Raw genomic sequence first — 68,002 nt, 5'->3', positions numbered from 1 at the left:
CCTAGTATCCTTATTGCAACTGCCAGAAACACGTCATAGATATACAATGGAGTTCCTTGTATTTATTTAATAATTTGGGATTCAAGCTTTTCCTTACCTTCGTTAAAATGTGTACCTATAGTCAATATCCTTTACTAACAGTAAATTATTTTTTTCTTTTACTATGATTATATCATTACGTTTTATTTATTTATGTATTATAGTTAGAGTTTATACAAAAACCGACTTTCAAAAAACCGATTTTCGAATTTTCACAAAAAAAAAATAGACAAAAAGGGTTCTTACAACTTATTTTTATTTATTTAACTTAATACAAAATTAAAAAACAATTTTTTTTTCTTTTATTATGATTATATAACAAAACTTCTATAAAAGTACATAAAACTATAACCAGAAATAAACAATACTCTCTCATTTGCTACGTATACACAAACGTCGAAGTTTTTTCGTTGTTGTTGTGAAGTTCTTAATTTAATTCCTTAATAAAGTGATGTTTTATATATTAAGTGATTTATATAATAAGTGATTTTTTATAAAGAGATATGTATGTTTGCATATTTGTATTCTACGACATATATTGTATTGGATTTTTTCTTCTCCATTATTTAAGTTCGAGCTCAAATTTTTGTCCCCAAAAAAGTTTACTCTGTTTCCAGTTTTATGCCAGAGACGATTATGTGTCGATCTTCTTGTTTTTAATTAAAATAATTTTTATATTTTAGGCTCAAAAAAGTTTTTTAAGCTGAAAAAAACCGGTTTTCGACTTATTAAAACTCGAGTTAAAAACCCTAATTATTATAGGCTTCAAATATATTATGTGAAGCAAGGTAAAAGGGATGATTTCGAATTCCAGACCCAATTAACAAAAATTAATATGCAACAAAAGAGTATGAGAAATTGGGTAGTAGATTTAAAAAAAAAGCCATGAGTCTTATGCTCATGTATTGTCACAATTATATAACTAAAAAAATTAAAATGTGTGAATTAAAAGAAGATATTATTACGGTCAATGCTCTTTCAAAGCTTGACTGAATATTATTAGATAATTTTTTTTAAATATTTGTTCTGAATATATTTATCTATTTATCATCACTAGCATAATAAGCAGATTAACATTTAAATTATTATATACAATTTTGTACTCTCCATGTATGTAAGTAATGAAAACATAGCTAAACAAAACAAATAAATTAATATCTCAATGTAAATACAACATTGTTAAATCGCGATCTACATTTGTTAAATGATAAATAAACATTTGTTGTTGCTCTTATGGTTCGAGAAAAAGCGCTCATATTAATGAAAGTCATTAAAAAAAACGCTAAGAAAATAAAATTCAGACTTGTTATTTATGCAGTGACCCAAATATGTCGGCCTCTTTAAAGAAATCACACTTTTCTTTTTCCTCTTATTTTTAATAACTAAGCATCACAGTTCATTGTCTGTTCTGTTCAACTAAATTGGAGTGCACAATAACAACTAAAAACAGACGAACTCATTTCGTATTTTCAGAAATATTCTAAAATTTATTTATTTATTATGCTTGATATACTTTATGAGTGTAACGTCATTTCAGTGCAAAAATGATACGGATGATACATATTGGAAGAAATATAGGTGTTTCCGCTTAATCGGGACACATTGGTTCTAAGATTCACAAAAATTACATAGGTGAAAAAAATTGTATACATAAATGATATAAATTCTGAAAAAATAAATACATGTAAATAATAAATTATAAAAGAAAAATTCTATTCTTCAAACTTATATTAAATTATATATTCTGGAAGAATTTCTACAAAGTGGTTTGTCTTCTATTTTTGCGAGATTGTAGTATGAATCCCCAGTGCCATGGGAATTTACACACGATTACTGTCCCGATGAAACCGAATATTGTTCCGAAAAAGCATAGTAATTTTTTGTTATTTCCTAGGGTTTGTTTTCGTTCTTTAGGATTTGTCCCTAATAAACGGCTGTCCCGATTAACCGGTGGCCCAATTAAGCATGTGTCGACTGTATAATAATACTGATATATTTAGAAATTTAAATAATATACAATAAACAAATTTTAAGACGAAAATAATGAAAAGGTTTCAGAGTTTATATAATTCATGCTTTAAAATGATTACGGTTGTAACATGCAATGATCAGGAGACAATTTATAAATTAAGATTATTGAAATTAAAATAGTTTTATTTTCATTTTGTGCTCTCATAGAACACGGTATTAATACAGACTATGAATACAGCATAGTACGGCTTTGATCAATCAGGATTCACTAGAATAAATTTTAATTAAATTATTAGAATTTTTGAGTTATTTTAAATATGTATCTGATGAATTCTCTTAAAGTAAATTATCAGGGATATCTGATATAAAAGTTGGTAGTTCTGTACATTTCATACTTAATTTCATAATATATTTCATACTTAATGACATAATGTATGTTGTTAGTCAACAAATAATAATATTTCAACATTGTCGAGATGCAAATTAATTAATTAGAAACCGCAATTCTCGGTATGAAAAAAATAACGTTTAAACGATCATCCGTTCGTAATTAGAAATAATTATTAATTATTTAATTATGTTGTTAGTTATAATTACAAAATTAACTTCTGCTTTAATAATATTGCTATTGCATATAAGTATCTCCACAGATTCATCACCATTCATGCAATACATAATTGCAATATATTTATGAATAACCATTTAAATTACATAATTATATATTTCCGTATGTTAATGTATTTTAAAATTTTTGTAAATTTCGTGATAATATTGGATTGTTCGGAAAGTAATTTCATTTTTACCACGTTACTGCTGACTATTTTACGATTTCAAACGATATTATCATTATACATTTTGACAGAATTACAAATTTAGATATTATAAATTTTAGGTATGTAAAACTCAATATTATATAAGGAACAAGTCCAAAACAATGAAACTATTTATTATAATATCCAAAATGCATATACAATTAAATCATATATAAATTGTCCAGTTTTTTCAAAATTTAACACTCTCAGGAAGTGGAGATTGCCTGTGCCGTATCTTACTTGATCTGATATTCTAATACCTCTCGTATTTTTTTGATAATACCTTTGATGTTCTAAGAGACACTTCGACATTCTATTCTCTCTAATGGCTGCTATTATTCTAAAACCCCTTTTGGTCAGAGTTTTCATCAGGTGTAGACTAGATGTTTTACTTTTATGGTTATGTAATATAATTCTACACAAACTGATAAGTTTTAACTAATTATAACAAGATTGCTGTAAATATTATTTTAAAAATCAAACTTAATTAATTTGTGATCTTCTTTCGACCATTGCTGTTCTTAATAAATCATATGTTTGTATTTTATAAATAAATAATTATAATTAATACACACGACATTCACTCTAGTGCCTTAGGTTACTAACAGATTGGTAGGGTTTGTATTTTAAATCAAATTCTCGTGCATGTAGTTTTGTTACTGCGATTTTATACTGCGCGCTTTTGTTACGGTGCCAAAATCAATACTTACTGTACATAAGCCAAAGTATTATTTAGTAGTACAGCAATAACTCTCATAGTGCGGCTTCGATCAATCCAGATTCAGTACAGTCCAGATTAAAAATTTCATCACAAAATAATTTATAATTAAATCTTAAAAATACTACACTTATTTTTTTTATAAATAAATGATAGTTTTTCTCTTTATACAGTCTAGTTTCTTCTAGTGCATTTTATGCGGTTTTAAAATCCTCGATTAGTTGATGAAGAGATTGTAAATAAAATTACACGACATAAAAAAATAATGAATCTATTATTTTAGTTACATTCCATAAGGGTTTCAAAATATAAAAAAAGGATTAAAACTTGAAATTTATGTGGAATGATAAAACTTTATAAAGAATTACACGATCGTAAGGAGATTGCTGCTTGGGTTTTGTTCAGTCTATTTTACATGAGGTGGTATGTTAGAATGTTTAGGTATGTTGTATTGATGTTGAATGTATTTAAAATACATTTAAAAATAAACTTTTTAAATTCCTGAGTTAATTTATTAACAATCTATTTCATAATTTGAAATTAGTCGGTACTTTATATTTATTTATTCATTCATAAATTTTGTATTTTTTTTCTTTAAATTTCAATTTTATTTCTACTTATATTTTATATATTACAGCTGTAGATTTAAAATATCTATGAAATAATAATAAAAGTACCCTACTTGATTGTTGTGTTTCTGAAAATTAATAGAACATCTCAATTTACTACACCATTAAATAGTTTACAAGCCGTAACAAATGTAACTATTTTATGGTGTTAGACGTGGAGATATTATCAACATATTACAAGATTCTTAGAAATAGTAATGACTATAGAGGTGAAAAAAAAAACAATAGTAAAATTCCAGAAAATGTATATAAAAAAATTATCATAAGTCCTGAAATAATTTGATTACAAAGTAGTTGATAACAAAAATTTGACCGTTAGTCATATATGAAATAATTCTATTATTTAATTTAATATTTTTATTTTTCTGAATTAAAATTTAGATTTTTTTTTCATTTTTTTATTATATTTTTTATTACATTATAAACAAATGTAGTGATAATAAATATTTTTAAATAATGTAATTAAAGATAATAATAAATCACTCTCAGTAATGTATAATTTTAAATAAATTTAATAATAGTTTTAGCAATATAATTTAATATAATTATGTAACAATCATTGTCAATACACTTATTAATGGTACCGACCAGACACTTCATGGAAAATTACATGATTTGGAAATAAATACTTATATAATTTTTATTATTTCTTTAATATTTTAAAGGTATTTTTCAATGATTTTAATTATTTAAATTAACTTCAATTAAATATTCCCTTATTTCTACGTTGTTCTATTAGCATCAAATAAAATTTTCAAAATATAATGATTATTTTTGTGCAGTCTTAAAGTCCTAGATTAGTCCGGTAACTAAAAAATTCGAGTAATTTTCAAGAAAAAATAATAAGGACAAATTATATTTTTATTACAGAAATACAACTTTGATCTATACGGATTTACTATATTCTGGTTTGAAAATTTCCAAACAAACTAAATTTTAATTAAATGCATATAAATTCTGAAAAAAAGTTTACATTATTTTTTTATACATAATTTTTCGCTTTATTTCGTCCATTTATTTTGTATGGATTTAGTTCTTCTATTAGTCCGGTTTCAAACAGTCCGGATTATTTCCGATTACAACTAATAAATTCGAGTAATTTTCAAGAAAAAGAACAAATTATCTTTTTATTTCCATAATACCACTTCGATCAATCCGGTTCATTTACTATATTCTGGTTTGAAAATTTCCAAACAATGCAAATAAATTCTGAAAAAAGTTCATATTATTTTTTTATACATAAGTTTTCGCTTTATTTCGTCTATTTACTTTGTATGTATTTAACGGTTTCAAACAGTCCGGATTATTTCCGATTACCACACTATGTGAGGTATTCCTGTAGTTCTTTTTGAATTCTAGCAATTAAAATAACTCAATAACTATAAATAAATAATTAAACGATATTTAATTTTTATGTAATAATTAACTAATAAATGAAGTCAAAAACAATTGATTTATTTATTTACTTTATTATATAATTACAATATTTAATGAAATAAAGAATTTTAAAATCAAAATAAAATTATTACTTTTTATTAGCAATATTTAATACTGATTAATTAATACATACATTCTTTACCTATTTATTCTAATATTTGAATATTTATATAATATAATTTTTTTTTACTTAATTTAAATCTAGATATAATAATAATCTATTTACATTTACTAAGAATACTCAAATATATTTGCTTACAAATTAGCATATTAAATATTATCACATCAAGTACTTAATTACAGTTTAAACAATACCCAACGATCGTTTTTTTAATTAAATAAATAATTTATAGTCATTGGATAATAAAGATACATATGTATTATTTTTAATTAACTAAATTTAATAAATTCAAAAATAATTTCAAACCGATCACAACTAATGCTAACACTAAAGTTGTACACATATAATGATTTTGTTTTCTACAAATACAACATCCGACCATTACAGTATTTCAATATAAAAAGTATCTTTTATATTATCTCAGTTTATATTTGTGCTTTCAAACTCCATTGTGGAATCATGCTAATAAATTGTTTAGAAAATGCAATTTAGTGGACATCTAACTATAAGAATATGAGAAAAATATGTTGAAAAAAATTTGAATTGTAACCCTATTTTTATAAACTTATTAAGGACAGAAAAATGTTGGGATTCTTCCTTCTATGAAAAATTAAATAATCAAAAAATGAGACCATCTCCAAGTAAGAAGAGAAGTAGTTGTGAATGTTGTTTTTTATGTTGTTGTATTTGATAAGGGTTGTACGTAATGAGCAGGTGTCGCCGACAATGGAGCAATTAACTCAATTTTTTTCTAATTTAATTAGCATAGCTTGTATTACATCAAATAAACGGTCAACAGTTGATATATTCCAGCGATATAGACTTTATCCACTTACCTCATAATTCCCAGATTAGGAACACTGTGAATGCGTATTATATCATATTTACCTGTTTTCTAATGCCCTGTGATATATGTCGTTTTGTGACAGACGCCGGTGCGAGATTTCCATGAAAATAGTATTACATTATTAACAGGGCAAATAGAAACGAGATGGAATCTGTTTCCTTTGATGAAGATTAAAGGAAAAAGAGAGAGAGAGAGAGAGTGCTCGATGTGGGAAATAAAGAGAAGAAAAAAGCACGTGGTCGAATCGGCGAGCCCCTGATGATAAAGAAGAGGGGTGCATCGTTGTTGTTGCGCAACTCGTCTTTTCGGGGGTGTTTGTAAATAATGTTCAAATAGTTTGCGCTTTATTTAATTATATTTTTATTTTGATAAATGAAGAGGCGGGAACTAAAATAAATGGAGGTATTTTAAGAAGCAACTGTATAAATAAACGATAGATCATTTGCCTTAAATTTAGACTTCGGCGGTCGTGCGGACGGTGGGAGGGTGCGGTTGGGTTTCATATTAACTCGACGACATGCTTTGGTGGTGGTGAGTTTTGTCAGTTTTATTTTCGTTTCACACTGGATCGTTTTTCGTTCTCGTTGTCATTATTACCATTTTTTTTTGTATTTTTTTAAATTTTATTTATTTATTTCTTTCTTTCTATATTTCGTAAGTCTTTCATTGAGCGTTGGGATTTCATTGCGTGGGACAACGTTGGATGGTTGATGAATCGTTCGTGGTATGTGCACATGAAGATGGAAGAGAGAGTATATGTGTGTATATAGGAGAGTATGTGTGTACGTGAGAGACAGAAGAGGAAGTTTCGATATCGAACAGGTTGTTGCTCCCCTTATTATTTAAAAAAAAACGCCGGGATGCTTCAATCACCTTGTCATTCTCATCATTATTACTTGTAGTTTTGTTCTCTGTTTTTTTTTTGTTATTATTATTAATACTATTATTCGCCCATTATTATTATTATTCTTTTTTTTTTAATTTTTGAGTTTAAATTTAAAATATGTATTATATATTGTTATTTTTGTTTACTGTTACTGTTACAAATGTAATAAATACAATTAGAATAAATAATGATGGTACGAGTCAGTCGGGGTGAGGAGTACCAGATTCCTCTGGCAGTGGTATAACAGTGGAATCTTCCCAATCCCATGAAGTGGTCGAGTCGATGATGTAGTCTTCGTCGGATGTGTTGTCTTCGGTGACGACGACCGGCGCCTCGGTGGTAGTCTTCAGCAGTCGATTCTTCCTGTTGTTTTTAATACCTTTGGGGTTCTTCTTCTTTTTTGCACCACCTAATTGTTTATCACTAAATTTAGTCTTTAGTTTCTTTTTAATAGTCACTTCTACTCTTTGGCACTCTACACTGTCATCAGATACACACTTCTTAACATTACTATTGCTACCGTTAATACTAATTAATTTATTCTGTTTTTTGTGGCACAGTTCGCTCTCGGGTTCGCCTTCGAGACATTTTCGCTTCTTCTTCTTCCGCTTCTTTCGTTTTCGACACTTCGACGGCGACTCGGAGTCGGCCACGGATGAGGACAGCCTTGAGGACGTCGACTCCGACGTGGAACATAGGTGACCGTGATGGCGGATTGGGTGAAGTTCCTCAACCCTTTCTGGTGCCACGTGGCGCGTCAGAACGCGGGTGAATGAGGAAAGCCTACCTAAGGGTTGGCGCGCCCGCAATAGCACTTTGCGAGGAAGACCCCTTTTGTTCAGTGCCAAATAAAAGGTTTTCCTCTCATTTGAGTATTTTGTTGATGAGTACGTGTTGTAATGGTGCTGCTCTATCATCTCATTGAATACGCATTCATCGCTAAACTCTCTCTGAAATCATAATACATAAAAATACATTAAATTACATAAGTAAAATTAATTAATTGATAATTCAAAATCTATTGTATAATTGTTTCAATAAATATTGTTATCATTAAAAAAAACAATTATATAATTAAAATTAATAAAAAAGTTATTAGATTGGAAGATATAAAAAAAGGAAAGTATTATTTGCGCACTTTTATTTAGATTCTAGATAATGACTTTTATAAGAATTTAAATGAGAGCCGTAAATCATCAAAAGTTGAAAATTATTGCAAAATTGAATCCTAATCCCATAGCATAATAATAATTAAATATAGACTATGCTTAATGTGGTTTATTTTAAAGTACTTTTGATTTTAAAAAATGATTGAATATTAATATTTCACACATATTTTATTTGTAATTAAACATACTATTGAATTCAATAAATGATAAAACTGTTATAAGAAAAAATATTATAAGAAACTAGTCATCATTAACTATGACAATATCTTGACTTCATCTATATCCACTATATGGTTTTTATATAATTTTACCCTGGTATTCTTTTTTTTATTTTGCTGACTGGTCGGGTTTTAATTGAAATATAAAAGCAATGGGATTTTAGTGCGTGGGACAGCGGTCAATATTTTGATGCATCGTTCGTGGTATGTAAATATGAAGATGAAGATAGACGAGAAGAGGAAGCTTTGATGGAACAGGTTGTTGCTCCCCTATTTGCTTTCAAGTTAGATCACCGAGTCATTCTGGCTTCCATTAATATTATTATTACGTAACGCATTCGTGAATTTTCATTGAAAATGTGTTACGAATTCAAATTCGTAAGACTTGATGTAACGGTAAAAATCGGTGAAGTGGTTGATCGGATAACATGTTCGTAATCGTATGCATTTTATTCAATACCCATCACCGGTGGTGGTCTTCACGAATCGATTTTTCTTGTTGTTGTTTTTATTGCTTTTCGGGTACAACACCTAATTGCCGGTTCGTCGGGAATTAAAAGTGCTGTTCCTTTCCGATGGAAACATCCACGCTCTCTCTCCCATGTTCTCCATTACTACTAGACTGGTAATGCTACAGCTAATACCGATTAATCCATTGTGGTGACATTCCAAGGATTCGTTCGGGCTTTCACTTTCATCTTTTACTTTCCTTATTTCTACAACTCATATGACAATTCATATTTAACAACTAAAATGAACAATTTCGATATCTACGAACATAGACAATTCAAAAGGGGATGAATATAAATAGACAGTTAGATTAGATTCAGGAACCTAATGGTGAGATAATTCCCAAATTCCCAAAGATTTCTTCGAAATAATTATTGACGGCATTAAGAGATAGCGGCCACGTTATGCCCTCTTTATGGCTTTCGATTTATCGCTTTATTATATAGCGCACACACCCACCCTTAATCTAGCTCCCCTATCTCATGGACCGCATCATAAAAAAAAAACGAGAACTTGTTCGAATGGATGTCGCCGCCCTCGCCTCCCCACGGCGACCGTTAAATAAACAATTTAATTAGTTAACTTCGTAACGGGCTTATGTAAATCGAAGAATGACTTCGTAATGAACGGACGTATTTATGTGTTTCGATACAGTTACACATAAAACTGTAGTAATTTGGAACAAAACTACAATTTCATTGTAATCGAAACCAACTTGAAATGTATCTGAATACACTTTTTTTCCGGCTAGATACATAATTCTGTTTACGTAACAAATCAGAGTTATAATTGGGTCTTGAATGAGTGCAGACTTATGCCGTAATCTAGTGTGCAATAAGCAATAAAAAAAGCTTGTGTCAATTAAAAATAGAATCCGTTATTTGTATTTTTTAAGCTGTGAAAACTCAACTTTTATTTACCATTTACTTTTAAACAATAATTGAAAGTTGATCGATAATTTCATTTACATGAAATATATTTAATAATTACACAATTTAGTAATAATAACAAGACCATTCGACAATAAGTTTAATATATTTTTTTTATTTATCTTAACTATTGCAATAAATATTAATAAGTAAGGGCAAATATGGGTCGTATTATATTCGAATATGATTATTTGTATAAGACTGTAAGATGATTCAACAAATGCATATAACTTCTACTATATAATTACTAATTATTGCGTATTTCCATATTAGTTAAATAAGTGATGTAAATTCTGTTTATTTGTAAACAAATGTTTTATAAAGAGAGACAAATATGGGTGCGTATTATATACGAATATGATTTTTGTTTTATAAGAGTTTACGATGATTCAGCAAATGCATATAATTTCTACTATATAATTACTAATTATTGCGTATTTCCATACTAGTTACAGAACGTAAATAAGTGATGTAAATCGAGCAGAAGAGTTGCGAAAGCGAGCAGAGAACAGAAGCAGGTGATTGACGGAGTGGAGATAAAAAGAATGATGATGTTTACACATGGAAGTGATTTTGTAGACGGAAGGAGTTTCTCAATAAAAATGAAGCCGTTGTGTATATGAAAGTTTCACCTCAAGTGTTTATTTGAGCGGATTATTTATAGGGAAAACGGGGCGATCCCGTCATATTTATTTACATCGTAAAATAGGCAGATTTACATGGATTTCGCATAATTCGGAGATGTCGAAACGCGGGTTGCGCCCTATCGCCTCGTCCTTGGCTCCGATTTGGGTGGAAAAAAGAGAGTAGACGAGCCGCGGGGAGAATCTATTTTCGTAAGTGTGTCGTGTCGTAGAAAGAACAAGAACGAAAAAATAAATAAATAGAAATATATAGATATATGTATATGTGTATATATTTAAGTATGGTGGAAGGCGAATTTTATCGAATAAATCAAAAATCTTGAAAACAACAATGGTTGTTTATAAATAAAACGGCAACACGTCCAACATTGTTGCGGAAATGTGTTCGATGTTTCAAAATTCGGCTATTAATAAGCATTTCGTTTGTTTGTTGTTGTTGTTGCTGCTTATTTTTTTGTTTCTTCTTCCTCTTTTTGTTCGTTTCTGTCAGGAATTCAGACGTTGAGGTTATTCCTGTAAAAGTTCTTGCTTTTGCGGTTGTTCTCCGTTTTGTTTTCGGTGTCCATCCTGGTCCTCCTTCAGGCACGTGCCACCGATGATATATTATTGGCCAAGTTCTGTAGCACTTGGAAACGATTCCGTCGGTTCAATCATTCATAGAGCATTGTATTCAAATGGGTATCGACTTCTTGGGGGAGAATGCCATCACCATCTACGGCCTCCATCCACGACGCGGACGAAAAAACTTGTTGCTGCGACATTCTTGACCGAAAACGGATTTTCGGATGGACCATCACGATGATGGTAGACGCCCGTATACCCTCGGACCAACTGTGACCCATTTCGTGACCCACTAAGTGGATGTACCACTCCAATCCGACTCATCGTCGCGCCGCTCTAATCCGCATATCAACAATGGCACGAATCACCGAGTCGCCCCATCATTTATACCGAGAGCACATCCATCTATCCATCCTCTTTTTTTTTTTCATTCGTGTCCTCGAAAAATTACAAACAGCGCAATTAGTTAAACCGTGTGCCCAGTGACATAAATCCGACGGCCGTAAGCCGCCGCAATTTATTGCAATGCTGCTAATGCTGATAAAAGAAGAAATAGTTGGTTGCTTGCTTCTGGCTCTCATTTCAAACACACTTCCATTGAAACGTTCTACGTCTTTAATACCTCAATGTAGCACATCAGACGTGTTTCATGTACTTTTATTTTCAAGCAAACTTGAACTGCATTTAAATTTTATTTCCACTTTAACCAACTGTTAATCATATTTTTACATATCATTCTTCTATATCATCACACTTATTTAATTGATTTATATACCGTTGCCTAGAAATTCATTTTATCCACAATTTAATTCCGTTTAGTTTTCTTTTTATTTATTTTTTTTATAAACCTAAAATTAAATTAAAAAATGAAGATTAACAATTTTATACTACAAATATTTGAAATACCAACGGAATGTATGTATGTTGATTTATACCTTTCATAGATTATATAAAACGACAAATTTAATGGCTTTTCAAGTAATGAAATCACAAATTCTAAATAAAAATACTTTCAATGGAATGAAGACATCGCTGAAATATATATTCCCATAAAACGTAATTAGTTCGAAATGAATTATGTAGATTTTATTCTGTTACAGCTATAAAATTGAGAAATATAACGTCCAAAAGACACGACATTTATTTATTTTTTCTCCTAGTGTAANNNNAGTCAATTGCAAATAATTGCACAGTTTGCATATTAAATCGATGTGACTCGAGTTAGTTGGGTTAATGGTTGCACTTGCAATAGTTCAATTAAAATTGTATATATATATTTTTTTTGGTTTGTGCAAATTGATCGAACGCCGTGCAGATTGAGTTTATTTGAAGAAGGCGAAGTTCATTCGAATCCAAATATAAATGTACGATGTGTAATATTTTAACTAAACGGTTGAAATATTTTGATTGTTTTACGCGATTCGAGTAAATATTGATTTTCCTGACGGAATACGGCTCGTAACTTTTGACGTGATTGTACGCGTTCTCCGCAAGCAAATAAACTTTTGTTGCTGATACAGAATTAGGTATTTGTGGCTGTTAAATTTACAGATTTCCATAACCTTATCTAATTGCATTCGACGTATTAATGGGTTGGGCATACTAAATTTTACTCAGTAATATTATCTAGTGGAAGGGACAGAAAAGGTTATATTAATTCGTCGATAGGCTAATCTGGAATTATGTGTCCTATACGTGACTTTAATAGGATACTTTCCTTTAAGACTCCATAAAAACTTGGTTCCCTGCGATACTATAATGCTTTTAATTGTTCCTTGCCTTTGATTGTATCACCTTTGAGTGGTTATTGAACAAGTTTAGAAAATCTTATTTCTTCATTAAATAATCTTCATTTAAGTAAAATTCCAAATTTAAGCCTTTTAATATTTGGAATATTGCTATAACTAATAATATAAAAAAATATAATTACATAATGTGTACTTTACAAGGATATAATGAGATAATTACTTTAGGAAGACAATGAATGCTTATTTACAGTTAATATTATTGTATAACATTTACGTTGTTGGTGTTAAAATTATTACAGTCGAACCTCGCTTAACGATAACCCCTTCCAAAATTTCCAGATTTTACTCGTATCGTGAAACAATTGTAGAAAATGATGTAACTGGCGCACAATCCGGGATTTCTCTTCTCGTCACTTGTCACTCGTTAAGCAAGACATTTTTCTTACAATTCATTTTGCTAGTTAATCGAAATGCTCGTTATGCAAGGTGCTCGTTCCACTGTATTATAGTGGTTCAATCTAGGCGGCTTCTTAATGTTTATTAATTTCGTAGATGCTATTGTATAAGTCAACTCTAAGTCGGTTTAATGTAGGTCATAAATATTAATATAATAGTGGTCCAACCTAGGAGCCTTCTTAATATTTATTATTTTCGTAAATACTATTTTAAAAGCCAACTATATATCTAGGAAAACTATGTTAGTGATAAATATTTTATGATAGTGGTCCATCCTAGGTGCCCAATTGCTGTATATTGTTTTAGTCGTTAAAAAAGGATGAGAAAAAGAATTGTTCGAAATGAGTGAGATCTGGTTACGTCCCTGATTTACAATCTTCTGCCGTTTTCGGGTTACGTGCTTGAGCGCTGGCCCGAAAATATATCTGTGGGTCATATAAGCAAGGTCGGGGTTTACGGGTCACCAGAATCAGGCGACATGCGGTTTTCGCGGATCATTGAGGCTTATTTCCAAACAACGGAACTAGTTAAAGTTGAAGAACCCCGAAAAAAGGAATGTAATACATTGAAAAATATAGTATACATTGAGTAAAGTAAAACAGTTGAACAAGAAATCTTTGTCCGTCACATCAGTGAGTTTTAGTTAGATGCGAGAGTACACTATTATTTGTAATGTGCGTGCTATGTTCGCTTAACACGTTTTTAATTGTGCGAAATCGCGTTTTAATAATGCGGCAAGACACAGGGAAGAAGTGCTCTTCCCCTTTTCTGCACGGCAATTAAAATGTTTTCCATTGCAATTTAGATTTGTTTCTTGGGCGAGATTGGAGTTTAATTGAAGCGATTGAATGGTCGCGGACGACGCCATTAAGGATAATAAACTGCGGCACGCACGGCTCTTCTTCGTCTTCATATGGGCATTCTCTTCGGTTTTTTGTACACATAAACAACAGCACTATTCTCCAGTATTTTCTCTCCTAATTGAGCGATAGTCCAATAAAATAACTTAAGTTACGAAAGTTGTCTACATAACAAATTTATTCCTAATTAAGTCAAATACAACGAGAGATTATTAATACAGAAAATCTTTCTAATATAATATTAATTAAGTTTACAAATATCATTATTTTACCATTATTATCTAACAACATTATACCTGATTAATATATCACTTAGTTGTGTAAGTTTGACAACTTTACTCTTAATTTAATCACAGATATATCCTAATTACGATTTATTTCTCAAATTAAATTGTATTATTAGATCCAATAATACAAAAATAAGGATATTTTAAAATATTTTTGATAAATTCAATTGGAATAATTTTCTATTCATAATGTTAGTGTGTTTTTATTCAATAGTAAAATTTACTAATTATTATAAAAAAAAATCTTGTTTCGAAATTTTAATCTAGCTATATTTTATTCGTCGCGTTCAATTAAAGGTTACGTAATACCTATTCTAGTAAAAACTTCTAGTATATTCAGTTTTACATTAATAAACTTTATGGTTTTGTTTATATTTAGAGCTTTTTCTTGTTTATAAATTAATATTATTTTAAGGGTCCCATCAAACGTCTAAATTAGCTTCAGGCTATTAGAAAAGTGTAGTTGGTATTTTTAAATTGGTATTTTAACAGTGGTAGATGTTAGTGATATGTTAAGACAAACTTTGTTAAGTATCTGTCGGTGGTGTGGTTTGACCGCTCGTTTGGCCGAAAGATGAAAGAGGTTTTTATTGACAGGTGAAGATTTTTGACATGTCAATTTACGAGGGCCGCGGATCGGTCAAACCAATTTCGGCGGGAAAAGCCATTAAAAAAATGGATGCCCTATGAATATGTAAAGGAGGGCTATAAACAAAAATCGGCCGCAAATTTATGACAATCAGACATATCTTAATTTATATGCAAACCGATCCCGCTTATTTCTACAAGCCTCATCTCAATCTATCTCTCTCTCTCTTGCACGTATTGAATTCTCCGGTTTTTTGGCGTTTCCCGAGGGAAAGTTAGAGCAGATAGATTTGTTACAGATTTCGGTCGAAATTAGCCGCTATTTATATTTAGGGTCCCTAGATGTAATCGGCAGGCCCCGAAAGTGAAGCGCGATAAACTAAAGAAGAGATAGAAGAAGAATATCTAAAAAAACATAGACAAGGAGGAAAGAAGAAAAAAAAATGGGCGCATTGTTCTATACTGCACCTTCGGGCAATCTACCATCCTAAATCAATCGATCGATTGAGATGTTATATTGCCGAGGCGTGACACTCCGCAGGTACAACCCCAAGAAAACACGAAGAAAAAATATATATATGTGGAAGAAATCCAAAGGGTTGGTAGCTGGTCTAGCAAATTAGGGCCTACCGGAACGCACCGTCCTAGCTAATTAATCACCCCCTTTTTTTTTCTACAGACCCTGATTGATTGTTTTATCTCCGAATGGGCGAACGTGATAATATTTTAATTTCCCTTATTCAACAAATCGTCGAAAGATTTCGTTGCGGGATGGGGTGAAAAAATTCTGTGTTTATGTATGTGCATATATGAATGACTCGGTCGTATAAAATATAATATATCACCCCATAAATTCGGTACCCTCCGGACGGATTTTTTGAAAATGCCCGACAGACGTCCGCACAGTTATATACATTTCACTTAATGTTCCGTAAAGTAATTGCCGGAATGCCTAATTGTCCGCAGGTAAAGGTAGTGGACAACCAACTTGACACGCATAGGCACACGTTTCCCATGGTAAAAGCATTTAAAAAAGAAATTGATTGGATGATCACACGGTCCACTTGATGTGCACTCCATTTGCATTGAAGCAATTGTCGTAAAACTGTTCTAAATATATAATTTACATTGTCCCTAATTTATTCAAATTTCTTAATTCAATTTATTACCATTTCGTTTGTCTAATAATGACTACAATATGGTTAAAATCTATGGTTATACCAAAAGGTTCTTTCTAATAATTTTCAAGATAAAAATGACATTTTATAAGTTACTAAGCTTAAAGAACTTTGAGTCAAGAAATATTATTATTAACATAAGAATACATAGCTTTTGTATAAAGATTTTTTTTGAAATCAATTGATATTTGATGAACTATTCATTTACATTTTATATCGTTGTATAATGCATTTTGATGTTTATGAAACACTACTATATACTTAGCTAAACATAACTTCATCGAAACTCGTTTTGGTTCTTTAATCAATAGGAATACATTACATTTCGTAATACCCGTATAAATGGAGTTTTCTAAATTGATTTCATTTAGGTTAAGCACACAAACATTTTATAGTTATTTATCAACAAAAAATGCTTATTTTATAATAATACATAACCATTTTTTTTAATCATGTAAACGAAATAATGCAATATTGGTAACTTGGGAATATCATATTATTTGTATTAAATTATTTTAACTTTTGTATTACTTGTTGGCAAAATGTTTAGATGTAAAATGTATACTTTTACCGTAACATATATATCATATAATTATAAAATATTATTTGTAATATAATTGATAATATTAAAGCTATTATTATATGTAGTGCACTTGTATTTGGTGATATTAAAAGGAAAATTCTAAAGCAAGACATTCTATTTGATTAGTGGTTAAGACAGCGTTCACAATTTATATGATAATGTTGCAGTTAATGTTCTTTTAGAAGGCAAGCTTTTAATGGAAGAATGTTGATAGCAGTCAGTGCTTTCAATTTTTCCTGTTTAATCCCCTATTTCGAAAAGCAATGATTGATGTGCTTTCTAAATCAAAATCAATAGAAAGTGAGTGAAGGAAGGAAGACTGAGAAAGAGAGAAGAAGAAGGTATAAACGAGTGAAAGAAGCAGAGACCGCTCGAGGAAAAGCGTAGTAAATTATGTGTAATGAATTGATAATGCGTGGGAGGTGACCGTAGTAAGAACAGTCAGTGCGATTGGCCTACTTCTGTGCTGAATGAAATGCGAGTGTTGTGATTTAATGGGCAAATAAAAATGCAAATAAAAGAGATACTCGACCGTTGCACTGGGAACTTTTAGTTACTTAGTAGTCGAAGCCTTATTTGCATACGTCGCGCAATAAATGAACGCTAATGGCGTCTCTATTACCACTCCAAACAGAATCGGCAGATTCTAATCTGACCTAAAAAATTTCGCTGTCCGCGCAGAAACTCCGTCAAGCGCATGCATGCAACGCAAGGTGAGTAAGTAGGTATGATCAGGTGGATGGATAGATTGATGGATGTAGGAACTTTGTACTCACCGATCCATACGGCAGTCCGCAGGCATCCATACATAAATATTGGCAGGTTCCGACTGCTTGTATCTTCAGTTGACCAACTCCCACTGTCGTCCTCTGGAGGATCGCTGAAACGAGAAAGAGAAGAGCATCGTAAATAGATCGTCGCAATCAAGCGCGTGGGCGTCCTTGCCATTCCGGAAGAGCGCAAATGACAAACGTCGGTGGGAAAAAACAAAACAAAACAAAACAAAAAACAAGAAATGGAAATAGGAGAAGGAATAAAATAGGAAGATGCCAAAGTCGCTGTGTACTGTGTATGTTCGAGTAAGCGTTTACAGCGGCTGTAAAAATGAGAAAAGGATATTTACGGTCGATCGGAGGTCGTAAATCGCGTCCTGTCACCCTTCGAGAACCAAGGGATACACACACAAAGCGGACGAAATAAGGATGTTTTTCAATTGCGTGACGCGGCGTCTCGGGATTTACAAAGCGCGATAAGATTGTGGGGGTAATAAGGAAGTGCCTTCTCAATCTTTAAATCTCCGCTGACACTAAGCTCCAATAAATATTTATGTTTATTTTGATGAATGACATTCAGTAACGGTTACAGGAAAAAAAGGGAAACGAACGAGGAGATGGGAACGAGATGAATTCTAATAAAAACAACAGGATAATGCTGTCTGCCGACGAGTGAAAAAAAAAATAAATAAAAAGAAAAGTTATTGATTTCCTGGAGGTTTCGAGGCGTAATCAATTAATTGCGAAACCTCTTTTATCGTGAGCTGATCGAGATTGGTGGTCGCGGCGGATCAAAATCAGGATCGATTTTCCGCCGAAGATGATGAAAGTGCGCGATGATTATGCAACGGATTTCACTAATCCTCGTGCATAGCACTAGAAAGCGCGATCAATTTGCGTCTCGTTCATCATCGTTGTGCAAACATCGGCGCTACTGGTCTTTTCAATTACTGGTTGATACGGGAATCCGTTTTTTTCAGTGCAACTGCTTTCGAGGATATTCAAATCAGCGCTGATAACGCGCAATTACTAAAGAATTAACTCATGCAATTAAATGTAATCATCAATCAAATGTCGATAAAATCCTTCCAACACAGTAACAACATTGTTTTTGTACTGAAATCAAAGAATTCTGAGGGATTACTCAAAGAATCGTTCTTGATTTAGCTATAAGTTTGCAATGATTTCAAAATATATTCGTTTCAGACAATTCGTTATTTCAAGAATTATTGTATAAAGATGTTAACAAAACTTGTAAAAATGTATGATAAATATAATAATATGTGCATCTTTTAAAATTGTATACATTTTTGTCTGTAGTTAAGTGTATTATGTTATAATTTTAGTATGCGAGTCGAAACAATTGTCGTATTATACACGGATTTTGTTAATACTGTTGGAATTGCGTTAAAAGACCTAATGTTTGCGATACGATTAGTCATCGTTTTGCAGGCAATACAAATCGTGACTTAGTGCTCCACCTTCAATTATCTCGTCCTTAAATCCTATTTGCTTTTCCAATTGGATAGATCGGAATCTACGTGTTTGGGGTTCCAGGAACGAGGGTGGCTCTAAAATGAAATATATTTGGACCGGCTCTTTAGGTCGTTGTTATATATATATATATGTTGTTGTTCCTCCTTCTGTTGTTGTTGTTTCTGCTCTTTCCCTCCCAACATGGAGAGTTATGTAGCTCCAGGGAGTGGTGATTCGGTATGGTAAAGTAATTACTTGTACATACATGTAAACCATTTGTCTGTCAGCGAGTCGGATTCGGGTCCTCCTGTTTCGGTTTTTTCTTCTTTTCACTTGTTCATCTTCTTTTCTCTTCTTCTTCTTCTGCTAGTCTTCGTAATCTGTCAGGGTGGCCCACCTACGATCGCTCTCATATAATAACGATTTCAAAGTAATTGGATTACTTTACCGACCTGTTGACGCGGTGCCCTTATATATATAGTTTTATTTTTTTACACGTCCGAGCCACCCCTTCGGGAGGGTTATTAATGGCCTCAATAAAAGCGACGCGGATTCCGATAATATTAATGCGGACGGCACCGAAACAAAATCAAGTGGGTTTTAATTGACGTTTTTATTAATTATATGACTTATCAAATACACCCGATAACGCATTAGAATGATCACTATTCGAAAAACTTAGGTAGCTCCGTGTAACTGACAAGTTACGTCGTCGACTAAAAAAAAAGACAACAAGAATATTTATATATATATATAAAAAAAAGGAACGAGAATGGATAGGAATCCTTAATGTATTTTGTGGAATTTACATGTATAGAAGATATATTGGGAAAAGCTCAGAATGTCGTTGGGCTTGGTTATTCTCGAGGAGTCCGGAAAGTTATTAGAAGTTTTACGCTTAATTAAACGGAATACATCCATTATGGGCTACCTGTTTTTGGGAGTTTGTTACCTAACCAAGCCAGGAAGTGCCTCCCGGAGAATAAGAAGAAAACGAAGATAAAAAAAAAAATGTATAGAAAACTATGTTCGTTTTAAGTTATATCCATTATTAACAATTTTTTATTCACATATCTGGAGGTGGGCGGATTTAGAAGAATTCCCGTTACGGCGGGGTTTAAGGTAAATTTGAAATTCAAATGGACTCGCGGAATAAACAATAAATAAGAGACGGTGGAAGAGTCCTTTGGACGCATTGTATAAATAGATAGGAATAGTAAGTATGCAGGACGGTAGTGTGTCAGTTCGATAGTGGAGTAGGTATCCAAAAAGAATATGAACGAGTTTGTATATAAATAGCGACAAGTAAATTTAGCGTCTTTAGTAGAGAGACGCGTTTTACTCTCATAACGGGCTTTGTCCCAAAGGAACAAGTGCAGTTTTATGCCTCCACTATTTCTATTTATTTTTAACGCGATATTTGCATTAGGCTCAACTCATAAATGCGTTTGCAACTATTTCGTTTGTATTTTTGGTAGAACAGTTAACGAGCATCGAGGAATGCAATTGGTTCAAGCTTAGATGTATTTCAATTATTTGTGCTACAAATTAACCTTTGAAGCAAAGCAAATTTCGTTTAGTCTGCGTATTCTTAACCATCCCATTCGACAATCTGTCTTTCATTTCTCTGATCACTTTTTTTCTTTTCTATACCGATTTTCTTTAGCTTTCAGGTTACAACTTTGAAAATACTAAATATTTGTATACACAGATCGTGTCCATAAATATGTTCTAATTATATTCAAATTAATACAGATATGAAAGAAATATACAATAGTAAATTATTAAATAATATTAAATTTACAAATTACACAATTTTATATTTATTAAAGGACAAATATTGTTTTCGATATATTATTGCTTACAAAGGACTTCCTTCCGCAGGAAATGGAAATAAAGTAACAATAACCAAATAAATTACTACAGCAGTAGCAGATTTTATCCTCGTTATAAATTTTACTAAACAATTTCAGAATATTTTGCGGGGTGATACTATAAAGGAATATCTTTAATAGAGCGACATTCTAGTCGAGAGGTGATACGTATACGTGTCCATAAACGGCGACGTGATGCGAAATAATGTATATGCCCAGTCTCGCCCATATTATGGCTACCACGCACTGATGATATCTGACAGACATTTTATTTTGTGTTTGTTTTTTTCGTCGTTTTTCTTTTGCTCCGCTTTCCTAGTATGTTAAATATAAATATCGGATATAGTGTCAGTGGCATGACTTCGAAGTATTAATTTCGCGGAGAGTCTAATACTCATTGCTCATGCCTTCTCTATCTTCTCCGTTTGACTCGTGGACAAAGACGCGGCCGTGCCTGACATCGAAACGCGATTACAATTACTTCCAATTAGTTTGTGTGCGTTAAAATGTTTGAGCAATTGTTTGCAGTTGGCATTAGGAAAACGTTAGCTTGACCAATTTCTCGACGGGGTTTCATCATCTCTACTCGCGGAAATCCTCGATTTTTTTTTTATTGATTGATCTTGTATCCTGTTGTTTTTTTTTGATTATGGATTTGTAATAATTAATCTATACATTTTGTTTAAAAATTATATAATTTATCTTCGATACCAAATTGTAATGTTTAGTTAATATGTGTGATGTCTTAATATTTGTTTTGATTGAATTCGAGTTCTTATTTTATATACAATAATTTTTCTTGAGGATTGCCCAAACCAGTTACAACTTAAGTGTATACAATCAAAAGGAAAGAACGAAACTAAATGTAAGGTCAAAGTACCTTAACCATTCCTTTGGGCAGTCGGAAACATCGCGGCGCAACTCCATTACCCATGTCAATACCGATACATAATTAAGTCGAAATTCCGTTTATTTGTCTATCTCCCGTGGATCACGTAATTGTGGACAGGGTGGTGGTAGTAAGGATGAGCATCCAGACCGAGTTTATGGCCGCAGTTAAGTAGTTTGGTGTCGAAAGCTATTATTGAAATTAATTTAGTTGTTACCGCAAATAGGATGCGTTCGTCGCGTTCCAAAAATAAAGAGCAGGCCGTCTTAACGCCCAGATTCAATCCCATGGTTGCGACCAGAATGCACCCGACTGCATCCAGCCGAACGCGGAAAGCGCGCGCCATCGATATTCCTCCAATTGCGTAACACGACCGCGAATTGGAGCCGGGCCAGAATCATCGCGAGTTCAGCTTTGTGCGAACCCTCAACGGATATACTCCAATGATCTAAGATAGGTGTACTTGTGAAGAATGATCCCATCGAAGGGATTCGCACAACAGATTAACTCGTAGCGTCGCGATTCTGTTTCTCGCACATTATCGTAGTGTGCATGGTGGTATATGGTCGTCCGTGTTAGATACAGCGAAATGACCGGAATGGCCTGACGCTAGCGGCTCGGAACATTTTTTGGCAATGGCAAGCGGCGCGTCGAATTTAACGGCGGAGCAAATGAACTTCTTGAGAATTGGGCCGGAAACAATGCCAAAAACTCGAGATGCGAAACTGCCTCCTCTACTTCGCGGTTTGTTTTCGCCGCCTGCAGAGGTAGGGGATGCGATGACAGCAAACAAATAACATCGGATGTCTAGAGAATCTGGAGAGGATTCCTTAATTGGTCGCAAAACCATAAATATATCCACATGGAATTCAGTAAATCCCAGATTTATTTCCACTTTTCAAACGCATTTTAAATACATAATATACTTTATGGCACGCCACTCGAGCGAAACAACTTTTGAAATACATAAATGTATATATAATGTAGGTATAATCCATAATGCTTTACGGATTTTTGACAATGACCCAGTGGACTAAATTAGATCCCCGACTAAATGTCTCTATTTATAAGTTGAACTGAAAATAAATCGGGTTGGAAATTCATTAGCACGTGCGGCGAGGAAACGATGAGGGAAGGAATAGACTTAATACGTATAATTCGAAAGAGGAAGCTTCTAATTCTTTAATTTAATTTTCCCTCATTCTTCTATTCTCTCCTCGTTCTACTTGTTTTTTTTTCTGTCTTCTTATTTTTATATTTTTATTTTCAACCAAAATAGCCAACGGTATTTTTAGATTCGGTGGTTATGGTAGATTGGACTTTTTCACGTTGGGGCAGGAAAGGAGCGTCGCGACGCAAACATGTAGATAAATCGAGGGAGCCGCCGGCGCAACGGTATTTTTATTGTTATTACCCAAAACAATACATTTGTAAGTCAAAACCGCGTGGGTCGTTCTTCCATTTAGCCGCAAAACTTGTTATACAACGCAGCTTAAAAGCCGCTGCTGCCGCCGCTTGTAGTCGGCTACCACCGGGATTTATTTATTCCGTCGTCCTCTCGCGTCCCAAATAATCCCACCTATCGATTTTCGTGTATGTGAGTAGTTCGCATGTTGTTTTTGGCTGGTCTGTAGGAAAGACCACGAAATCACCCAAAGAAACAAAAAATAGATGAAGATGTGAAGGTGGTAAAAACGAAACCGCAAGTGCGTTTCTTTTTTTTTTTTGATGGGCGCCAACTGCCAATTTGACTTTGATCCGGACATTTCTAGAGCGAAAGTCGAAATAAACTTGTTAGTAAAGGAAAAAATCGAGGATGGTTCAAAAATGAAACATAAGGCGTAGAGCAGACTTTGCGTGTTTTGAGGCTAAATTTTCAATCGATTTTGTTCGTCCTTTGGCAAAGACTTTGACTTCTTAAAATAGTTTAAGTTCAGACTTAACAAACAATCATTTTTTGTTGTTTCTGTAATTTAACGCCTAACATTGCCAATAAAATAACATTTTTCTCACGTATTATGAAAAAACAAACAAAAGTATTCAAGTATAAAATAGAAATTTCTCTAAATTAATTAATAATATCAAATGAATGTTGTCCACTTAAAATATCAATATCATTAATTAGTCTTTAAGTATTTATTAAAATATAAAAAAATACTATTAGGAAGTAAAAACAATATGAAAAATCCAACTACAGAAATATAAATAATTTGACAATAGCTCAAATTTCTTTTAACTGAAAATAACATTTTACCGTCACTGCAATGATATGAAATTAATTGAAATGAGATAAATTATCAATCAATTGTTAATAATGGTAAATCACGATGTCAGTATATATAAGGAGAGTGGTGATGCGCCAATCCATTTTGTCATAGATATGAATTGGGAATAATATTATAATTTGTATAGCAGGCAGATCTCGAGGGCGGATCGTATTTTCGGTACTAATCTATGTAATGGAACACTCAGTTGGAGGTGGAGTGTATAAACGGCCGAGAGACACAGGCACAGTTACAGATCTGTGTGAGAATTACGTAATTGACTTTCTCTGTAGGGAATTCTGACGGTTTCGTTTGTATGTGTTTGTATGTTTTTTTTTCTGTTCCTCTCTGTTCGTTTCATTACTGCTTTCCTTCACGGATTTCCAGTTTCGGGAGTCCAGTGGATTTATGAGGCCGTTCCGACGATTAGAAATCTATTACAGGGTCGTCATTATTGGAAACATATTCGATTTACGATCGAGGGTCCGTCCGTCCAGAGGTTTCATTTGAATTTACAAGCGGCACGGCCAATTAACGGAATCGACACTTCCTGCGGGAATTTTTATGGGAAGCGTTTTCGGTAATTAAAGACGCGACCGTCCAATAGGGTTGCTGTCGGGAATTGAGAGGGTTGTGTCGGCGCGCGACAGAGCAATCCTATAATGGTAATGAAGTACCAAATCTATTCTCTTCAACGGGATAAGAATAAGAATAGGAATGATGATAATAAGGATGAGGCGATGGTGACGAGGGAACAAGAAGAATGAAAGTCCTTCCTTGTTTACAAGCTTTAATTACGGACAGGGGGTTGGAGAATGAGATGAAATCCTCGACAGCTTTACCGACACGCACACATGCGACGCACAATAATAATCCCGTGACATGTTTATTAAATGATGTAACCGGGAATTTATGGACACACAAGGGACGTTACTGTCCCTTCCCGCTGTCGTCGCATCTGTGATATAAACAATTGTCTTTGCCTCACTTTATTATGTCATGTGCGTGTTTGTGTGAATAGCATTGACCTAAGACCCCTCTCACACGCTCACAGCCACTCACTCACAATTTCTCCTTTCTTCTTTCCTTCCATCCTTCTACTTTTCTTCTTCTTCAGTTTTTTTTTTCTTTCACTCTATTTAGGATACAAGGGTATACTGTTTTATCTTGCCTCATAAATAAGATGAAATGCGATCAGCGAAATCGGGCGGTTCGAAGTGTGATAAACTGGAGCAGGAAGTGTCGCAATCGGATCAAGGAATTTCTGGAGCAGACTTGGATAATTCGACTGACTATGGATGGTAGACGGAGCGACGGGCAGACTGCTGGCACAAAATATTGGCATTATTTTATTTTGGTGCGTGATATTATAACAGTGTGCCTGACGCAACGGAGCCGATGCTATTTTAAATACCAAATATTCACCCGCAAAATCGCGTTACGCAACGAACGCTCGAGCGACACGACCGGTGATTAATCCTAGAGGGATTTGTTATTCTCTTCTATTCCTTCTAATATTATTCCTTCCTACCGTCATGCAAATATGTCCTTAAGCAAATTTAGTATATTGATATTCTATAAACCTCAAAATGAACATTTGATATTGGGTTGTCTGTATGGATAGGTGGTTTTTAGTGTATAAACTTTCCCACCTTCTCAGTGCCCTCTGCTTATTTTCGTTGTTTCTTATCGGTGCTAAAGTGTGGTTTATTTATATATTCCGGTCCTTTGCCAAATCACTCACGAGCACATGAACATAAAATCGGTGCCAATTGAAAGCGAAACCGGAATTATCATTCGGATCACCTGACATCCCAATTCCATATTCCAAATCCGTCAGTACAACCATCAACAGCTATATCAATCAATTGTTAATTACAAAATATATGTTATATATCCTTAATTATCAACTTAAAACTTCTAATTATATTCTCTTAAATGTTAATTACACTAATTAATAAACCTAATGTCAATTAAAATAATAATATATTTTGCTATTAAACTCTAAATTTCATATAAGTTTTCAAAGTTTTTCTAATTCTTGAAAATGTATGTTTTTAAAAAAAAAATTGATATAAAATTTTTACAAGTTATAGCAAGCGTTGGAGTGTTATAAACGGATGAACTTAATCAGTCACTGTTATATATCAATTTCACGTAGATAGTCCTGAAACGGTGAACAGTGTCCACCTAATTGGTTACCTAAGAACCAGAAGAAAATACAGGAAGCGTTTCTAAAGGCAGAACAACGGAGCGATAAAGTGGGTAAATTAGATCCTTACATTGATAAACAATTACACAGTTTCCACAACAGTTTCATTTTACATGGTTTTGTTGATAGTAGCAAACATTGATAATTAATACAATTTAAATAGAATCCTGTATCTCTTAATATAGTCTTCATCAATCAGCACGAACATTGAGTTAAAATATGAAGCATTTTAAAGAATAGTAAACATTAATTAGGCACGTTCCTATAACATTTGACGAAATGGAAGGAACAACTTCAAACGAATTCTATTTCCAGAATATAAATATCCCCCGTTTCTAACTCTCGCCTTAGATTATAACGAAAACAAAGCGGAAGCACTTCTTCAGACTGCACATATATATATATATGTAGGGTGTCTTAATAACTTGGGGTATATGTCAACAATTACAATTACAAAACGGATGTCATCTTGAGGGCAGTCGGATGAAGCCGTAAATAAGTGAATGCGACTTCAAGGTCGGAAGCCAAGGTCAAGTCGTTAATTCTCTTCGGTTTTAAAATAGACTATTACGGCGATCTCCCTTGAAGTCTTAGTTTTTTTTTTTCTTCTTTTTTATATAAATTATTTTTCCCAAATAACAAATATTCTTTGAGATTTGTTTTCGACCGATTTCTTTCATTATTTTTGTATCAATTATTTGAGGTTGATGTCCTTGAAATAATTATTTTACACTATTGTTTGATGTAATCGTTTAAGTATATGGATGATTTGTAAACTTTTTTGTTAGATTTTTTTTCTTCGATTTTATTATATTCAAGTGAGTGTTGATGATGCTATGATACCTTCTGGAAAAGCAATGTGATTGGGTAAATAAGAGAAACAGTACTGCGGATGCGGAAACGTAGGATTCGGCAATTAGTTGAGTTCCTTTTTTTTGTCGTTCTTTTATTCTGTGTAATCGATTCCGGTTTTTGTGATCAATCACAGCCGTTCACGGTGCGCGAGTTCACGTTCGCCTTTTCCATGTTGTGGTGAATATGATTACTCGTCAAAATGTTGATTGCGTTTGACCCGAAAACGATGTTGGCGAGCGAAAGCAAAGCTACTTTATTGGCCCGACCGAGGCCAACCGAAACAGAAGGTTCTTGGATTTGAGCTGAGGAGTGAAGCAAGAAGAGGGACGAGATGGGTCAAAGATGGAGGATGAAGAGGAGGAGGCAAGACCAACCGTGCAGACGAAATAAAGTACCAAGAGCTTATTAATTGACGACGACCAGTTGCTACGCGACGGACAGTTATACTATTTTCAATTAAAAATCTGAACAACCCTCCCGAATTTCAACCTGGGCGGAAACGATGGTAATCGGTAGCCATTTGCATACTTGACGATGTGCGTGACTAAGTGACATTTCGTACTTGCGTTTCGCGTGTTGCTCATATCTTGGTATCATAAATCGGGAGGTATAGTATATAACAGCGATGAACCACAAAAAGAGTCACCAGTAACGTCACACTATACTTATGACGCGTCTGGTGCAACTCGACATCTTCAAAAACGCCACCTTATAAATTACGGTTTCCTTGACCTCACCGAAATTACTCAACGTGCAGTGATAGGGGCAAACGGCCCGAGGGTTTCGTAAAGCTCGGAATCAGAGCACGTTGGGGGTTTCTAGTTTTCTTATCGGCCGTGGAAATAAACAGCCCGGTGTTTAATTAATAGGACGTAATTTAATTGTCCACTTCTTTATCTAGGATAAGTTTCATATAATAATACTGGGACAAACGATGGGGGCCCGTTTCTCACTGATCCTCTTTTGCTCCGTGGGTGTTTGTGGACAAAACATGTACTTGTCCAAGATGCGGCGCCCTGATTACCGAATATTAAATTATTTTCGATTATTTAAATACTCGCCTTCTACTATCTCTCTTTCTGTCTCTTTCTTTCATCCTTTCCATGTATATCCTTCGATGGGTCACGTCCGTGGACCAAGGAATTCGTCGCTATGCTGCACACCATTATCTACCCGACTCTGTGAGCATTCCATGGATAGTAAGGTGGATTCTTACTATCTTAAACTGTTGTCGATATCAAAAACAAATTACTACATTACTTATGTAACCTTTATGAGTGTCATCGAAATTGCCACTTTATTTCCCACATTCGTTTTCAGAGCAACTTACGAAACTTATTAACTGTTACTATTGTAACTTCTTTTTGTATCTCAATTGAACTATATTTTTACTATTTCTGTCAATAAATATTTTTATTTAGAATCTATCACAACCCGGCAATAAGTAAAAACTTTTATCAAATTAACATTTCCCAAAAAAAAATTTCCTAATAATAATTGTGTATGTGTTTTGCTGGGAAGTCATAAGACCAGATTTAGTTAATATTTTAATCAATTTAATAAAATGGTCTTTAGCTAAAAATATGCTTATTTACAATTGAGTTATGTTTTGAGTTTTATATAGATTTGAGAAATGGTGACGAATGAATGCAAATGAAATCCGCTATTTCTATCTAAACAAGATTAGAACTTATCAAAGATACCCGAGTGGAATTGAATAACGGTAAATTGTTTAATGTCTTGAACAAGGCTAAACAATCGTTTAGATGCGCGTCGCTGACCAATTATGTATTTGCGCGTTGTCCTTTCTGACACTGGATGGTAGTAGTATCGGCAGGACCAATCGGGGCAACATAATTTCACGGTCATCGGTAAAATCCGAGCAGCACGATCCGATCCGGCATGTGCACTTGGAGAGAAAGGATTCCAACGAGGGTATTATAATAAATGGACAAAATCGGGACAAAAATAAAACTACAAATAAAAAGTGTAATTACTGTATAAACAAATATAGGGCAAATATTTGGTTAATAAGCGGCGTTCGGCTCGGAGCCACAAATATTTGAATAAAAGGTTGAATAACTGGTTGATGATTGTAATAGCTTCGGTCCCAGGGAGCCGCGATAAGAAACCGTCGGAGTCCAGTTTTTCGGGACGTGGACTTGGTAAGATTTCATTGATGGATAAGGAACCTCACCGATGCACTTGCTCTCTTCACCGACACTCGACAATCACCTCGGTGAAAGTTCTTCTCGTCGCCGTCTTCGTTTACGGGGAACGTAATTTGTGTTTATGGGCACCGTAAAGTCTCCCCAAGATATACCCACCAGGAACGACGGACAGACGGCTCTTGCATCATACCGAAAACTAGTTGAACCGAACCCATCCATAATACCTTCCACTACGTGTCCATACTTTATTTAACGCCGCTCCGCACTAAGCTCATGATGTATTCGGGCTAATCGACATTTTTCCGTAATTACTTCATCGTCGGCCAAGTTATTCGAAACACTTAAGTAGACCAAAAACGGACGTAACCTTCACAGAGCATTATATCACTAAGAAGATCCATCTCTTCATCTTCAGCGCTTCATTAACATAACCAACAAATTAAAGTAAAATGCGAAAACTTTTAATATCATAATCTTTCATCATTTTCCACTTTAAACTACATGCAACTCCTAAATACATTTTTTTTGTCCCAGAATTTTTTTAAATTTAATTATTTATTAAACATTCATACATATGTGAATTTATTATACTTTTTTTTTTTAATTTTGCATTTATATATCATGTCCATTTCCAAATTAAAAATACAAATATTTCACGGTTTTGACAATTACTGAAGCTTTAAAGTATTGAAGTTAATTGTATATTTTTTTTTGTGAAAATTGGAGTAAAACAATTTGAAGTGTAGTGAGGACGTAACTTTAGGAGTTACGAAAAAAATAATGGGTACTTGGCACCCCGTCGGGCAAAAGGCGGACCTGAAATTCAGTCATTATCCGAGCATCGAAACGTAACTTGAGTCAACTTTTGTAGGAAAAAGGTCCCACGCTCTCTCTCTATGTTTCAATTAAATGTGTGTCGCCTCAGATAAGCAATAAATATTGAAACACCCCGGCATAGGTGTTCCGGGCGTTCCCATTCCACGGTAAATTAGATGCGGACTAATGAAATGACCACTTAACGAGCGAAACGTTTACGTAATAATAATAACGAATTGAATTTCAGGTGCCGTAATTAATTTGTTTGCATTTAATAACGTACAATTTATAATTACATTATGCATACACATTAGTAAAACTCGTTGCTATTTGCTTTTTGGTGTTTTTTTTTTGTTCGTCGGTCGATTTATACTTGTAGAACACGATTCATAATTGCTCGACGCCTACATCTGAATATTTACGGCTCACAGTTTTCCTTCTCTCCATTCATAGTCCGAGTCCGTTTCGAATGATACGAGTTTGTTTTTGTTTTGTTTCGGAAGCGGTAATTATGTACTCGTGCCACTTTGGAAAAGTTTCTGTTTCGGAGGCAGATAAAGGAAAGATGCTGATAACTATGGACCATATTTATTCTGCTCGTTACGTTACGCAGCACTTACGATTATTGCGTAAAAATTACTTCATGCATACTTGTATTCAGCGAAATAACAAATAATAATTATATAAAATGTACATAAATCTTCGCTAAGATTCCGATAGACGCCGTTTCATTAGATTAGGAATTCGAAAACAGTCTGCTCATCATATGGATTACATCCGTTAAATTTAACCAACATTGGCACCAATTAATTACAGGAATACCTCGCATAGTGCGTTTTATCAACAACAACCCGCACTGTTTGAAACAGGATTAATCGAGGATACTGTCCATATTTTTTTTTAATTTTTTTATTTTGGTCAAATAAAATTTTCCGCACTGATCAAAGCCGCACTATGCAAGGTATTAATTTACACTGTTTGTATCTTACGTACTTTAAAATTAATTGAGATTAATTGTTATGACACTATTTTATATATAATTGACTTTAAGTAAACAATGAAAAAAAAAACTATACATAAATCTTCGCTTTTTCGTGAGATTAGAATGCATCATTAACTTGCAGGCGTAAAAAGTGTAATTGAAGTATTAAAACATTTTATTTGTTATATAACAAAAATTATAAATGTTTTTAAAAGCATTACAAAACAATAAATATTTTAAAGATTAGATTGTGAATGTTAAAAAGGTCATGATAATTATGGCATTTTCTGTAAAACATTGATGATTGATAAGCCAAGTTCCACTATAGCCCAAGTTATAGTTTTCGGTAAACTAAATACAAGTGTTTTAATCTAAGTGTTTAATATAAGTTGATGAAGAATTTAGTAGTGAAATTTCTCGCAAGGACAAACGCATAGTTTTACTTTCCGATCAATCAGTGTACAACATTCTCGGTAATGCTTTTCGTACTTTATGCGATCTTAACTCGACGATCGTAAAGAGCCAATTGACTCGAATGGTGGTAAATCAAGTCTGTGATTCCATTGCTTTTTGCTAACGGGCTGAATTATGAGCACGTTCCTTCGTTGATAACCAACGCAAACTTCCATTGCAGATGCAAAGTTACAACCTGACAACTCGCAAAGTGTAAATAATAATAATAATAATAAAAGATGAAAATAAATGAAGTTGAACTCGTGGCAAAAGTATGTGCGTTACTCATCGGGACATCAATGTTAAGGATTACGTTTAACCTTGAACCGTACCTTAATTCAGAGAGGCATTATTGGCGCTGCATTCAATAAAACATGTACAGAGCTTTGTGTTTCGTAAACATAATTTCAATCTTTCTAGAACGCTTTCAGGCTTGCACAATTGCTTTGCGTGTCATGGTTCTCCGCTATACACAGAAAACCATAGGAATGTATTCAGAGATTACTTTTTATTTGCGACGTGGCGTCTTGTATAGGTAGAAAGTTCAATGGTCATTATTACTAGCGGCGTAGCAATTTTTTTAAACATGGATGTTAAGTAAATTTCTAAATTTTTTTTTTCATATTGATTATATCTTGGAATCGATTTTAATTTAGAGATTATATCGTTTAATCGACTTTCAATTATAATTGCTGGGAAACACGACCACTTATATATTACATACAGACGTATGTAATTATTAGTGACTAATGAGTAAATTAATATTGCTGTTAATTACTCGAGATACTCGTCACTAGTATTGAATTTCAGTAAAACTAGAACGAAATCTATTGATACCAACAAGACGTGTACATTAAATTTACCGTAAAAACGCTTGAAAATATGACACACATCGGTATAAGTTTCGCATTACAGATACACGGTCACATAATAAATTACATTATTATATTGATTATTATTGTTTATTTTAGTTGTAAGAAACTTGAGTTGAATATCAATGATAATAATGTGAAAACGTTTCATTCTTACAATGAAAAAATTGTGAAAAACCATGAATAAAATACTGAAAAGCGCGGTTACTGCAATATTATAGTAAAATGATGTAGATTTGTCATATATGAAGCAACTTGAAATATTATAAATATATTTTGAAAACTGACCAACGATTCTTGTAAATGTATTAACTATTATGTAAATACGTGTATTATTTGCCCATGAGGGCCTAAGTTGTCCTATGCACTATTTAAGTAGATGACTTCGGGGGATGCATCTTAGCAATTTAACATTTCAATATATAATCTTGAAATCCTATTCAATTTTGTGGGCTCTAGACCAAATGGATAAGATGACCCTGTCGTCCATCCAATAATTATCCGCAGCACAATTTGCTTAACTTTTGTCAAAAAGTGACATCTATTTATCACTTGTGAAACAAACGAATTTTAAAAATAGATTACAAATTCTATTTGAATCATATAAAATTTTTAAATTAAAAATATCTGAGAAAAACTTATGCATATTAAGAATAAAATTTGACTATTATAAAATAATGCAACTAAATATAAAACGAGTTATTTAAATCATTGTGATATCATGGTTGCTCGGAAATATGTTCATTAATCCCTAATATCAACGTGTTGGCAGGCGGCGAGGATTGCGTAAGAATCTGGATGAAAACGTAAATAAATAAGTAACGTCGGAGACCTCGTGGTGCGCGTTTTTGGCACTGCATAAGTTCTAAGGCTAAGCCGGTTGCGTAAGTCGCCGTAGTCAACAACAATGGAGCTAGGATTTCGCGAACTGAATTGATTGCCATAACGGTTTATTGTTTACCGGACCAATGTTGACGACGGAGTCATTATTATATCACTGCGTTAGTATTATATAAATGTACTAAAAAAATATAGATATTTTTTATATAATTTCGGATTAAGAGCCAAGGAGCACAAACAACTAGTAGAGAGACTAAAAAAAAACTATTTACTGTGATAAACATTCCCACTTCAATGAAACATCAGATTAAATTGCGGCGAAGGCCGAATTTTCGAAGTCTCCATATATATATTATTTTTTTTCTTAATACGCACGCACATTTACTTCCACCATGGGAGACGCAAAATGTGTGACAATTTCGACACATACTCACATACGCATATATCAGTTTGTGTATGCGTATATGTACATGAAGATACTATGGGTGTATGTGTATGTAGCAAGCGGTATACTTACACGCGCGCATTTTCGTTGCCGCCAAGATTAGACTTAATTATTCGGAGGGGAACGGTGAGAGGTCTTATTTTGAGGGCTTTGTAATTATGGCGACGGCACCGCGGGCCCCGAAGTCTAATGACTTTATTAAATTACATTTGAAGGCGATTAAGACGTCGATTCCCATAAATCAATGGGTCGGAACCGGAGCCGAGCCAGAGTGAAACAAAAAGGGAACAAAATATAGACTCTGTTATATACATATACATAAAGGTCTATATATATATATAGATCATTTTATCGCGTGATCATATTATCGCAATCAGTGGAACAGTAAATCCTCGAGTGGTCTAATTAAATACCTCAAAAAACAATAAACCAGGATAAAGGGAAATGAAGTTATCCTATAATTGGTCTTTGAGGACAACTGTGAAGATGGTACAACTAAATCAGATAATGTAAGTTATGTAATAATACTGTTTTAGTTTCTAAAACTTTTAAAATAAAACATCATTTACATATGCTGATTCAGATAATTATCACAATTAGTAAAACTGTAAATCTCATGGATTTAGTTATTATATTGTAAGTTTTACTTTAAAGATGGTACAGTTTTACGAGTCTATATGTGCTGATGATGATGAGACAGTGAGATGAGAGCAGTTGCATTTAAAGCCCCACGGGTATATTAATACTATCCGAGACAGGAGCTGGCATCGTTCGGGTGGTTTATTATGCGCGGTCGGAAAATTGCACGCGTTGCGGCCCAAATTGGGCCGGACCAAAGACAATGGGGTCCATTCAGGCATTCCCGGATTATTTAGAGAGTCGTCCCGAAGGGGAAACGTTTAATTAAATTGGGGGCCAACGCATCCCTCTGCTCCGAGGATGAATCACCACCGCACGCGAGTTACATCATCATCATCTGTACGAAAATCACGTTATTCCGAGTATGTCCTATCGCCCTGATGACCCTGCGACACTTTTTCAACTCAATTAGTCATTTTCTATTATGACATCTCTCGTACTAGCTGGTTATACATAGACACCCAACACCGACATTGAACTGATTTCATTAAAATAAGTACTTGCCATCGAAAATAGTTGTCTTTATATACATCAAACGATATTTTGCATTACAGATCGACAATTTTCATTCTCATGAGCAGAAAATGTAATAACAACTTCTTTAACACAAGATAATTATATAAAATAAATATAATTTTCAATCTGAGATTCAAAATATTGATTTTTAAACATTTTTAAAATTGTATTATTGTTGAAATTTTCAATAGTAAAATTATAAATATTTTTTAACTAAAAACTGTTAAGAAACAAATATTTATATATGCAGATTCAGATAATTACAAATAATCATTTACGTAGTAGAAATGCTTTTAAGAATCATGTATTAACTGAATTATTTAAATATTTACTGATCACGGTGGTCTTAAAATGCACAACATTTACTTGTTAATGTAAGTCATTCGATTATTATAATAATAAGGTCAACATACTTACATGAATGCATTTGTATATTTAAACACACATTTGTATACGTGAAACGTATAGTTAATGCCAAATAAAGGTTGGATATCCGTCCATGCTTTTATATTTAAATTTAATAAGCAATATATAAGAATTTAATACAAAATCGTCGCTATGTAAAGTTAAGTTGCTTATCGTTTTCAAAACTATTTATAAAATAAATAATTAAATTTATCACGAATGAATTACTTTGCTTTAAAAAAAGTAAATATTTGAATAATTTAGGTTTATTAAAATAGGTTTTATATATTTTGATTTTTACCAAGTAACATAATATATAGATTTTAAACCGGTTTATATATAAATATATTTGATATATTTGATACAAAAAAATATATAATCTTTTTGGTAACTAAAATTCATAGAAAATGTAGCTTTGATGTGGATATTATTAATTATTGGTGGAATCGACCTCGGGTCACAATTTGCTACGCTATAAAGATTGCTTTTAATTGAATTTATTATCAATTATTAAATTATAGCGATAATTGGAAGCATTTAAATCGGAATGAGCAACATATCATTATTTCGTAAGAAAACACTCTAGTCTATTTTGAGAATAAGTAAAAAATTGCAATAAAAACAAAACTATAACTATAAATTATATAACGCTAATATTATTTATAAAATTAACTAAATTCACTATTTCATTATTGTACACATTTACATAGACAATTTGTCAGCACTGAAATGATTGATGTCTTTAGCATCTTATATATATATAAAAAAAACGTGAGATGTAAATTAGTTTTAGCATAATTTGTACATTTATAATTCTATATACAGATATAGTAATAATTTGTTTTAACTGATCATAAAATATAAGGTTTTTGATAATTTATCAATATAAACTTATTTGAAACTAATTCTGAAAATATTACTTTTTAATTATAAGCTATATGTTTAGATGTTAGAGATCTATATGAATTTGGATGCATTGCTCGTGATGGTAACCCTAAATCGTCATTGACACGTAACAAAAAAGCAAAAACTGTGATATACCAAGAGTTGTCTGACAACAACTATTCAGTTTGTCTCCGATACAAAAGAAAATAATCCAAATTCTCAAATTTAAAGTGTTTTTGTTGTTTGTTTAAAATAAATTTATAGAATTGAATTGGAGACAAAAATATTTAAACTTTAACAAATGACATCTTTTAATTTAAAAAATTATGATAATACTAAAAAGTTTAGAAATATCTTTAATTGTAAGCAAAATTTTTGGATAAATTGCAATGTTACGCATTAAGTGTAAATAATAATCTAAAACACAAATCAAAACGATAAGTAACTTGTCTAGAATACATTATTTATTATCTAGATCTTAAGTATCTTCAATTTTTGGTTTTGGCAATTTGTATTGAGGCTACGTATTTTTTAAGTTAATGCATCTTAAAATATGCGAACAGATTATTTGAATATTTTATCAGTTTAATCAAAGATTAGATTAGTTTGAGATTACATTTTTCATGTCATGCATTGTAATAATTAGAAGCTGGATAAATAAGACAATTGATGTTCAATATTAGTATAGTGGATTTTCCAATTTGGGAGGAACGCGACTTTAGTCTGAAATTGGACATGAAACAACATAATATAAAAAAAATATATATGTATATATAATAAAAAAAAAGGGATTATCCACGAAGCAACAAACTTATTGGCATGCACAGTGAGAGAAGTATCGTGGTGAGTTCGGTGTATCTTGGAAAAACCTTTAGGAAACTTCATCGGAATTCAGACGTCGCTTGCGAATCGAGATCTGTAAACGCAGGTGGAGTCACGTACGCCTGTCGCATAATCAATACGAAATACATCCTATTTAGATTATGCCACACTTCAATCATCACATTGATAATCCCATATCAATTTTATTTTATAAATTATACAAAATATAATACGTATTTAGAATTTAAACTCGTGCAAAAAAAAAAACAATATGTTTAGAAACTCGAACAAAAACTCAAAAGTCGTACAAATAATAACGTCTGCTTTGTAATAAAAAAAAACATAAAATTAAAGAATAAATAATATTAATTTATCACAATTAAACTATTATTATTATTGATTGATTAAAAAAATTGTCCATTATAAATAAATAAAAATTGTAAATTTGTATTTATTATAAAGATTAACACAAGATTTGAATTTGCTGCAGTAAAGAGTTGGAAAGACCAAAAAAAAAACAATTTGATACTTTACTGCACAAATGGCGGCAAATTCAAATCTTGTGTTAATTTTGGGACACCCTTTATAAACATTGAAGTTATAAATATTTTTGTGCAAATACCGTTAAATCAGGTACAATCATACACGAGTCGTGTAACTTTAGCTAAGTCATTATTAGATAAAAGGTTGATAAAGTGGGCTCAATAAAACGAAATGAAATGGCGGAACGCAAAAACCGAGCGCCCCCCACGATTCTCGTTGTTATTATTATTATTATTATTATCATGATCATCATTGCCATCATCATAAAGATTTTTTTAATGCTTTCGCATCCTTACGCTCAACACTCTTTTGTGCTCATGGTTATTCCATATTCCTTTTTCTCTGGCGCTGCTCCGTCCATTCCGGTATTACGTGACCGAAGCATTACATCGGCTGCCGCTTCCTGCCGCCTTAATGTCCGCGAATTAACCATTACAAAATCGAAATCGTATTTATAACCAGTTCTCGCACTTCTTTTTTGTCTTTAATTTATATCGAAACGACTTATTTATAACAACTTCCACAATCTGAGTTGTTCCTCCTCTGGTTTTGTTTGCTCTACGAATGGTTCACAGCCCTTGGGCGGAATAGGCGGCAATTGAATTTGCTTTGATCGTAAGTGAGCAAATACCTGGGCAACAAGAGATGCAAAATCAAGGGGGGAAAATGGTAATTGCAGGCCGATAATGACGGGTGGTTAAGTGGATCAGTGGTAGTTTAGATTTTGATAAAGTAACGGGGCAAAACCACTAAGGTGCCCACTAGTTTGTTTCTTCTTTCCTTCCTCTCCACCGCCATCTCAGTACTTTATTTTTTTTATTCGTGAGAGGTGTTTTTGTTTTCTTGCTTGTTTTCGGGTTTCTTGTTCCTTTTTTTTCCTCGTGTTTGGTTGTTCTTCGGAGTCCTTTGTTCATGGCGCGAGGGGGGTTGGTTTAGGAAACTCTAGACAGACAATTCCCATATGCACGTGATTCTGTTGTTTAGTGTGTGTATAGAGATGGGTACAAGTATTGATGTATCGAAATGACTGGAAGGCGTCTAATATATCACGCGAATGGGGTAACAAGAAATGGGTTAAATGATTCATCAAAAGGCTGGATGATCTGAGGATGAAGCCGAGAACAGAGGGGGCAACAACAGCCGCATTACTTTATACCGTGTTATTACGGATCCCTATAAATAATGGAATAAAAAGCTATAAATATCAACAGGGCCGGAGAGCCGACCACTAATGAGATCGGAACCAGGCGCTGATAAATTTCCCGTTCGGAGCCCCCCCGATATTATAAAAACACATTTGAATATAAGGACCCCCAAATTTATGAAATAGATTTGCCGATATAAATTAGAAACACGGACGAGCGGGGAGGAAGGATTTAAAAAAAAAAGAAGAGAAGATGATGATGATGAAGAAAAAACACTCCACCCAGATATGCCGCAGACTAGAAGGGATCGGTCTCAGACTGATAACTAGGAAAGGGGCGAGAGAAACAGAGATAGAGAGAATAGAAATTAAAGCGCATCTCCGTTTTGACACCCCGAAGTAACTCATAATTCATTAAGTAAATGGACGATGAAACTGGTCTCTGCCCATTACGAGATTACAACTTAAAAATTAAAAAAATAAACCATAGATTTAAAAAAAAAATCATCTCAATCTTAATTATTTTCTACAAATATTATTATAAATTTAATTAATTTTTCGTAACTAATAAAAAAATAAACTTTATTTGTTTTTATTTCACTTTTTTAATTACGCAATTTCAGAAAATATTTTTGTTATTGAATAACAAACATTTGTTAAATAGTTATGGATATTCAGTATAAGCAAGAGTGGAATTATTATGAAAATAATAAGGCACGACAAACTTATTGTTCTTAAACAATCGGTGCTTTAACTCGACGGATGTGGTAGACATCGTTTGCGGTTATTGCGAATGTAGGTCGGAATGCTTTTGAAGATTTGGTTTGCCACGTATACGAGGTGTTTAAAGTTACACTTTTTAACCAAACCCGGAAATGGCGCGTGGCGGGATTTTCAAATTTGCGGTAAGATAAATAAATAAATAAATGAATGCGGTAGAATTAATGATAAAAAAAGTGCTGTATTCGCGAAATTGTCTAATCTAGTATAGATAAAAAAAAACGAAAGATTTTATTAAATAATATCGAGATGGAAAAAGGTCGTTAGCCCTGTTTATCTAAACCACTTAGTATATAGACTTTAGTCTATAATTAAAATACAATTTTATATTTAAGTTTTAGACATTTCTGATTATATCATTAGATCATCATTATATGTTCTTACAAACTGTATACGTTTGAAGAGTGGATAAATTCTGCTCACTAGACTTTTTTTGACTGCTCCAAAAAGGGAATATTACGTTCTTGATAATTTTGTGTATTATTTGTATATATTAAATTTATTGAACCAAAAGAAGAATCTTTTGTCTGTAGAAAAATTGGGTAAATTAAATAATTATGTTAAAATAAAAATAAATAAGACAAATGTAGGTGTTAAAGTTTCTAAATCGAATGGCGGTATTTCATGTCTAGCCAACAAAAAAAATATATTTATACGAAAATATCCATTGCGAAATGATTGACAATGACTGCCAAAAATTCAATATTTTTGAAACAATTTTATATAAATAATGTGCATTTTTTATTTTTATAAAATTATTTAATTTTATTTATTATTAATTTATTGTTGCAAAAAATATCAGTAATAATTTTATACAGATTTTTTTTTAATTAAAAAGTTATGAATTTATGCGCATTATATGCGAGTATTATATTCGAGATTTTACTGTAATTGAAATGCGATTGAAAAAAAAATGTACTAATTACCCATGGTGGAATTCGTTGGGTCTCTTGAGTCATCTGAATCATTATATGAGGATGAGAGTCAGGTCGAGAGGCTCAGTAGCCAACACTACCCTGGTGGTTTCCTAGCATTGTAATTACGAAACAAATTGGCGGCACAATTTTTGCAGCCGCATCGCGTGCACACAGGGTACAAATTATATAGTTCTTCACTTTGAAATCGTACACGAGTTTTCGAGGTTCAATAAAAAAAAAACCGACAGGCGCTTATTGAATTAAATGAGAGCCGTGTACAGGATGCCAACGGGGTCAACTTTTGGGGGTCCAAGAAAAGCAGTGTCCGCCCAACAGTTGAGTTTGCCAAAGAGCCGAAAAAGGCATCCGATGGACAAACGCAAAGCAAAAAAAAACGCACACTATCCTTTAGTATAACGCATTCCTACCTATTGTATCTAACACCCATCTCCGAGTCTTATCCTCTCTAGTTTCTATTTTTTTTTGTTGTTTCTCTGGCTTCAAAACACTTACCTGAAACAGAAAGAAAACGAATAATTACAAATTGGTTTACGAGATAATCTATTTATTTATTTTTGTGTTAGAGGAGGCCTAAAACGCAAACTGATCCTGTTCCTGCGCGGATTCCTCTCGCGCGAAGGATAATAAAGCACGTGATGTCTTTATGCGTTTGGTATTATATACTTGTTTACGATCTAATAAAAATACTGGACAGACGAATTTTATAGCGTCGTTTCGTGCTACATACGTTAGAATGTACGTTGCGAAGAGAAGAAATGAATAACAGAAAAAAAAAATAACAACAGCAGCAACAACAACAACTACGTTAAATCCGCTTTTCGGAGTTTTCCATAAATCCGATGAATTCCTGCAGAGATTATCTCACGAGTTCTCTGCGGAATCCAGAAACAACGAGCATCGTCGACCCTTTCCACAATAACCAACAGATATATTTGCAAATGTGGGCCAGGTTATATTTAAAATGTATATAATACACTTCATTACGTTACACTTCCAGACTATAGTCGTTAGTTATGAAGCATTATTAATATCCATTCCCATTACACTGCGGATTGCCACAAAAAAAAACGTACACTTAAAGGAACCACTTTAAACATCATGCAAGTAAATAATACGCTAACTCAGTTTATTTCACATATTAGATGTTACATCATAATTATAATCACTTTACCAAATACTCTAATTATTTCTATTTTACTGAAATAAAATTATATTTTTTTGCGTAAAAATGAAATAAAAATCGAATATCCATTAAAAATTTTGAAAGAAAGTGAAAACGTTGGAACGTAGGCTAATTGCATTACAGTTGTCAATTGTCATTACATACAATATTCATATTGTTTAGAAATCTTCTATTTTTCTAAAGATTTATAAAAAAAATGGAATTTACCAAATAGTACACAAAATATTAAATATTTGAATTTGTACTTTTTAAGAAACTAAAAGTTGATTAAAATGAAGGTAAGATTCATTAAAATTAATATCGATTCATTCACATAAATCATCAGGACTATTTATAATTTCTGTGTCAAACGTACACATTAATTTGTCGCCTTATTAGCGTATAGGTTTCATAATTACAGACTAGATTAATGGCTATTTCATAATTAAATATCGATCTTCGTTGGTAACCGATACTCTCCGATACTTAGCATCTTAATTCAAAGGAATTCGAGTTTTTCTTCGTTACTTCATTATTTTTATATATATATATATATTTATTTTTTTTCTCTCATTCTATTTACACACACACACGGCTATTACACTATCTGGAATAGATTTCGGAATGTTTGGAAAGTTTATCTAACGTCTTTCTCTCCATTTACTCTCCATTCTTCCTCTCCACCGGAGTGTCTCCACGACCAGTTGATTCCGATCGGAATCCAGAAATTGCTTTCGGTAATTTGGAGATCGGATTAAATTATCACTCGACGACGATTCCAGTTATCGTCCATCAGGATCTAACTTATCGGCGCCCGGCATCGGCTCTCGCCAAGATCGAGACAACCTCCTGGCTGTTATCAAACGCGTTACGCAACCGACGCCGTACGATGGTTATTTGCATAACCATCAATGATTGTTCTAGTTTAGGATATGCTTTAATCACACGAAGATGATCCACATTAACCAAATCAAATACAGATATAATAATGATCAAGTGTTAAAAGTTAAAAACCGCCATAAAGAATAATTTTTAATGGGTTTTGGAAAGAAATTTCCGCTGTAAGATTGCGGATCTCGCCCTGTGTCGTTGTAAATCGTTTGTTTGGATCGCGATGCATATTTCAATATTATTTGCATTGCAAATCGTTCATGTATCTGAGACTTCCATGCATGCGCGTCCCTCATCTTGTTTTATTGTCCTCTACCTTCGATCCTTGTTTTTTTTTCTTCGTATATTGCATATATATAAATTGTTATTTCTCGTTTTCTTCTTTCCCTTCGGCGCTTGAAGAAGACGCAGGGAGGAATGATCGCACACCCCTAACCCTAAACTGTCACAGAGGATAGGCTCACATAAATCAATGTAGATTATAAATGTAGGCGTTGTCATAATTAAGTAAAGTGAGCTTAGCGCCGGTTACAATGGTGCCAACAATCGAACCCCCCAGATCCCACGGCAAATGAATGATGGACGTGTCGAAGTTACATCATTATGTCGACCCACGGGCGACCCTGCCCAGCGCAACCCCCAATATCCTATCAATTTTACGTTGTTTTTTTTACATATTCATATCCAACGTAAAATCTCGCAGCACCGCATCGACCATCATTTACCAAAGTCCAAGACGCATTCCGTTTCCAGCAGCGTCAAAGACAAGTAACAGAGGAAAATAAACGAAAGTGAAAATAATATTTGAAAAAAAAAACGGCGGAAAAGAAAAAAGGAAACGTTTTTGAAGAAAAGAATTTCAGTTATAGGCATAGATTAGATTATTCAAATGGGTAAACATCGTTTAATTAGGTATATTCAGGTGCGTTGATACGAATCGGTCTCGTGTGTTCAGCGGAGTTGATTTAAATGGGACTGATTAGCTGGATGAATAGATTTTTCAATAAATCGACTCGGTCCCTTACATAATTGGACAGCGAAGCCCCGAAATTAATTAAACGCAGTCATCTTAAATCACATCCATCGTCTGGTCATAAAATTGAAACAAGTTTTTGTTGTTGTTTATATTTATACGTTATACCTATCGCCGTTCGATCCAATAATAATCAAGAATATGACTTTATTAAATTTTATCTACAGCTTCTGTCCTACGTTAAATCTTAATTAAAGACGACAGAAACTATACTAAAATTTTATATATACATATTTTCTTATAAAATACTTATTTTTATAAAAAAAAAACTACTAAGAATTGTATTTCAATTAATACTTTAATAAATTTTATAACAAAAGCATTGTGTTTAAAAAAGTATGAATCAAATATAATAAAACCTCAAAGTCAGTTAAAATGTTGAAATATTCGTACAAAAATTGTGCATTGTCCAATTTAAAATAAAACCTATAGTTTTATGAAATTTATACACTTTTTCTGTCTATTACTTTTTGGATTTCGTTAGAGTCGCTTGATAATGTTAAATTTTGTTTATTTTAGGTTGAGTGATGCATTTTATTATCTGAAAAAGAAGTTATATAATTTGTGAATTTGAATAATAGAAATTGTATTTCAATTAATAGTTTAATAAATATTATAACAAAAGCATTGTGTTTAAAAAAGTATGAATCAAATATAATGTAAAACCTCAAAGTCAGTTAAAATGTTGAAATATTCGTACAAAAATTGTGCATTGTCCAATTTAAAATAAAACCTATAGTTTTATGAAATTTATACACTTTTTCTGTCTATTACTTTTTGGATTTCGTTAGAGTCGCTTGATAATGTTAAATTTTGTTTATTTTAGGTTGAGTGATGCATTTTATTATCTGAAAAAGAAGTTATATAATTTGTGAATTTGAATAATAGAAATTGTATTTCAATTAATAGTTTAATAAATATTATAACAAAAGCATTGTGTTTAAAAAAGTATGAATCAAATATAATGTAAAACCTCAAAGTCAGTTAAAATGTTGAAATATTCGTACAAAAATTGTGCATTGTCCAATTTAAAATAAAACCTATAGTTTTATGAAATTTATACACTTTTTCTGTCTATTACTTTTTGGATTTCGTTAGAGTCGCTTGATAATGTTAAATTTTGTTTATTTTAGGTTGAGTGATGCATTTTATTATCTGAAAAAGAAGTTATATAATTTGTGAATTTGAATAATAGAAATGCATAAAAAATATCGCCATCTCGCGGATATCGACTGAAGTTTGTTGTAACTGGACAAGTGAAATACGGTTGAGGTAGGTATGAATGAAATATTTGTCCCTCCAGCTGGGTGGAGGGTATTGGTAGATCCATTTAAAAACTAATTAAATTACGTTTTCCTGAGGTATGCGTGCGTGCGTTTGTCTTGTTTCGACGCTGTTACGAAATTAGTTTATGTGATTGGGATGAATGAGCTGGTAAGGTGACGTGCGTGCGAGCGGCCGATAAATCATAAGGTATTTTCCGGGACCACCCCATCGCACGTAGAAAGGCAACAAGGGTCGGTCGGAAATAACGAGGTCGTAAAAATAGGGCCGACGTTTTCCTGTCCCTTTTGGCCCGCTGCAGCGTTGATTACAAAATGCTGCTACGTACAAATTTATGGCATGCTACATTTGTCCGGTCGCCTCAATTGGATTGGTTTGTCCCGGCCATATTCCGCCGTACCAGAGCACAGCACAGAGTGTTATGGTCAAGTGAAATTGAATAACTTATCGGATGATTTATGGCAGTCGCCAGAAGCCAATAATTAGGGTTATCGCTGACATTGGCTGGCGATTCCAATTTTCTCTGATGCAGAGGAAACCAGCAAACTGGATCAACTGGCTGATTGGCCACTTATCGTCTCCCGACTTCCCTATTATCACTCTCATTCTACCAGTCGTCCTGTCCTAGCACTCCGCCAAGTGATATAATCGTCCATCCGTGGCGCTTCTAAAAATATTCGCGCGATTCAATTACGCCTCGGCCGTTTTTCAATTAACATCCAGAGAGAGCCGAGGTCCTGTCCAGCCCTGCCTAACAGCATAATAGCCGTGCCTTAAAAAGCAAATATTCATTTAGCCGGAGATTAATGCCGGTGAGGGCATTTATGCAAAACGCACCGAACGTGTAATTTAAGGCCGCTGTATTAAAGGCTGTAAAAACTAACAGCTAGATTTAACTCGCAGTTATCCTTCGTACATAATGCGCACCCTGGTAACGATTTTGTATACTTTAGCAAATACTTGACGGATCCGGTGGCGTTTGACTCCTTACATCCATAGACAGTCAAATCGTTTCCGCAAACATCACTAACGAGGACCGTCAATATTTGTCACCCGAATCCCACGCACAATACCAGATACTGAAACCTTCACGCATATTATCTAATCAATCAATTTGTAATCCGTTCAAATCCGACATGCTTCTTCACTTATTTTAATCCAAACAGTTCAAGACCAAACTTTTACAATCAACTTAATTTTTAATTAAAAAAAAAAAACATAATTATACCATAAAAATGGAATTTCATAAATATAAAATTTATTGAAATAATTTCAATTAATTCATAAAATACAACAAAAAATATATCTAATAAAAGTTTTAAATTGTATTACACAAAATATAATTTTTAAAATTTTCTAATAAACAAATTTTAAATGTTAAAATATATTAATTTCTTGAAAGTAAATCTAAAATTATAATATTTTTTTTTAATTTCACTTCACAATATATAATAATGTGTAATTATATTAAATATATACTATGAGCATAATTTTAGAAGATGCACAAGGAAAATAATCAATTTAAATACTTAATTATGCTTTTGAAGATTATAACGTGTTCATTGTAATTGTCTGACGTAATTATTTTCTATTTGTTTATTGAAGTATAGATAATTCCTCAAGTTTTAGCTACAAGAATTTTAAACAATTTTATTATAAACATTTTACATAATTTTTATGTTAGAAAGTATGTGATATATGTAATTTTTATTTGTTTATTTTGTCTATAACTTTATGTAATTGTTTGTAAAAATAATTTTCTAAATCTTTATTTAAATATAAATATATTACAAAAACTGATCATTATTTCATACGTAAATTTAAGATATAAGATGGAAATTATCTAAGAACCTTTCGAAGCTCCACTCTCCAAAAACTGCGCTTAACCTACATCATATAATAGTTTCGGTCACCTTCTAAATCAATTCTATACCATTGGAACGCCGTCAAAAAATATAAACGAATACAACACAAACAGTTGACGATAATAATAAGATAAATCCACTATTGCCAAGAAGCCAAATCTCAAGGATTCAACAAAACAAAAACTTACATTATTCTCACCGTTTTCTCTACTTCTTACTTGTTTTTTTCGTCACTCAGCTACTGTTTGAAGAAAACCAACAAGTATCCAAATCTGAGAACTTCAATATCGTTTAATTGCTAAGAGCGAATTGAATTTTTAATAAAATACTAGCACAAGCTCGCAGCATTTTTGGTTGATACGAGTCCGTGCACGCGAGTGAAGGTAATCTTACATAATTTGTACAACGAGAAGAACGCGACCTTGCGCATGTATAAATATATCGAACTGCACGTAAACCTGAGCAATCTGTACGATGTTCTTTAAAATGTGTTAGTTTCATCAGAAATTCGATTTGCGTAACGGGGAATGCGCTTTCGTTAATTGAAATCGGACGTTGCGTAATGCAAGGATGCCGCCGTGATTCGATACAATTGGCAATCTATTCGCAAGCACGAGGTTATCTGATCTCTTTCTTATTTCTATGCTCATTTAATTGGATTATTTGTTCAGCGTTTTACACCAGTTTCCACCAGGATTAAAGTTTTCCGTCAAAATTTAAGTGCTGTTTTTGATTTATTTATACAACGTATTTTTGGTCAATTAGCATAAACATGAAATTTACGACGAAATCCTCGTACGACAGATGAAGAAAAGTAGACACATACATATACAAATTTTTCTGTGTATTGGTTTCGTTGACGGCGTTCGCTTAAAAGGTGTTTTTCTTTAATAATACCGGGTCGTAAAGCAATTTGATGTTTGTATGAAATCCATTGCCCAATATTTCGTTTGGTTTTAAAAAAGCTGTTATTTGTCTTCTCTCATTCTACCTCTTCTTTTGACGTCAAATATAATAACAAACAAACGTATTTTGATTTTTTATTTTAAATTAAAATTACATCAAATATAATAACTTTCGGATCTAACGAAAGAATATTTATTAGATTGTTATTGGACCTTCTATAAAAATGTTATTACTGTAAAATAAACTGGTAATACCGGAATTTAGTACTAAACACGTGAACCGATAATATGACTGCTATTAAATGGAGTGTTTCAACTATATAGCCTACATCTGGTTATATATGAAATTACAACACGTAAAAACAATGATAATTATTTTATATTTCAGCTTTTTTACAAATTAAAATTTTTATTATTTTTTTAAATGTGTTCACACGGCATTAAATTAGAATTATTCGTTATGTATTGATGTTTGGCCAATAAATTATTATTATTTATTATAAGAATTAAGATTCTAGAAAGTGCAGGATTTAAATTTGAAATAATTGTTATTTAAAAAATATTATATTAAATAATCACACCATTTTACGTTAGAGATTTCTAAAATAACAAAGTTTGAAATGTATTAACAAAAATTATACATTTTAAGTAATTCTGAACAAATGTTTTGTCGTAATAAAAAAAAATGAAAAATGTTTTGTGAAATGGAATGTCTACTAAAAAAAAATAAGATCTGAAAGAATAATATTCGCAGTAAATGTGTAATCGTTATTGGAACAATAGCTACGAGTTGCGGAATAATGAATTATAACAATTCTATAATTAGAACGTTAATTTATGTCGAACGGAACGCGAGCGGCTTTTCCACAATCAATAAAACAATCTAAGCAGTTCCGTGCCGCGGCCGAGAAACCTAGGATCGAGCATGTTATGTAACCGACGAAGAAGTCCATCATTCATCCGAATAACATCCCCAAAAAATCCGAGTAAACGCCAGCCACGTACGTCGCATTCGATTCAATTTAAGTAGATTAAATATTTAAGAAGCTCTCTCCGCATCCACCGAAGGTCAACAGAATCGTCGAAGCCGGAATCCGGATCCTCCGAGCGTTAATTCCTCCAAGTAAAGTAAAGCAATAAAGAAACTTGAAAGAGAAAAACTAGTGAAATAGTGGTTATTTCGAGACGTCGCTTTTTTCTACAAGTTAAATGTAAAAATACGATTCCCAAAGTTTCGAGCAATTCCCTTGTTCTCCGGTAACGCGCTTCCTCTCCTTCTATATATACGCACGCATATAAACGCATTTTTGTCTGTGTAATTGTTGCATGCCGGAAAAGAAGAACAAGAAGGAAAGGACGAACGAAAAAAAAAAGATGCGTTTCCGCGTATAAATAGAAGCTACAATAAACGCGCGATTTAGGTGCGAGGCGATTCGGTACGGAACCCGTAAAGTCTTTTATGTTTACATAATAAATTTTAATTCGAAATAAACCTAAATTTAAGCCCCGCGCTAAAGTTTTTAATGGCCGCCGTTTGTTTTCGAGTGAAAGCAAACGGATTCAATAACCGTGTGTACGTGCGTGTCTTCGTGTGTGTGTGTGTGTGTGTGTATATCTGTCTGTAAGTGTGTCTGTGTGATTAAACTTGAAAAGGCGATTACGCAACGCCGCGGTTCCTAGTCGTATGGAATTTATAAAATGTGTAAATTAACCGGGGATAAATTAGAAATTATTTACCATCGCGGCTAAATAAACTCGTTATGATGGGTTTCAGTGGAAAAGTCACTGCTCTATCCGCTGCCTCTAGTTTCTCTGAACAAACGCACTCGTTCCTAAGATCACCCGGAGAAACGAAAAGCGAGGATGAGAAGATGAAAATTATACAAACAGGAGAAAGAAGTACGCATACATAACTTCCATGTATGCATTCCCATTAGATATATGCATTATGCATTTCGACCATTCTATTCAGAATAAGCCGAAAGTCAAAGAATACGCCCGCAATTCATTCACTACTACCTTCTTCTTTTTTATATACATTTTATAAATTATCCCTTAAAAAATTGTATATGCGAATATTTAAAATTCATTACACATAAATTTTCAATGACATTTACTTAGTTTTCTTTTCTAATTATATTGAAAGTTTTTTTTTATAACAAATTTTATTTTAATTTTTTAAAATTATTGGTGCGCAAGATTTTAGCGCTAGTTATATAATTCCTAACAAAAGTTTAATAATTGATATTTAACAGTTATATAAATCTATTATAAGTTATTTAAGTTTACATTTTGGTATCAGTGTTGATTTATTTTAGATGCTTTAAGTTAGTAATAGTGGACGTTAATAATATAACACAAATATAGTATTATTAATATATTTCTCCAATAAATTACATGTTGTCTCATAGATAACAAACTTTTTTTCTCGTTTGTTTGTTTGTTTCCATTTGCTTATAAATTTGTTTTGTTTTTGTACAAAATCACAATCAAATTGTGCCTAAAAAAACGCGTCTGTATGAATGAAGTAAACTAGAGTACTTCATTTGTTGGTCATCAAATAAACGTGATTATTGTGAAACTTTTTCCTCTTCTTCCTTCTCCTACATCTCACATTTTTTTAATAGAGAAGTCCACATTTCCTACTGCTCATAATTTATGTGACTTATCAGTTGGAAGTTAAACAGAAAAATACGTGTGCTCGTAAACAAATACAGTTTTAATCAGAACGAAAATAGAATATCTGAATGCACCAAAGTCCTTATTTAAATGAAGCATGGATAAAATTTTTGGCTTTAAACACTAAACGTAAATAATTCATTACAAATCTCCAAAAAAACAATTAATTATTTATTATTACTTACAAATATATACATTAATCAATTAAATTTCATATAACAAATAATTTAATTATTGAGTTATCTTTACAACGAATTAATGAATATAAAAAAATCATAATTTTACGTTTTTTTAATTACAAATTAATACATTATCAATTTAATTTTACTTGTTTTTTTTTTAAATTGATTAATCGTTTTGTCTCCAAATAAAAAATAAAATAATTGGTGTTATTTTAATAGTTTATTGTTAGGTTTAGAAGCGTTTAAATCATGTCCATCGGTATAAATAAGTACGCGTCCTTCGAATCAAACATTTATAATGCAAATATAAAAATAAGCAAAATCCCGGATTGGTATTTATATATAAGTTACACGTCCAAATATTACATATATTTAGAACGCAGTTTTGAATGAATTTCGGCTAGTTTAATATAAAAAAAATGTTGATTGATCAATTATGGTTTAATAATCACAATATTTATTGCCACAATTGTAAAATTAAAAATTATTAAAAAAATATGAAAAAAAAATTGTAGTTGTAATTTCAAATTAAATTTTCGATAATTACATGTGATTTATGAAATTGTAAAATTGTTGTTGTAACATGTTATTTGAAATAAATAATGGAGTTGAAGTTATTTTTAAGATAAGTGTTGAATATTTTCAGTTTCCTTGGAAGAACAGTGAACTGCAAACGTTTGCAGAATATATGTCACATAAGTATATATAATTTGACGTGGAATGTCCAATTAACGTTCTTTCGGCAGGTGAGGTGGGTCACGCTTCTATGGTTAGGATTTGGTTATCTGGTGATCGGATTGTGGCGAGGTGTAAGCTTATGAGAAGAAAGGCATAGCGTTAGAGCGAGGATAACGCGCGGCACAGAATGGTGTCGTTAAAAGGGTCGTAAGGTTTCGATTCGTCCTGATATTCGGGTATATAGGTATAGAGTTCAGCGGCACGTTCGTGGGTGACACGCGCTCAATTTAGTTCGCGACGTAGTCGCGTCAGTGCGTCCAACTATTAGCGTCAGGTGCTAAAATAAGCTTTGACCTATGTTATATCTACAGCAGCGACAGTCAGGCATGGAGGACAGGCATGGAGCGCTCGTCGCACAGGTTGTAAGCACATTGTATCCGTCCATCCGTCGGCTGTCCTCGTTGCTTCCAAATCCTAGAAAACCAATATCCAAATACGAAATCTCCTCTCAACATTGTTACAAATATTCCATACAAGTACATTTCATACTATAACGGACACCAAATTTACAGATCATATTTATGGAATGTCTACTATCTATAAGACGCACTCCAATTCTGAATCGATTTATCTGCTAATCTATTAAAATAAATATGATTTCCTAAAGAAATACAATAAAATATACATTACTTGACTTGTGATAATTATTTCAAATGTTATCCTTAATCTAATAATAAAAAAAAGGTGAAGTTATAAAAGAAAATGCATTTATTATGGTGTTTATCTGAGTAATTTAATTTTAATTTCAAATATAAAATAAATGAGTTGAGGCTATCAGAAATTAAATGCATTATGAGATTAAAAATGTATTAAATTTGCTAATCTGATAATTAAATAAATACAGTAATTAAATATTTAAAATAAATAAACAAACTTTATAAGCCGGATCAGTTACGAAACTGTTATATGTCTACGTGCTGAACAACAGTAAGGCTCGCAATTTTTAAAATTAGTCATCAATCATCCGGATTTAGTTTAGCGTCTCGACGTTTTGTTAAATAAATAACTTCGTTGTATAACAAGCTAATGACCGGACGTCGCTTTAAATATTAGGTGGTTACCTTACTAAATGCGGGGAGGCGTTGAAGTTAGTCTTTCTCTCATCAGCTACTTCATTTTTTTGTGTTACTGTATAAACATTCCATTGCGAGATTCGACTATATTTATATAATTTTATTTAAAAGTTTAATATTCGTTTAATAATAATTCAATTCATGTACGTTTATATAATAGACTTATTGCGTAGAAGTTTTCACGTTCTTCTGCGGTTTTTTTTTTGTATAAAAGTAAATCAGATGATGAACTTTGTATTATGTTCTATTATATAATTGATAGCGATGTTTGATTAAGTTTTGTCATTTCGCGTGTGTAAATCATTGAAGATGTAGATGTTACTGTACGGAACAGAACGTTCCAGATATGCATGTTTCGTAATGCGAAGAGTAATTTATGATGCACTGGGTGTCCTCAGGTGGAGGAAGAGTATAGGCTGTGTGTAGTATGTATCATTACGGATCACTTCACGCCGCCTCACGCCGTACACGCATTAATTGCAGCAACCGGATTTTGCAGAGGATTCCTCGGACTATTGTCGCAAATTGGAAGCGACCGTCCATCCGAAACCTGAAACTTATTACCGCCAGAAACGGACTGATCAGGTTCTGCCTTGCACAGTCTGAGCCTCAAGTGCCCTTAGAGATCGTGGACTACCCAGGCAAATTAGTATATTCGCCTTTCCCAAAGGTTTTCGACCCGTTACCATTCCAAAGCGCAATTCTCCCCAATCATATTGCTAACAATCTACCCAAACAAGATTTCAACGATCTCAATGAAATCTCGTTAATATCTTGCATTAATTCACCTTAGGGAATACAAGGGGATTCGCTCCATCCCCAGGGTTTCTCATTAACAATTAAACACGTAATTATCGAATCGAAATAGGTGTCCCCTAATTATGTTGGATTGAAATTTCGTAACCTTGACACCAAAATATCATTGGCTTGGTTATTTCCTGAAAAACACGTGCGAACAGAATAAAGGATTGAAAATATTACGAAAAAAAAAGAAGAGAGTGAGATGAAAAAACAGACACAATAGTACCAGACGGAATACGTCGAAGTCGGGTTTTCAAACAAAAGAGAACACCAGAATTCCGACTGTCTGGAATAAATCAGCGTTCGCACGTCGGATTAGCATAATTCACAAATCCGTAGGATTATTTTAGATTTCGTGTTGTAGTTTTTTTTTAAATTATCATTTAAAATTTCATAATTATTCAATTTTTATCAAAGTTTTCATAGATTCTAGCAGATTATTTTCAATTGCAAACGATAGCAATTCTAGACTGTTTATCGATTTTTATCTAAACTATTGTTATACATTTAACAAACACGGGTTTCGTATTTTATAACGAAACACGAACTATTATAGAGATTCTTATCTCCACTGTAATAATAAATAAAATTATTGTCTAATACTATTTATATTATTTCAACAAATTATATTTTTTATACTATTATCGAATATTTATTGCACCTTATTTATAAACTCAATTCTCTATACAAAAAAACAATGCTGCACATGTTCATATAATAAATATAAATGATTGAAAAGTTTCACTGTTTTTGCGGTTTGATTCAATGAAAGAGAAATCGCATATTGTAATTCGGATGTTACGCGTTTCTAACAAAAAAACGTTTCGGAGATTGCATTTCGCAAACAGTTACAAAAATTTGAAAAATGTTATGTAAGTACGCGTATTTGGTGCAGAAAGACCGATGGTCCATAACCAGTTGCGGTCCATTGAATACCTTCAGTTTTTTCGGAAAAAAAAAATTGTAATTTATTGTTTAAATTGTTTTTTTTTCTCTCTCTTTTATTGTTTGCAAACTGTAAAACATCATCATTCAAATTGAATCATAATATTATCTAATGTCAATAGGTGCAATTATTGGAGTACAATAGATCAATAATTATATCGAATTTACTGTAAAGATAATAATTTATCTTAAGTGCATTCCTCTCTAAAAATTAGTATAATTCAGTTGATCTCAATTACTCAATTCTATTTGATAAAAGCAATGCGTTTTATTTGAAATATTTTTTTTTAAATGATTTCAATCCTTTTTGATATTTCCACTTTAATTATTTGGGAAATGAATATTGAGAATAAATATGTGAAAATTATAATAATTTAACTATTTTTAATACTTGGAATTTCCTACATATTTCCACTCAAGCAAAACTTATTACTTTCCTTATAAGTAAACATATAAAAAAGTGCAATCGTTTCAGAGATAATCGGAATTTGTTTTTAATGTAGGTTATATAACTTAGACTTATATCACTTACAAATCGATGTTGCAATCGACGAGCGGAATTGGAATTTCTATTGGGCGATTATATAAAATTTCACGAACATTGAAATACGCATTTGGTAGATGCGTTGTATTTCATTCATTATTATAGCAGTAAAAAATGGAATTCCCCTAATAATTTTGAGTGAGTGTACAAATGAAACGTTTTTTTTTGTTTAAGAATTTCCGAAGTAACATTGTTTTCAAACATTGTGTATTATGTAACCCATTTTATCGATTTATTTCGGTTTTTAAAACAATCGATCGTAAATTCATTCACAATCTGGAGTTCCAGTCGTTTTTAGCTGAGATCTAAAAATAACTATGCAATAAATGTGCTACAATTATATAATATTTGCATACATTTCTCGCGAATAAAATTTTATTTCATTATTTGACATGTTAAAATTAATTAATTGCAATCATTTTTTTTTTCGTAAATCTTAACTGGATTTCGTATATCTACATAAAATTGTCTTATCATGAGTAAAAATTAAAAGAAAAATGTTAAATTTGTTAGAAATGCATAGTTTTTGAATTTCCAAGTATCATATTTCAATTCAATGCTTGATAATGCTTACAAATATATATTAATTTTAATAGGAAAGGAAATTTGCGGACTAATAAATTATCGGAGTTAGAATACAATTTCATTATGTAATATTTCAAAATGTAATTACTTTGAATTTTCATTGTAAAATATATAATATACGTTTTTATTGGTATAAACTAATTTTTAGATAAATTTGTTTATAAATAAGAAAATATTATTTTTCATGTACTGCAGTTTTGAATTATTTGTTCGTAATTTTTCAAAGAAGTTTAACCTCTATGAATTGTACAATTATTGCAAAAATATAATTGTAACAGATGATTTTTCTTATAGATGAAATGTATGTTTTTTGTACATACTTAAAATTTGTATGTTTTTTCTTAGAACACAAATTTAATTTTAGTATATTTCAAAGTTGTAATTTTTGAAATAAGTTTTGTAGGAATCCATTTCTCAAGCACTCAGAATTTTAAGATTTTTTTTTCAGCCGGATTATGCGATCCAAAAATACAAATATAATAGAGACATTCCTTAGACGAAACTCGCAAATGCGATTAAAGATATCGCACGTGTGTCCGAGAATATGTATTTCTTTTTTTACACAGACAAATACGAGTATTAATAGACAAACTTTTCTAAATTTTGCTTTTCCTCCTCTCACGATTTCATCGTGGCGGATTTTCGTCGCCTGACGCAATTCCGACAAGTAAAAAACGAATAGAGGTAATATATTATGGAAATTTGTACATAATTGAGGATGAGGCTCGGAGATCCGTCGTCGAGGAGGAAGGACGTGGTGGTGCCGGTTACGCAACCCTGGGACAGGTGCTCGCAACGGGACTTTATTGATTTAGGTGTGCTTAGGATGTTTCGCGCGTCTGGTTCGGGTGCACGATCGTGGGCAATTAAGATATGGCAAAGATTAGTGGCAAAGTGGGACAGTGCAGTGAGTGATACTGCGACCTCGTCGATAGGCATATAATGCAATTGCATTCGATGATGGGCTTAACGCGGAGCGGCGGATGGTAGGTCAGGAGATCGCGGTGCTGGAGGTGGCGTTTGGATATTAGCCCCGAGGATGAGGATGAGGATGCGGATGCAACCGGTGGTATTGGTGATGAATGAAGTTGAACTTACTGTAGATGCTGGAGTCGTCCAGGGTGCCGTTGACGGTACCATCGGGTAGTAGCTGCAGGTGTCTGTTCTTAATGAACATCTGAATCTTGCGGGCTGTGCCGGTGATGTGGGACAGATTGGTACTGCGCTCACTTCTTGCCGCCGAATCTTCGATGAATTGCGGCGGCGGCGATGCTTCGGGACGATTAATTCGGGCTATCTGGGGCGAAGGAGCGCAGCTAGGAAGACCACACATCACAATTACCAGTAACCCCACGAACAGCGCCTTCACCATGACTGGGACATATCCACACTCACTGTCACTCACTGCCGGGCCGTTGCCGCCACGACAACCACGACAGCCGCGATACGAGGAGCACTGCTACAACACACATAATAACATTTTCTTCCAAACATACTGTGCGCTCGGCGGCCGGGTTCAGACTGACTGCTCGACTACTCGAGACTCACGTGTATCCTTTTTGATAGCGCTATGTCTCCACAATATATACCACCAAGGATTTCGAATACAGTCGTAAGCAGAACAAAATGACGAGAGTGTAACGATAAATAGGAACGATCAGGAATTATATAAAGAAAAAAACTCTTCCCGTCTGGTCCGCGTGCTTCTTTCCTTTCTCTCTTATTATTTTTGTTTCCTAACTTTTATTTTTGGTTGTTTCTAGATTTGCTTTTCTCTCCGTCTTCTTGAATGTTCGTAACTACTTCAGTTTGTACGCGTGCCACCCTTGCGGTTCGAGTGCGCCGGAAGGGATGTTGGGTGTCGAACTGTTGACCCGGTGAACACAGAGACCATGTATCGTCCAGGATAGATGGACCTGTGCGTGTGCGTGCGTGCGCGCTGATGCTGGGATCTCTCGTAGATTCGTAGACCAGCGAACGTCTTTCGATGCGACCGAGGTGTGTCTGGAGGATGATGATGAGGCTGCAAGCGCTCGCACCGAAGCGAGGAACTGCGGCGGCTGCGTCGAAGCACTTCTATTTTATTATTACACTCCATACAAATCGCATTACCTCTGCTTAAGAGTCGCGTCATTAGTTATCAATAATAGCCCTCGAGGCTCGAGCCCTCTAGCCGCAACCGCGAATCGAACGAATCCGATGGATTGGCCGTTTCCATTGCTGGAAACCCTACACCGTCCACATCTTAATTGCCCTGTTTTCATCAGCAAAAGTGGATACTACTCCAGTTTCAGAGTTACGCTCGCGTTTACCAAACGCTACTCCACTTTCCTTGCAACAATTCAATATCGAATATCTAATACTACGCAGATTCCACAAATATTATACTCAAACTAAATAATTATTATTACTAACATTGTAATAAATTGAAATAATTACATAATTATATTAACAAATATTAGAAAATATAGTTTGGTAGGGCTAATACAAATTTATAAACAAAAATAATTAGAAAATTGATTTTGCTCCAAAGTTCGAAAATAAAAGATTGCCATGAGGAACGTAATTCCATTATATAACTCCTTATTTTATATGAAACATGGCATTTTTCGGACTATAAAACGCACATTTAATAGAGGAATTGACTTAGAAATATGATGTTATGATACTTTTCTTTTATAAAATTCGTTTTTTTAAGAACATATTTAACCTTTTTTTAATGACAATTATTTTTGTTTTGAATTTTTTATTAAAAACGCGTAAATATTTATAATGATTATTGCAACTCAATGTTTTAATGAAATATATATATATATAACTGAAAAAATATTATTATCATGTAGTTTTTGTAAATTTTTATTCCAGTTTGTTAGAAATTCAAGTATAGTAAATTATTTAAAAATTATTGATGAATATAATATTTTTTTTATGTAGAAACACTGCGGTTAGTAGCCCATTATAAATTATTTATAAAAAAAAAACACAAGTCTACAATAGTATTAATAATAAAAACATTATATGTGTCAACATTTCCTTATTTTCTTTAAATATGTAACAAAGTCATAATTTTTATTTAATGATTTTCAATTACAATAAATATTTATAGTAATTGTAATTAGTTACAAATATTGCACAAATGAAATGTGTTGACAAAATTTACTCATGAAAAACTACATTTTGAATTGAAGGATCAATTGGCAATCAATACCTTGCATAGTCCAGCTTCCGGATTGAAATTGTGAAAAAAAAAAGAAAATTTTAATATAACATAATAAAAATGATCTTTATTCATTTGTACAGTTATATAAGAATTTAAAAGTAAAACAATTAAAAGTTTACTGAAAAAAACAAATTATACTGACTTCAACAAAATATACTGACAAACTTCTTTCGAAAAATGTTTCGTGATCTAAGACTAACTTTATTAATAATAATATTTTTTAATTATAATATAATTGGAAAATTGTTAACGAATTTAAAATAGTATATAGATTAGTAATTTAATAATATTAGGTTAATATTATACAAAATTGATTTTTAGTAGAGATTTTTTTGTATAATTTCCAATGGAAAGTTTGTATTGTTGTATATTTCATTGCAATGAATGTTAGTATTTTGTGATTCAAATATTGATTAGTAAACAAAATATTACTGACCTTGTTAAATAAAAAAACGCGTTTGCACTTATATAAGTAAAAAATATATATAAAAAAAAATGCAGTTCTAACCGTTTTATATCTCTGTTAATAGGTAACAAAAATATGACTCCATTGACATTGCTATTAAACGTAAATATGTGTAATAAACGTACGTAATTTAATGTTTACTAATAAAAAATTGCTATTGCTATTACATATTATAGTTTACAAATTGTAATTTAATCTAATAACTATTAAATTTGATTCACAAGCATTACATTACGATAAATAAATTCGAAACTCAAATTTTTATTAGTTATTATTGTACGTTATTGTCCATTGTTTGTTAATCTATGAGCGTAAGGTTACAAGTATTCATTCGAGTTAAATAAATAAGGTTTATGATAGTTGATGAAATTCGTACCAATAACAATTTGATACTTGTATCAAATTTCGATAAATAAAAAGGAAACGTAAATCATTGTTATAATGTTTTTATATTATTATAGTTTTGGGTTTCTTCCTTAGCGAAAGATAATAATCCAATTTTATTATTCAACATTATTGATTTTGGTTAGATTTTTTTTTCATTTCTTCAATAATTTTTTTCTTGGAAATATTATTGGATTGTTACCTCAAGAAAATGTAACAGAAACGTCATCAAATGTTGTTACGTATTCTATCACATTAGTAATTTGGATAATAGTATTAATAATCGCATAGTCCGGCTCCGAATAGTACGGATTCACTATAGTCAGGTTTGAAAATTTCAAAGCAAAGTTATTAGAAATTTATTTTATAATATTTAAATGATTATTTTAAATCCCTTTCAGAAACCGCACTAAAAGAGTTTTTTGTTTGTATTTAATTCTTCGATTAATCCAATTTCAAATAATTTGAGATATTGGGAACCCCGGACTATGCGAGTTATTGCTGTATATTATATGAGGTATACATTGTACTACAAAAAATTGAAAACGAGGATTGAAGTTCTTGAAAGTGAAAGTAATAAAAATGAGTCTAATTTCTGAACACGTGATAAGAACTTCTAAATTATCAGCTTGAAGTAATATTTTAATAAATACAAAAGTTACTATATAATAGAAAATTATAGTATATAAGACCATGAAATATCGATACAAAAACAAATAGTAGAAAGAAAAATTATGAGAGCTAAATGGGTGCATTTGGTTAAAAAAACCTTGATAATCGATGCGAAATAAAATGATGAATACTTAACGCACGATAAAGTAAAGTAGGTAATAAAATTTTAATGAACAAATATATAAATAAACTTGATATTGAAACGTGACTAAAGTAACATTTAATAATCATAATACAGTATAAAATTATACTCAAGTTATATAAAAAAAACACCACGAAATCATTGAATTACTAATTATGTTATTTTTAAATATATAATTAATGGTAAATGTATTCAAGACAAATAAATTCATTGAAAAAAAATGTTTAGAATTATTTTGTTCTGTAATACAATCTAATTAAAATATAAATATGCAAATAGAAATTGTTAGAATACTTGATTCATGTATATTATAATAAAAATCCAACATGAGATAGAAATAAATCAGGGAAAACAAATTATTTTGTATAGAAAACTAATAATTTTTTCTCATGTAAAATGTAGTTGGTTTTTCAATTTTTAAACAGGACTATAGTGAATCCGTACTGATCGAAGCCGGAGGTATTAAGTATGTGAAATTCATAAAATTTACTTTTTTCTTTGGTATACAATTAAGTAAATAATTGCAAATAAAAATGTACAAAATCTATTCAAACATTTTGTTATATTGTTTTTTTAATTTATATATTTCACCAATTTTTTATAGTAAATACAGTTTAAAGTTATACAAATTGACAATTAAAAAAATATTATATAATAATAACTCTAGATTATTTAGTTGATTAAATATGATTAAAAATATGTCTATTGACCAAAAGATATTTTGCAATCAATTATTGATGAAACCATAAAAAAAAGATTTATTTAAGTAATTATTTGGATTAGATGGATAAATAAATCATATTAGATTTTATTCGTGAATAATAGTTTTGTGTAGTATATATATTTTTTTTTGATACAGATAAAGCAAATTTTTATTTGTACAGCGAGATAGAAATCTGATTGTGCAAACACGCATTGCGTTGTGTAAAATGGTATTTATTTGTTGATATAAATGTATTAAGTCGCACGGATAGCGTAACTGTTAACCTGTCAGATGGTAGGTATTAAGAGATTACGCAACGTATCTTTCGTTTAATCTACGTGAAGTGCACGGCTGAAGTACAGGAAGGAACCGAGGTGCGAACGCCGGCGAACGACTGCAGCAACTATCGCCGTAATTATCGTAGGTCGTCTTGTTACGTATACACATAATACCCAACGACGACGGATACAAGGACTGATCTATAATAACAGTACATCTTTGCAGAAAGACGGAATGTGGTATACAAGTATGTATAATATGACATACAATCAATTTGAAATTTTATTTAATACAGGTAATCTACCTATAATACGATACTTACGTATCTCAAAACTTATGTCACTTATGTCGCATTATGTAAATTTGTATCATACTAATTTATATTAAAAATTATCTTTAAGTTTTAAAATCCAAGAAAACCATACTACTTTATAACTATGATAAATATGTTTAAAACTATCAAAAATGTATTAAATATTTTATAATTTAGCTATTATCTATATTACATATATATGACCTGAAGATTACTTACGAATTTGAAGATCTATTTGTTCAGTACGTGAATAAAAATAATAAAATCAACATTGGTACAAGTATTTTACTTAATACTAATTTTTTTTTTTAATTTAATGGTGCCATTATTCGTATATATAAAACCGAACGATACATATAAAAATTAAACCGCACAAAAGGAGACTAGACTGTAAAAAAATATCATTTATATATAAACAATAATTTTTAGAATCTATTTTTATTTTATGTTCAATTAAAATTTAGTTTCTTTCGAATCGGACTAAAGTTAATTAAAACTGTATGACTAAAATCACTTACTCCTGACATTTTCCATTCGATATTGTTCTCAATCGTCTGAAAGTCCGTACAAGATCTAGTATATATAGATACAAAGTTTTTTTTTTGAGAAGAACCCATATCATTTTCCTAATATTCTTTGCATTACAAATATATTTGATATTAAGATTTGTATAGTTATAGCTTTGTCTCAGTTAGGAGAATTGGTGGATCAAGGACCCAAAAATGCAAGTTGTCGTATCCAGGGATAAACTTGTATTGTATTATGAAAAATAATTCATACGGTATCAAAGTTATGATATAAGGTAGTTAATAGGGTTTATCGATTTTTAAAACCAGAAATTTATATAATTTAAAAATCGGGTGTTTTCTAATTGTCTGTCAAAAAATTGGAATATTGTAAAATACTAAATTTCATGAAAAAAATGGTAAATCAAGAAAGAACAATAATTTAAAAAAATGCTATAAAAAAATGAATTAATAAATTTATCGTTATCAAATATAGTAATATTCTCGATTATTTAAGTTTTATTTTGTGAGAAAAAGGAAATATGTTATAAAAATCCTTTGTCTTTATATTGTTTTGTCAAAATTATTTTTAAAGTCAGTTTTTGTATAAACTTCTATTATAGTTATGTCAACCTTTTGATTTTTATAACAGATCCGTCAAAGCGTGCTGCTGGACAGTCAGATGGATTACAGCAAGCTCAAATGATTACACGGAGATTCCGAAATTTTCAAAGGAAACGCACAAGTATTTCGCTATCTGTGCGCCAGATAATAGACGCAATACCTTATCTGGGGCTCCATTCCACGTTTTTTGAGCCTCAATTGAAAATCATACATCCTACAGATACGAATGTATGTAGTACTGTTGCCAGGAAGACTATGTAACGACAATGATGTGTATAACATCGATAAGGCTTAATTCATGCATTGGAATCAGCCTTACTTCATTGCAGTATGTGGAGTACAACTGTTGTACTTAACCTAAGGTCCTTGGAAACAACAACCAGGAAACAACAATCGCTACAAAGCGCGTGCCGCTACGGCTATGGAGTGGCGCCAAAAACTGTGTGTATTAATGTGCATTAATAAGAGCGATAACAATAATAATAATAATCATCGGCTGATAAGGCGGGAATCACTATTAGCGATAGACTTAGTGATTGAATTATTGGCCTCAACCATAAACAGGAAAACTATATACTACTATATATTATGTGCTGCGTTTCTATAAATTATACTCGAAGCTTTATTAATGATTCCAGATAATGATGAGGCGGGAACCAACGGAATTAAACTAATATTAATTTTATATAACACTTTATCTGAAAGAAATTACCGTGGCCGATGATAAAGAATGAAGCGACAGAAAGATGAGAAGAAGTAGTAGTAGAAAAAAATATAAATCGATCCAGATATATTCAATCAGTCCGTTCATATAATATGGAAGCAATCGTGATAACAAATTTATCCCTAATCGCTGCCTAATTTATCGCCGGACTCAGTAACTTTTTTTTGAAACGATGCTTCAATTTTGGTTTAACACCTACAATCTGTTTCGAGTTATTTATTCGTCGTTATGTAATCGGTATACAGGTGCCGAATGGGCAATAATAATTCAACTGTCCTTTTAAGATTAAAGTTAGTAGAAAAAGGACAAAAAAAAATTGTTTTCAATGTTTGTATTGAAAAAAAATCGGTTTTGACATGTTTTTAATTTAAAAACAACATTTAATTTAATATTATTTATGTATAAAAAAAAATATTTTGTGTATTTTTTTTTTCGGAATTTATTAATTAAAATTTTGTATATTTCAAAATGTTTACACCGTACTATAGTGAATCCTGTCTGATCGAAGCCGCACTATACGAGGTTAAGGTTTTTGCAAAAAGAACAAACAAAAAATTAACATTTGTATTTAAAAAATCGGTTTAGACAGTTTTGAAAACAAAATATAATTGAATATTATTATATTTAATTAGTTACACCAATATTCCGCACTGTTTGAAACGATCATTTATGTATAAAAAAATAATTCTATGTATTTTTTTTAAATTTATTCTTATTTTGTTTTTTAAAATTTAGTATGTTTTGAAATTTTTGCACCGTACTTTAGTGAAACCTACCTGATCGAAGCCGCACTATACGAGGTATTGCTGTATTACTATTTATACTTCATACTGCCATTGATTATATATATATAAAATAATAAAGTTAAATATTGAAATGAAGGACAAAAAATGTGAATATTATTTAGTTAATATTCAATTTTTGTTTAGAAGGAAATATACTTCTCTTGAAATAAGAAAAATATGCAAATCAAAATTAACCAAATATTTCTACTGATACAATACAAATCAATCAAATGAAAAAAAAACTATAAGCGTGACATACCTCAAGTGGCGCCTACCGAGACCGGCGCCTCGAACTATCATTCCATCGCCTCATATCATCCTCACAGATTGTGAGACAGAATACATTATGGTTGAAAAAAAAAATAACACGAAATAATATAATACAGAGGGTCAGTATTGAAGCTTCATTATAAATGAGACTTGGAGCTTCTGGAGATAAATTAGGAAGCGATTAGGGAGAAATTTGTTATCACGATTGCTTCCATATTATATAAAATTAGAATCTAGTAATCCACATTCCAAATATAATGATTCATATATTTATATTTTTTTGTAATTTTTTATCTATACTTTTTATGATTCTTGCAATATAAGTTATTACAACTTTTATTAGTTTGCTTATGAATGGATAGAAGTAGTAAAGAAAAACAAATCAAAGTTAACGCGATAAACATTTATCCAACATTTTGTATTAATGTTTCATTATAATTTATTTAACTTAATTACAATTAATAATAATAATACTTATAGCAACAGTAAAAAAATGTCCATTCACAACATTTTTCAATATGTTTATATAAACTAAAAATTAAAAAAAAATTAGGAAATTGCAAAAAATTTCGAATTTTTCATAAATTTTTACATATAACCTATAAATTTATATAATACATTACAGACAAAAACCGCACTTAGACAATACGTCAAAGATTTACGAAATACATGAGAAAGTACATCAAAAATAAAATATATAATTAAATTACATATGGAAACAATTAAAAAAAAATTAATATCTCATTGTCCATATGGAGAAATTTTCAAAATGCTTATACATAATTACCTGCTACTCGTGTTAATCCAAAACGCGCATTTTCTTGTGATGAATTGTATTATATGTACGTGGAAACTGGTTTTAGAAAATGTTTATTCACAAAAAAAAATCTGTAGAAAAACGGTCCATAAATAATAGAATAACAATATTTTTTTGTTTTCTACAATTTTTTTCTTAGGCTTGATCTTTTTCTTCATATTTTATATAATTAGGTAATTACTTCAGTGTTCTTTAACCTACGTAGTTTAGGTCAATATAAAAAATTGTATGCTTTATTATTATAAAATTATTGACTCAATATATTTTTGTACAACAAATAAAAATATTATTTAAAAAATATGTTTTGTCTTCAAAACATGTTTTAATAATAATGTAATTTTGAATTTTAATTATTCAATAATAAAATGATATAGGCAAGTTTTCTTATAACAAATAAGTAACGTATATTAATTTCCAAAAGTAAAACATTCATATCTATTTTGAAGATGAAAAAATGTATTGTAGGTATAATTAAAAGGCCAATGACATTTGTGTTTACGTCCTTGAAACTGTAATAATACAATCACACAATTCTCATAAAACTAGATCGTTATATCATTATCCGTATGATTATACTTTTTTACATAATGTTACATAAGAATTTGAATAGTATGTTTTTATCACTAATTATAATTATTATAAAATTAATAAATTATTATTATATAATGTATATTTTGTATGTATATTATAATTGTTATTACATAAGTTGTTTTAAACCGCACTATTTGATGCCTTTAAATACGTGTTTTATTTTATGCAAAAAGAGAAAAAATAGTTGTTTTTATTATACTGAATTAAAATTTAGTTTGTTTTACAATTAAAAATGACAGATTTTGAAGCGATGAAAGCTGCAAAATTAGCATGTTCCTTGATACTGCAATTTGTCTTGTGCTCATAACGAAAGCTTTATTGATATGATGCGGTATGTTCTGACACGTCACCATTTATCACTTTAATTGATTTTGGCTAAAGCATCTTTTTACAAAATCCTTAAAATAATTAGTAATTTCATTTAAATAAATATAAATATTTATTATAGTATATTTTAATTTAATTCTTTAAATAAAGAAACAAATATTAGCTATTTATGGAATATTACAATGTTTGTATTATGCACAAATCGGTTAATAGGTCAAGTAAATGAGTCAAATGTAAAGCATAGTGAGTTATGGATTAATTTTTGCTGTTGATGGATCCGAGTATCATTTACTACTGGGTTTAAATTACAAAGATACGCAAATATTCAGTCGGAGTTTGATAAATGCCTGAGCTCGTTTTGTCTAATGGAAAAGCTATTATGCGTACGTTTCCTTTTACTTTCATTTTGAGATCAATGCGATAGCATCTGTCGATCTCGAGAATCGTATGCAGATCGTTCTGTCAAACACGTGTTAAGGTCGAGGATTCCCTGACGTCGAAATTAATACGGTGTCAAACGTGTGACATACGAAAGATCTCTTAAAAGGGATTATTCATCAAGTCTAGCCTTTCAGACACGGCGGCAAATTTTATGGCACATATATTTCACAGAAGCTCTTCGTATTTTTTTTCTTCTGTACGTTGGGAATGATTTTTTTTTGCACATTTTTAATATCGATTATTAATTACGTGTCAGCAGAGCTTCTACGAAAACATAGTTTCATATAATATCTAATATATTTTTGTGTTCATTATATAGTTTGTATATTCGCATATTTTCTTACTAATTTATAAATAAAATTTTTATGAAATTTATAATTATTAAATTTATTCATTTATTTATTTAATTGACCATATTACAAAATTGAAGAAATGTAATAATATTTTTTTTTCGCAATAGTCATAAAAAAAATATTTATAATTTGAATAATAACAATTTATTGGAAAGAAAATAGTACACAAAAAATAAATTAATTTTATAAAAAAAACAGACTTTGGTCGATTATAATAAATGTATTAATTTAATTTTAAATTTAATTACAAAATTGTTAAATTTAGATTCTTCAAATGTGATTTGTAAAAAAGTGTAAATATAAAGATTATGTTATTTTTTAATAAAATTTGAAATATATGCTGTCATATATTGTTTTTGGAAATTAAATACAGGTATCCCTCGACTTACGAACTCCCGGACTTACGAACAAAATTCTAAAAGCTCTAACTTGTTACAAGGAGATATATAGTAATAAAAAAATTAACTGTCCAAACAAAAATTGATATTTTTTTTAATAAAATATAATATTTTTGTTTTTTTTGCATTTGTTTCTTTGTAGTTTTTATTAAATAATTGTGATGTCTACATTGAAAAGAGTTTGTAAGTATTTTGTTTACTTTAATCTATTTTTTTTTCCAAATTTATGCAATCAGTAATACGGAATTTAACATATGTAAAAGCAAAAACCGTGATAAAGTGTGTTAAGATAAGTATATTTTGAAACTTTTAAAATTCCCCCGACTTACAAACAAATTCGACTTACGAACAACCCTTTGGAACGGAACTAGTTGGTAAGTCGCGGGATACCTGTATTAGACAAATCAGATTCACATATCACTATTTTAATATTATACAGCAATAACTCACATAGTCCGGATTCACTATATCTCCTCGATTAGTGCGGTTACAACCCGGATTATATGAGGTTTCTG

General features: G+C 31.7%; 1 protein-coding gene and 1 long non-coding RNA gene across 2 annotated transcripts; one reads left to right on the top strand and one right to left on the bottom strand.

Annotated features, from left to right (window-relative positions):
• Positions 1 to 7,596: 7,596 nt before the first annotated feature.
• LOC108557033 lies at positions 7,597 to 57,072 on the bottom strand. The gene is made up of 3 exons (XM_017913407.1): positions 56,571 to 57,072; positions 17,968 to 18,071; positions 7,597 to 8,410 (listed from the first exon to the last, which is right to left on the bottom strand). The coding sequence occupies exons 1-3, from the start codon at positions 56,842 to 56,844 to the stop codon at positions 7,661 to 7,663; spliced, it is 1,128 nt and encodes a 375-aa protein (XP_017768896.1). The 5' UTR covers positions 56,845 to 57,072; the 3' UTR covers positions 7,597 to 7,660.
• Positions 57,003 to 57,526, top strand: LOC108557034. The gene is made up of 2 exons (XR_001890843.1): positions 57,003 to 57,084; positions 57,236 to 57,526. It is a non-coding gene; the product is annotated as an uncharacterized LOC108557034 (long non-coding RNA).
• The last annotated feature ends 10,476 nt before the right edge of the window (positions 57,527 to 68,002 follow it).

The sequence above is a fragment of the Nicrophorus vespilloides genome, unplaced genomic scaffold, assembly GCF_001412225.1.
Source record: "Nicrophorus vespilloides isolate i.1.1-1 unplaced genomic scaffold, Nicve_v1.0, whole genome shotgun sequence".
NCBI lineage: Eukaryota > Metazoa > Arthropoda > Insecta > Coleoptera > Silphidae > Nicrophorus > Nicrophorus vespilloides.
Note: the sequence above shows the minus strand (reverse complement) of the source record. Positions and strands in the feature narration are given on the sequence as shown.

Coding starts and splice junctions, on each gene's coding strand:
- LOC108557033 (XM_017913407.1), bottom strand. CDS start 56,844: ATGGTGAAGGCGCTGTTCGTGGGGTTACTGGTAATTGTGATGTGTGGT. Junction 18,072..56,570: donor GGACGACTCCAGCATCTACA/GTAAGTTCAACT, acceptor TTCTCGTTTCAG/CGATCCTCCAGAGGACGACA. Junction 8,411..17,967: donor GCGGACTGCCGTATGGATCG/GTGAGTACAAAG, acceptor TTATGATTTCAG/AGAGAGTTTAGCGATGAATG.